Below are 72,089 nucleotides of genomic sequence, written 5' to 3' on the forward strand. Positions count from 1 at the left end.
ATAAGAATACATCCTAGCCCTCTGTGAGATGCATCACAATATACAACAAAATCACCCGTACCTGAAGGGATAGTCAACACTGGAGCACTGGTTAACCTTTTCTTCAACTCCAGGAAGCTGGACTCACAATCCTCTGACCAAATGAACGGAGCATTCTTCTGAGTTAGCTGCGTAATTGGCTTCGCTATACTGGAGAAATCTTTAATAAATCGTCGATAGTACCCTGCCAAACCCATGACACTGCGTATCTCTGGCACAGAAGTCGGTCTAGGCCAACTGATCACCGCTTCAACTTTACTTGGATCAACAGAAATACCGTCTCCAGATATGATATGCCCCAAAAAGACAACCTGTCTCAACCAAAACTCACATTTTGGCAGTTTAGCATATAGTTTCTCATTTCTCAGCGTTTGCAACACAGTTCTTAAGTGTTCGGTATGCTCAATCATACTCTTGGAATATAACAAAATATCATCAATAAAAACAATAACAAACTCATCCAGATACTTCTGAAAGACACGGTTCATCAGCCTCATAAACACCGCTGGAGCATTCGTTAAACCGAAAGGCATGACGATAAATTCATAATGTCCATACCTGGTTCGGAATGCTGTCTTTGGTATATCAACATCTCGGACTCTCAGCTGGTGATATCCAGATCTCAGATCGATCTTGGAATAGACAGAGGATCCCTGCAACTGATCAAATAAATCGTCGATACGAGGCAAGGGATATTTGTTCTTTACTGTCGCTTTATTCAATTGTCGATAATCGATGCAAAGTCTCATCGAACCATCTTTCTTCCGAACAAACAGTACCGGAGCACCCCAAGGAGACACACTCGGTCTGATGTAACCCTTGGCCAATAAATTTTCAAGTTGTTCTTTCAATTCTTTCAATTCAATAGGTGCCATTCTATATGGAGCTCGAGATATAGGAACGGTACCTGGTATGAGTTCGATACTGAAATCTACCTCTCGGACTGGAGGTAACCCCGGAATCTCGTCTGGGAATACGTCCCCAAACTCGCACACCACTGGCAGATCTGCCAATGCTGGGCTCGATTTCAGTAGATCTACTGAATATACAAGGAATCCCTCTGCTTCTTTCTATAGCAATCGACTCATAGATAACGCAGATATCAAGGGAATCCGAGCTCTGGAACCCTTACCGTAGAATTTCCACTCATCAGCCATCTCTGGTCTGAATCTGACAATCTTCTGGAAACAATCTACAGTGGCTCTGTACTTGGTTAACATATCGTTACCGACAATACAATCAAAATCAGACAATCCAAGCACAATACAATCTAAATCAATCTCGTGACCCTCGAACTATAGCATACAATGTCTAACCGAAGTCACGGATATAAGAGCACTTCCCAATGGAGAAGAAATAGAGACTACGGCAGATAATGACTCGACAGGTAAAGCATGCATTAATGCAAAGCGCTCAGAAATGAATGTATGAGATGCACCTGTATCTATCAATACATAAGCAGGATAACCGCAAAGAAAACAGTTACCTGCTATCACATCGTCTGGTGCATCTTGGGCCTGCTCTTCTGTCAGTGCAAATACTCGAGCCTGCTGTCTAGGAGGTTGGCTCATAGTCTGGCTCCCTCCTGGCCTCGACTGGGACTGTGCAGGTGGCGGCTGGAAGGAATAGACAGAAGATGCTTGCCTCTCAGGCTGAGTTACTGAACCAGATGCTCCTACCCTCTGAGCTTGCTGTACCCCTTTCTGTGGACAGACCCTGGTGAAGTGTCCCTGTTGTCTGCAGATATTGCAGCGACCCATCACCCTGACACTGCTCGGTGGCATGTCTGCCTCCACAAGAACTGCAATACACACCTGTATACTCTGTACTCTGGCCAGGACCTCTCTGTCGTGATCCACTGGAGCTCGACGAACTGCTCCCTGATCTCTTGAACTGTTTGCCTTTCGCTTTCAACTGGTCTTTCCTCCCGCTGCTACTACCACCGCTCTCGAATCTGGGAGGAGGTTGAATTGAGGGTTGTGGCGGTCTCGAAGTCAGAGCAACATAGGAAGTGCTTCGTTGCCTAAGCAATCCAGCTTCTGCCCCATTGGCACGGTTCAACGCATCCGCAAAGTTGTTAGGTCTACCAGTATTCACCAAGGTAAAGATTTCCGGATTCAGGCCATTGATAAACTGATCCGCAACGGCTTCGTCATTCTCTGCAATGTGAGGAGCAAATCGGAGCAATGTCGAAATCTTTGCCACATATTCTTCGATATTCCATTGTCCATGTCTCAAATTTGCAAATTCCGCACCCTTGTCTTTTCGGTAAGACATGGGAAAGAATCGCTGATAGAACTCTGCTTTAAAGACTTTCCAAGTGATCTCTGTGCCACGATGCTCCAATGCTCTCTTCGTGGTAAGCCACCAGTTCTTTGCAACTTCTTGCAGCTGATGCCCAATAAGTTTAATTCGTCGCTCGTCATTGTAGTCAAGAGACTCAAATAGCATCTCGATGTCATCGAGCCAACTTTCACACTCAACTGAATTTTCTGTGCCCTTCAGTGTCGGTGGTCGGAATGACTGAAACCTCTTTAGCAAAGTCTCCATCGGTGTAGCGGCCACATCCATCGGATCATTGGATGTACTGCCCTGTTCTGGTTCCCGACCTGCTACTGGTTGCGGTACTCGTCGAGGAGGCATATCTAATTATCAAACGGATTAGTACACAATCTATACAATCTGTCTCAGTCCTCCTCTGATCATATACCTCTGATCCAGAATCGGTTCTGATTCAGTCTTTGCAAATACATACTGTAATCAATTCAGATAACAACACAACATGTAATAGTGAAAGCAATAAATCATGCTAGCACAATAAAATCAAGGAAGAAAATTCGATCTACCCCGCTCATTCGCTTCTAATTCATTCTACAGAACCTACTGCTCTGATTCCACCTGTTGTGGGGACCAGGGGTCTAACTCAATTATCTTTGGGATTAATTGGATCTTTGCTAGAAAATATTGGTCAAAATTTTACTTTTAATAATATAAACAAGTGTATCTAAATCATACACAATACACCATAAATAATGCTGTCATATTATTTAATTCAAAATATCATTCACTTGTTTGATTACAAGTTTCCTACTAGTGTTTAGAATTTCAGTACATGTCTAGTAATAAACAACTAGTTCTTCTTATCAGCCCGTAATCTCCACGCTAATCTCGATCTCTCATCCTCTGCGTGACCCTGATCCTGCCCCACCTGTTGTCATGTACACATACAGACACAACAACAGCCGGAAACTCCGGTGAGAACAAATCCCAGTATAAAACATGTATACATGCATATCATGCAAGAAAATACAAAATCATAAAACATGAATCAATAATTATGACACATTAGTGAATACAGATAAAACTCTTCGACTCTTATTCTTTGACTCTACTCATATCTAAGTCTAGGGATCCCGGTGTGAATAAGACGTAACAAGTCTCCCACCTACTCTCCCAATCGGGGTGGCGGTACGTCTTATTCCTAGACTTCGGCCCCGTCTGTATCGAATATCTACAATCGGAGTCGATCTTCTCCTATGCCTCGATACCACCGAACGTCTAAAAACTTGGCATATCTGCCAATGACTCTCCTATCTCAATGCTTGTTTATAAATCAAGATACAGCACAAACATAGCAAGGTATAGAAATCTAGTATGTGGTTTGTGGGAAACTCAAACCGGATCTGATTCGAGTTATATTTCCCCAATCAAACATTGAATTATACCTTTCTCGTCGTAGTCTCGGTTGAACAAGTCGAAGTCTTGAAATCTCGTTATCAAATCTGTCAATACCAATCTAAAATAACATATATATATCATGTACTATATCAATCTCCAACTCAAGGTAGGATATGTGTGTAGATCAATATGCAATTTCAATAACTTTCGACGGCATAACGGTGTAGTCTCTATATACCGATAATACCAACACGAGAATTATATCATCAACTCATAACCATCACAATCTATACATCATAATCCCAAAATCTGCATATTCTCAATTCAACATATGCTGGAAAATGAAACGATAGCATATGATACCCGTTCTTTGATCCGGTTTCGATTCTACGGTGTCTAGTATCTTGAGAATACATTGTAGAACTCAATTCATAATTTCCCTAATATCTCAACTTTAAAACATGCTAAAATGTAGTAATACTTACATCCTTTTGTAGCTTGTAACGAGAGGAGTACGGAACCGAAGTCAGATCAAAATTCGGGTGGTTAGATTGTACAAGCTAATGTCTTAGCTAGGAACATTCTTGAGGCTTTCATGGAGGTTTTGTCTCGTTCCTGTATGTGCAAGGGTGAAGAATTGAAGACTCAGCACTTATATTGCATGGCAAGGGACACATGGCTTATTTTTCAAGTTGCACGTCTCACCGCGGGTGCGCTCTCTCTGCACCTGGGTGCACTGAGCGTACTGGATCACATCCAACAATTCAGAAGACACGACCGCGGGTGCGCTGCATTTTATACCGCGGGTGCACGGACTTTACTGCCCCAACACCGCGGGTGCGGTTGTGTTTATGGCGCGGGTGCAGTGTCTCTTTGCCACCAAAACTCGAATTGCAACGTCGCTTCTCCATGTTTGTTCTTCCATTACCTTATTCATAATATGGAATAACTTAAAAGCATCAAACTAAAACCTCGGCCATTACATATTAATACGCTACGCCCGTTCAGATTTATATCATACTGCCCTTCTTCAAAAAGATTTGTCCTCAAATTTTTTTACCTACACAAAAACAAAGCAAGTTAATAACACAAAAAATTATATTATCAACATGCTTACCTCTCAAATCTAGTTTGAAGGCACTATCTTTCACTTGCTCCATCAATCCTAGGAATTCGTAACTCTGTGGTTGTCTTTGCCACATTTTCATCAATTACACCACATGATTGATGACAAATGACACCAAATGATATCAATAAAATCTCATTAAGCATCAAGAAAACTAAGTTTCTTCCTTCTTAGACCTAGTTAATAGCACAACAAATTCCAAACTAGTGTACGACCTTTGCTCACTAGGAATAAGAATTAGTTTATGCAAGACATAAGAATCTAGCTTAGAAGTCATTTTCCTATGTGCATTGCATGTTTCACAATTCCACTCAATACTGCCTCTTCATATGCAACCATAGTAAAAATTTACGTATCATATCTATGGCTCTAGCGACTCCATAGATACAAATCAAACCACAACTATGTTCCTCACTATCAACTAGCTCATGCAATGAATATAGAATGAAAAATTTATTCTCTCTAAAGAAATATTCAACATGAACATAGAAATAATCATATTCATTCATGCGTTTCTCAAAACCATCACCAAACAAATGACAGTAATACAAACAGAATGTGCTAATATCCTTTAACACATCACAAGAATTTAAATATAATGCATATTCATTCTTGTAGCATCCAAATCCCACCAATTTAGCAACTCGTGAGAAATCAAAAGCAACGAGGTTTAAACTCAATGCATGAAATAACTCACATCCATAAAATTTAGAGACAAAAGTGAAAATCAAATCACCTCTCTTAAAATCCGCATTTGCAATATTGCCTCTAAAATATTGAAAACAAAATTTCATTAAATTAAGATAAGAAAGTAAGACATACCTCACAGTCGTTTCACATCCATAAAATTTAGAGACAAAAGTGAAAATCAAATCACCTCTCTTAAAATCCGCCTTTGCAATCTTTCCTCACAAGACTTAAAACCAAAATTTCATTAAATTAAGATTAGAAGTTAATACATACCTTACAGTCATGTTGTCAACGATTCTTACCTCACATTGATGCCTTTGAATTCATGCAGCTCAACCCATTGGATCCTTCCATCAACATGACTCGTTTGTCTCCTCGTCATGACACCTTCAAAATCCTGTAAAGAAGAACTAACGATGCTCGGGATTGAATCGGCTATATCATCACAATGTGAATAAACTTCTTTGTACAAAAGTACTTTAAGGGGCTTATACAAAATCAAGTATCTCTCAATCTCATTATTTTGGGCCATCAAATTATTTTATCTCTCTTTTTCTTTGGATTTTTTCATCTTTTTTCCTCTATGACGGCGTCACTCTTTTGTTCACTCTTTCTTTCGGTCATTTCACAATCTTTTTCACTCACTTCCAGAATTTCAATTGATCCTCGAGAACTACCTTTTGATTTAATTGAACGAAAGAAATACATTTTCCTCAACACATGTATGAACAAAAGTTTTATTTTGCATATTATCCTCCGTCTTAGACAAACTAGGCACTTCTTCCCCACCTATTGATTCATTCTCCACAATTTATTGTTCAACACTCACATCACCAACTGGTGGAATACCATAATCATCAACTACCTCAACCACAACCTCAATTTCAGGTTCAAGCTCAACTTCAAATTTTGATTCAACCTCCAATTCAATTTTAGAGTCAAGCTTAATGACAACATTGGATCAACAATCAACTACGACTTCGGGTTCAAGCTCCATTTGAGAACCTGTCCTGTAACTGGCTCACTTGGACATTGGCTAATGTCATGTCTCACCTCTAGACACCAACAACATATAATATCACAAGTACGAGAAATTGAATTGTTGGACGTACCTTGATATTCATACTTGGACGCTTCATGATTTGAATCTGTCATTGGTCTAGCCATGATGCTCTCCTCAAGGCTCAACCTCCCTCATGCAAGTCACATTCATCTATCGTACCAACTCTCTTATCATTAGGAACAAATCACTTCCTCATCATCCATTTTATCTCATCCCACGTGACTATAGGATCCTCTCCACATCGTCTCCTACACAGCAGTAACTTATCCAACCAAGTAGCAGAATAGTCGATAAACTCCCTACAAGCTCGTTTTACCTTCAGAGCTTCTCAATAATCCCGTGTCTCAAAGATACTCTCAATCATCTCCTCCCAATCAAGATACGCATTTGGATCAGCTCTCCCATGGAAAGATGGAATTATCATCTTAACACCATTTACACTATGTTCTCCCTGACTTCAATGTCTTCGACTCTCATCACGTCGCCTACATCATCCCTATTCAAGTACGATGCTCTATTATCTTCAACTCTACTACGTCGCCTATTCTCATCAACCTGCCTATCATATGTCCCCTCTTCTTCGCATCGTCTATACTTTTCATGTAAAGGCTTAAACTCCTTTCTCCCACATTATACCAACTCCTTATCTATCATCAGACATGTTGTACCTGCAAAAAAGTTGGTAGAAAGATAAAAAGATATAAATGTACCTCACCCAAATCTCACTAGTCAGTCCAAACGAAATTCACTCAAACTTTTTTTTTTGTCCTCACTACAAAAGTCTCACACGTCACTCCAAGTAAGAATGCTCGCACTCTAAGTATTCACTCAATTTTGAGAGTTCTCTCGTATGGTACACGTTAGGTTCTGTAGTTTGTGTGCATCAAACTCACAAGTTCAAACTTCACGACACTTGTAAATTGACTTACTCGGATTGTGCAAAACAAGAAATTTGAAGATTTTTTTTTCAAGCACTTGGATGTGACTCACAATAGAGACAAGAACAACAATTTCAATACTAAACAATAACACAAAATTTTTAGAATTCTAAAATCTTTTTTTTTTGTATGTTCAATCTTTTTTTTATCGACTTGTTTTTTGTTTTACAAACTTGCACAACAAGAAACGAAAGCTTGTGCGACAAGAAACAACGATGAATGACTCAACAATATTCGAGAATCGCAAGATTCACTAACACAAGCATGCAAGATTTTTTAACAAGAATCTTGCTTTACAAGAAACAAAGAAGGCGAATAATCGACGAAGAAAAAAATTGAAAGATAAAACAAGATAACTTACTTGTTTCAAAACCTCGCTATGATTATCATATGATTAATCAGAGCAAGCCACAACTTTGATACCAAAATGATGTGAATCCGATTATGCATGAAAAGAAAGCACAAACTAGACTCAGTCGTGCTCTCGATTCAATGAACAAAAAAGATTCTTCAACCCCTGATCTTTAAACTTGGAAACAAGCAACATGTATTCGCTCTTAAATCACGTGGTTTAGTAACAAATAACACAAATAAACAATTGATCTCAAGCGAAACCTTCAAAGAACTAGCATTTGAAAATTCTCGTGAAGAACAATCGACAAACGCCACAAAGTTATGAACTTTGATAAGTTTGATTTGAGGAACACACAAAAATGTAAGCCAAAGCATTTTGGAGAGAAAAGATCTCAAATTTGTGATAAAACTCAATAATAATTCGTTCAATAATGTTTACAACCCTTGAATATATATAAGAAAGGTAATAAATCATGTAAAACTTGCAACTTAGGTTTCCTTTCAGGAATCCACGTCGTGGCACCCTAGGGCGCGGCAAGTTCCCGCACCAGCGCGAGGGATTTTGTTCTACGGATGTTCGTTCGAGCCACAGATCGCTGCAGGCGTGCTAGGGCGCAAGTAAAATCCGCCCTAGCACCGGTCTTTAACACTTGAATGACATTGAAATAACTTCCAACTTCATTGTGCTTGGAATTGCTTGTAGACACTTCTTGATTGAATATCATGAATCAATGAAGCACTTCTTTAAATCTCTTCATTCGTCCTCTCGTGATTTGTCCTTCCGGCAACTCTAATGGATCTCACACATTCTTTGGTGCTTTGATTATTCATGATCGCACCAATTTCGCACTCGAATCAATCGCTTGATTCTTCATCTTCAATCACCTTCTAGCTTGTACGATCGAGACAACAACGCTCTTTGAAATACCTTCCAGATATTAACATGCTACACCCGTTCAGATTCATATCATTCCTGCTGACGCTAGGTGTGGTAAGCCTTTCCGTTCTTCTTGTTTGGCTCCCAGTTGGGAGGTTTGCCATGGAGATCCCAACATTTATCCTTTGTATGAGCAGGGCCATGACAATATTCACATATAGCGCGAGTGATTTATTTTTTATCATGATAGTACCTCTCAGAGGGCATGGATTTACGAGAGATGAGAGCAGAACCTTCAGGGGCTGTAGGAATGGCTGAAGTATCATCAATCAGCATCACTTTCCGGTGAACTTCCTCCCGCCGAACTTCTGCGAATGCATCTTCCGTCGAAGGAAAGGGGTCGCGAGCCACCACTCTGCCTCGCACATCATCCAGTTCTCGATTTAGGCCCGCTAAAAAATCAAAGACTCTTTCCTTCGCAATATTTTTCCGTTGTTTGTCACTGCATGTAGTGCAAGTCAACTCTTCATCAAGGAATAAGTCGAGTTCTTGCCACAACTCTTGTAGATCTGAAAAATATTTAGTTACAGTCTTCAATCCTTGCTTCATCTCTTTGAGCTTGGATCAAATCTCAAAAATATGGGGAGCGTTGCCAAGATCGGAATACATACAACGCACGACATCCACACATCCTCAGCCATCTTAAACCAGAGATATCGACGACTGATTTGAGGCTCCATGGAGTTGATAAGCCATGTGAGAACCAAAGAATTGTCCACCACGAGTCGCTGATGTGGAGGATCTGTGGATTTTAGAGTGGACAAGTCTCCAGTTAGATAACCTAACTTTCATCGAGCGCAAATCACAATTTTAACCGATTGTGCCCATCGGAGAAAATTATTGCCATTTAGTTATGGCTTGTAGATCTACAGAGAGGAGGAATGCCGATTGATCATCTGAAACAGCGCTGTCGGAGGTCAAACCAAAGTCTGTTTTGGCCATATCTCTGATATCATGTAAAAAAGAGTAAAGAATATATTTTTGTCGTATCTTATTCATTGGGTCTATACCCTTTAAATAATGTGCATTACATATCATAGTCCCACTATTTTGGGTAACTAAATCAACCTGAACAGCCTACAATTCTACCAAATGTAAAATATCTTATCAACCATCTTAGTTGTCCCACGTCGTTTGGATAAAATATCTGGACGTTGTATATATGGTCTTGGACAATCCTCCCCTCTTGACCTAGCTTTTGGGGTTGAGTTAGGTCCAAGTTTCAATCTTAACATGGTATCAGAGCTCAGGTCCCACCGTTATGTGTTGGACTGCCATAATTGGGTCACCCGTTCTGCCCATAATTAGGTCATTTGTAAACTTCACGCTCCAAATGTTCATTCCTGAGCGTGAGGGGGATGTGAATAAAAAATAGCAAATGTTTTGCAATCTACTTTTGATTGTTTGGCATTAGAATTGGCACTGTAATCAATGAAGTGGACATTGTTCTTGTGTTGGTAAATGCTTGAAACCTTTACTTCCTTTAGTTGTTTACTTGTAATTGTGTTACTAATGTCCTACATTTTCAGGTTTGTCTACATATGTTCAGTTTAGATTTTCTAAACCAAGTTGCAGATGGTCTCGAGAAAGACAGCGTGTGAGTAGCACACCTATCTCTTTACACCTACACTCGTGCATACATGGATACATATGTTTACTTATGATCATCATTGGAACGATAGTTGATTTATCTTTTTTCTTAATGATTGCAGCTATCATTTAGCAGATAAGAATATTCCTTCTATTCATGGACATATCAATGGATATAAACTAGAGCAATTTATATTTGATGCCTTTCCTTATGCTCCTGCTACTGCACTTTTTGAGGTAATATTTGTTACTTTTTTGCTACAATTCAAGAATGTTCTTTAATATTGTCCTTATCATGATATAGGTGTTGCGTGAAGAAGAATATGCACCGGTGAAAAATGCGAATGGATCAAATTTTGATACTCCAGATAGTACTCGACTGCTTGTTCTTCGTTTGCACACTCGTTGGGTGGTTGCTGCCGGTGGCTTCTTGACTCATTCTGTTCCCCTATATGCGACTGGTATATTTCTTGATATATATAATATATATATATATATACATAGTAGCAAATTCAAGGGGGGAAATTGGTTAAATCAATTGTTATTGGATCAGGTGTGGAAGTTTCAGCTCTATGCTCATATGCTGGGGAGAATCTGGAGCATATCTGCCGTGGAAGAACATTTCATGCTCCCTGTGAGATTGTGTTTTAGTTTCCGTGCATCGTCATTTGTTGTTTGAGATGGAATTTTTTTTTGAATTTGTAGATGATGTGGAAGGGGATCAGTAAAAGATTTAATGCTTATAAGTAGCTCGAGCTAATTTTCGATCATCTATATGTTCAATCTTGGTTTGTTGCTATTTTCATACTGATACTGACGCACGTGCATTTTATAAGCATTATTCTTATTGTTTTTCATTAATTTATTTCTTTTTACGCATTATCCTTCTTCTTATTATTTTATATCTATTTTTCATTATATTTGTTATTAATAAAAATTATTCTTATTATTTTCTATTCGTGAACTTCTTGTCATTTAATATATTCTTATTGTCATCAATATTATTATTTATAAATATTTATTACTTTTTTTTTTACAATATTTATGGAAACCGATTATTGCAAACATAATTACATATCATACAAGAATTTAGTTACATACATGTGTTGTCTGTACATAACATATAACAAAAATGTAACGAAAAACCTAAAAAAAAATATTAACGCTGAAAATTTAATGTTTAAATTCAACTTTTATATATATAGAATTTTGAAAAAAAAAAATTATATTTAGAAAATAAAAATTAATGACAACATAAAAGATAGGGGATAGTGGTGAAGAGAAAGTAGAAGTTAAATTTAGAATGAGTTTTTAATATTATAGTAACGTCTTTTTTTCTGTATTTTATCTATAATTAAAATAGAAAAGTTCTGACATTAAAATGACCAAAACGATTTTTCTTAAAAGATTCATGCATTATTAAATAGTTATGATATGTATATGTATGTACCATGGCTATCCTTAAATTTGTGTGAGACGGTCTTACGGTCGTATTTTGTGGGATAAATATCTTATTTGGATCATCTATGAAAAATTATTAATTATTATTATGAATATAGGTAGGGTTGATCCGTCCAACAGATAAGATTCGTGAGATTGTCTCATAAGAGACTTACTATGGAAGAAAATATTAAATAAACTATTTTTTATACATTTTAGTAAAAAAAAAATAGATATAATAAATAACTAATAATTCAACTTACTGTTAAAAACGAATTAGATTTATCGAGCCAACCTATTTCATCATATAAAATAGACGAGTTGGATCTCCGACCCCTTTTTATATTATTAGTTTTGCATACATCTCTAAATCATGTTTTTTTATTTGTTTTTATATTATTAGTTTTGCATACATCTCTAAATCATGTTTTTTTATTTGTGTTCATAAATATTTTTAATCAAGGTAATTATTTTTTAAAAATTATTTATGATTTACGCCCAAACAACATAAGTTAGTATGTCAATATGTCAACTAAAGAATTATTAGCTCTCCCGATAAATCGGTTAAAAGAAAAGAAATTGCGAAAAACTCAGGGGGAGGCGTTGTCCGTGGTTTCTCCTCGATTCATCGCTCGCTGTCTAACCCGTAGATCCGATGGCGCTAAATATACGTCGGAAGCAAACAGGTAAGTAAGCCTTCATTCTCCGTTTCAGCTGTGAATTTGAACTGGAATTTCCTCGATTGAATTGTGAAATTTGATTATTTTTCAGAGTGCATAATCCGGATGTTGAATCTGAACCAAGCGGTGAGCACCGCCGGCGGAACCGCCAACGAAGAGGTGTACAAGATCCTGATCTACGATAGGTTTTGTCAAGACATACTGTCACCGCTTATCCGTGTCAAGGACCTGCGCAAGCATGGCGTCACCCTCTACTTCCTCCTCGATAAGGATCGGAACCCGGTGCACGATGTCCCCGCGGTGTACTTCCTCCAGCCGACGCCGCATAACATTCAACGTGTAGTCGCCGACGCTTCCAGAGGACTCTACGATGCATTCCACCTCAATTTCTCATCCTCGATCCCCAGGCCCATGCTCGAGGACCTTGCTACTGGTTAGATCCTTATTTTGGTTATCTATTTGATTGATTAATTCATTTATTTTCGGCCATGCTTTGTTAATTTTGAGTTTGTTTGGAATTTGGATTTTGGAAAACTGTGATTCAATGAGATAGATGTCAATCGGTTTGTTGATTGTGATCTGATAGATCTTGTGGTTGACAAGTTGGTTTAAACTTGGTCTCTCTGTTTCTTAGACTATAATGGTCTAGCAGAAAGTTGAACTTACATGGAGAGTGTTTTTTGATTTCGTTGATTAGCTGTTGTTGAATTCCAGTTGTTGCTCTTCCTGATTTAAATAACACTTGTAAATATACATTTTAAGATCTTCTACGGTTCAAGCATTGGTTGCGTGTCATGTGGCACCATGCTTGACCTTGAATAAGAGAATAACCTAATGTCTGGTTCTTTGCTGTGCCTCAGGAACAACTCAATCTGATTCAATTCAGAGGATTTCCAAGGTGCTTGACCAGTATTTGGAGTTTGTAACACTAGAGGATAACTTATTTTCTCTTGCCAACAAGAGTTGTTATGTTCACTTGAATGATCCGTCAGCTGGAGATAAAGAGATTGAGGAAATAATAGAAAAGATCGTAGCTGGGCTGTTCTGTGTTTTGGCGACGCTTGCAGTTGTGCCAGTTATTACATGTCCCCGTGGTGGGCCAGCTGAGATGGTTGCATCCTTACTGGATCAGAGATTGCGGGACCATTTGTTGGCAAAGAACAATTTATTTACTGAGGGTGGAAGCTTCACTAGCTCGTTTCAGAGGCCAATTTTGTGTTTATTTGATAGGAATTTGGAGTTATCATCGGCTATACAACATGATTTTAGGTATAAGCCACTCGTTCATGATGTGCTTGGTCTGAGGCTGAATAGATTAAATGTAAAAGGGGAGAAAGGGGGAATGAAATCATATGAATTGGATCACTCGGATCCATTTTGGACAGCTAATTGGTCGTTGGAGTTTCCAGAAGTGGCCGTGGAAATCGAGACACAATTAAGCAAATATAAAAAAGATGTTGAGGAGGTAAATAGGCGTACAGGTGGTGGAGATGGGGCTGAATTTGAAGGGACCGATTTGATTGGAAACACTAAGCATCTGATGAACGCAGTAAATTCACTTCCTGAATTGACTGACCGGAAGCAAGTTATCGATAAGCACACCAATATTGCTACTTCGTTGTTGGGTGAGATCAAGGAGAGGTCTCTTGATTCTTATGCTAAAAAAGAGAGTGAAATGATGGCCCGAGGTGGAATTGACCGGAACGAGCTTCTTGCGGTGCTCAAGGGCAAAGGTACCAACATGGATAAATTGCGATTTGCTATCATGTATCTTATTTCAACAGAAAATACCCCTCAATCAGAAGTTGAAGCTGTGGAGGCGGCGCTGAGAGAGTCTGAGGTTGATTCTAGTGCTTTTCAGTATGTTAAGAAGATAAAAGCATTAAATGTTTCATTGGCCTCAGCTAATTCAGCTAGTAAGAGTAATATTGTTGATTGGGCCGAAAAACTCTATGGGCAGTCAATTAGTGCAGTAACTGCTGGAGTGAAAAACTTGTTGTCTAGTGATCATCAATTGGCTTTGACAAGAACAGTTGAGGCGGTAATGGAGGGAAAACCAAATCCTGAAATTGAATCTTATCTTGTGTTTGATCCCCGTGCTCCCAAGTCAGGGTCAAGCGGCAGCCTCCTAAAAGGCCCATTCAAAGATGCTATTGTATTCATGATCGGTGGTGGAAATTACGTAGAGTATGGGAGCTTGCAAGAATTTGCACGCCGCCAGCAACCAGTAAAGCACGTTCTATATGGAACAACTGAGATTCTCACGGGAGCTGAATTTGTCGAGCAACTTGCTTTGCTGGGGCAAAAAATGGGTTTTGGAAGTAGTATCCCTGCTCCAGCCCATTAGGATATGTTTTAGTTTCTGTATCGCAAAGGCATGGCTTCTGTTACATTTGGAGGTTCAGGTTAATTTTATTCTTTCACAGATAACCCCATCATATGGTGCATTTTTGTTGTTTCCTTTAATAGTTATCCATATGCTAAATGAGATGCTGGTGTTTGTTTCGTAGTCCCTTATCAGCTCAGCCCATTTACGGTGTAACTGGGTAAGTTATTGTCCTACATCAGGAGAATCAAACCCTATATTGTAGCAACCATTGGATGCATAAGTCCATGCTGAAAGTTATCTATGCCGGTTCTCTCCCCTCCGATTATCGTCTCAGCTGGCCCATTATTTTGCTGGTCAGTATTGGAGCTGAGGCAACCACTACTGCTCGTGAAATCCAATAGTCCGCAATGGCCAAATATATATTTTTCATGCGGGCAACGTGTGAGCTCACCTGAAAAAATATTTGTGCCCTTGTGAGCCGTTGGATTTACCGTGGGGCACTGTAACGTCGAATGAATCTTCAAACAGGCTCTTTTGGCCTATCAGTAGGGGCAAGTTTATTAGGCTTTTGAGTTCATGTGCCTTTTCTTCTGTTTTTCTGAAAAAAGGAAATCTAAGGTTTCGGTGTGGATTTTAGGTTTTCTGGTTTTCTGTTTGATAAATGCCTAATCTAATGTCCAAACTGTTATTTGGTTCGTTTTGTTTTTTCATAGCATGGTTCGGTTTTTGCAGTCAAGTTCCAAAATTTTTAAGAGAATCAAAAGTTTACAAATTTGGAAGTAATAGGAAATATAATACACAAATTTTCAATTTTGAGTAATGAATACCCTGATGGATTATTCTTTGTTGGTGTTGATAAAAACAAGGTTATAATTGCACCTAAATCGAATCTGTTACCGGTGCAGTAACCCAACAATATTAATTAAATATATTCATTAGAGAAGTGTGCATTTTCATTACCATCTCTCTCAATCATTTTCCTACTAGTTTTTATAGGTCTGCTTAAACAGATTTTCCTTCCCTACGATTTCTCGATTGAATGCTACCTTCCAACTCCAGTTCCAATCATCTCTTTTTTGTTTGAAGAAACCCTCTAATCTTTGATGTTCATTTAATTAAAAAAAATCATATTTTACATTTCCCTACCACTTTAAAATTATATCAATAAATTTAGAATAGTTATTTTAGAAATTTATACTATATTATTAAGTTTGAGACACTTCGAGTAATTAATTTTTAGTGTCATGTTTTGTTATATATTAATAAAATGTTAAATTTTTAATGTAAGTCATATGTAGTTTACTGGATAAAGTCTTTGTTTTTTAGAGATCAAGTTATATGTTCAATTTTTAATTGAATCATTTTTTATTCGAATCATTTTTTATTCTTTTTTTTTTGTTAATTTTTTTAATTCATATATCAAAATTGTAATGTAGTCTTTCATTATTTCTTATAATTATATTTTGATTCTCATTTAAATATAAATCAAATAAATTATAAAAAATATTGTATAAGCAAACAACGCGTGTCAATGCATTAATATTAATGATGTTAAATCATACTCATGTGCATGTCTTGTAAATTGATAGCAAATTGTTCGAATTCTAAATTGCCCAACATTTCTTGTCCCTCGTCTATTGTCAATTTTTCATTCATTAACTGCTGCACAATAAAAACTAGCCGATCACTTGCTCATCAACCATCAATTCTATCTTGGGTTCAAAATTAAATTATAACAATATCTTTTCCAACTCGAAAAAACCTTTTAAATTTAACGAAGTATTACAAAATTAAAGCATTTAAAAAGTTAACGCAATCCGAAATTTGAGTCCGATAATAATTATATTTTTTAAAGAAAATTTTGATGGAACTTTTAAAAATTAAATTGGTGTAAAAGATTTTTTTGTTTGTTTATAGATTTTTTATATTTTTATTATTTTAGGGTTTTAATTTAAAATTTATATCTTATAATCCAATAGCGTCTCTTCTAGACTGCGACGGATCCATAGTACTAACTAATAAAAGATGGCACATGTATTGCATGTGCTATTATTATTTTCACATGCATTGCATGTATTATTATTTTTAATTTGATCAAATAATACTAAAAAAGTAATACGAAATTATTTTCAATCCAGAAGAGTTTTTGAAAGGAATGGTTCCCCAAGAAGAGATGTTCGAAGTTATTGCCTAGGGGTGATGGACCATTTCAAGTCCTTGAAAGGATCAATGACAACGCCTACACGCTTGATTTGCCAGGTGAGTACAACGTGAGTTCTACATTTAATGTTAGTGATATGTCGCTGTTTGATGTAGGAGATGAACAAGATTTGAGGAACAAATCCTTTTCAAGAAGGGGAGGATGATGCGATCATTGAAGGCCAAGCTCCGAGGAAGGCATGGGACCCTTTAGAGCTGCCGGAGGGACCAATCACGAGGGGTTGAATGAAGAAATTCAAGGACACATTGAAAGGACTCGTAAGCAATCAGGGAGCGCTTGCACACAAAGTTTCGAGCCTAGGAGGATTCATGTTGCATGGAAGTGACCTTGGAGACCAAACAAGTGTTATTAAGTGCGGAGTAATATGTGTGGATCAGTGCCACAGTGCTTGGAATGCAACGCCGCAGCGCTAGGAGTACAGCACCTAGCGCCTAGGTGCTAGATTGTAGCTCCTAGGTGCTACATTTGCGAAATATTGGCGCCTAGGCGCTACCCTGCACGAGAGTTCAGTGCCTAGGCGCTTGTTCAGTGCCTAGGCACTTCTGGATCAGTGCCGCGGCGCTTGGAACGCGGAAAAACTCGATTTTTACCTTGTTTTTTTACATTAGATAATTTAGGAAGTTTTCTTTTCATATCTTTTGATTTGATATGTATATTTGGAAGAATTTTGAACATATTTTTTCAGATTATTGATTATTGAATTGATTGTTCTTGAGTTTTCTCTCAAACAATCCAAAAGCTTCTTGCTTTGCATTTAAAATCAAACTTATCAAAGTTTTTACTTTGTGGTGTTTGTCGATCGTTCTTACGCGGATTGTCAAGGGCTTGTTCTTTGAAGGTTCGTTCGAGTTTCGGTTGTTTCTTTGTGATTATTTGTTGCTAAGCTTTTCATAGTTTAGAGGTTAAAATCACGCACACACTTGATTCAAAAGATCAGGACACAACACGAATCCCTTTTAACGTTATTGAATTGAGTGCACGGTTCAAATAATCGTGTTTGTTTTTTGTTTCTACGAGGATTCACATCAGGTCCTATCCCTCAGCAGAAGGCTCCTCAGAGGCCGGGAGAGCACCCGGTGTGCCCGAAATGCAATCGTCAGCATCTGGGACAGTGTTTATGGGGATCGGGCAATTCCTTCAAACGTGGAGCTAGCGATCATGTGCTGAAGGACTGCCCACAGTGGAGGCAGCCGACCCAGGGGAGAGTGTTCGCCATGCAGGAAGAAAAGGTGAACTCAGACACGACCCTGTTGACTGGAAATATTTCATGAAGAGGGTAGCCACGAAGGTCTTGACAGATTCTAGAGCCACATACTATTTTATTTCGGAGACATTCACTAATCATCTGGACATCTAGTCTATTGGACTCGACGTGAGCTATTCAGTGACAGTCCCCCATCAGGGGAAGAGTTATCAGCTACTAGCATGGTCAGAGACATTGATATGGAACTACAGAGCCACCTAATGTATGCCGATCTGATTGTGTTGCCGATGCCAAAATTTGATGTTATATAGGGAATGGACTGACTGACAAAGAACAGAGTTCTTATTGACTTTCAAAAAAGGTCAGTGTTGGTAAGACTGTTGGGCATGAAGCAGTTTCTCTTTGAGCCAGATAGATGGAGGAATTTTTCTCGTATGATCTCTTCATACAGGCACAGAGACTTATTCATAAGGGATGTCAGGATTTCTTGGCCAGCATTATTTCTGCACCTGACGTACCCACTCCGCCAATATCTGATGTACCAGTAGTCAGAGATTTTCCTGACGTTTTTTCTGATGATGTCACAGGCCTTCCACCAGAGAGAGAGGTGGAGTTTGTCATTGATCTCATGCCAGGCACTGTGTCAATCTCTAAGGCACCATACCGATTAGCTCCAGCTGAGATGTTAGAGCTCAAGCAGCAGATTCAAGAGCTCCTAGAAAAAGAATTCATCAACCCTAGTTTCTCACCATGAGGTGCATCAGTGCTCTTTGTAAAGAAGAAAGATGTGAGCATGGAGCTCCTAGAAAAAGAATTCATCAACCCTAGTTTCTCACCATGGGGTGCATCAGTGCTTTTTTAAAGAAGAAAGATGTGAGCATGAGGCTTTGTATCGATTACCGAGAGTTGAACTAGGTAACGATCAAGAATAAATACCTACTTCCAAGGATCGATGACTTATTCGATCAGTTGCAAGAAGTTACAGTGTTCTCTAAGATAGATCTACGATCGAGGTATCATCAGCTGAAGATAAAAGATGCAGATGTTCATAAGACAGCCTTCAGAACCAGGTATGGGCATTATGAGTTCTTAATGATGATGTTTGTACTTACGAATGCTCCAGAAATTTTTATGGACCTCACGAATTGAGGATTTCAGCCCTATTTAGACCAGTTCATCATAATGTTCATTAACGACATCCTTATCTAATCGAAGAGTCATGAGGAGCACGGTCAGCATTTGGGTACAGTTTTGCAAGTCTTGTAGAGTCACAAGTTGTTTGTAAAATTCGGTAAGTATGAATTCTGGTTGGACCCAGAATTCACATTATATCTAGCAGCGGTATTGAGGTGGATCCAGCTAAGGTGGTAGCAGTTAAGGATTGGGTTGAGCCGAAGAATGCATCAGAAATTCGTAGTTTTCTAGGGTTAGCAGGCTACTACCGGAAATTCATTTAGGGATTTTCTTCGATAGCAGTGCCACTCACTTCTTTGACTAAGAAGAATGCTAAGTTTGTGTGGAGCGATGATTGCCAGAAGAGTTTCGATACTTTGAAGCAAGCTCTTATTTCAGCGCCAGTGTTAGTCATGCCATCAGAGCAAGGTAATTTCGTGTTGTACACCGATGCTTCTAAGCTCGGGTTAGGCGCAGTATCGACAGCATGGTCGGGTTATAGTTTATGCCTCTAAAAAGTTGAAAGTGCATGAGAAGAATTATCCGACTCATGATCTTGAGTTAGCTTATGCTTCTCAAGTATTTCTTCACGAAGAAAGAACTGAATATGAGACAAAGACGATGGTTGGAGTTAGTGAAAGACTACGATTGTGAAATTAGCTACCATCCAGGGAAAGCTAATGTCGTGGCTGATGCGAACACGGATGGTCAAGCTCCAAGAAAAGCATGGGATCTTTTAGAGTTGCCGGAGGGACCAATCACGAGAGGACGACTGAAGAGATTCAAAGAGGTACTACATGGAATCATGAGCAATCAAGAAAGGTTTACAAACGAGGTTCAAAGTGCCGAAGGGTGGGTGATGCATGTGAGTAAGTTTGGGATCCAAAAGAACATTATTCTTGTGATAAATGCAGAGGAGTCCAGAAGCTTCGGCGCCCGAGCGGCCAAATATTACCCCCCGAGTGTCACACTCACTGTCCAAGAACAAAAATTCCAGAACGCCTCGCGCCCGAGCGTGAATAGTCCAGAAGACCTGGCACTCGAGCGGTCAAATTCTACCGCCCGAGCGCGAGTCAAATGCGAGAAATTATTTGTTTCCTTTATTAGAGTCCTAATTATTTTGGCAACTAGATATTGTTATCTTTTGGGTATGTAAACAATATTTGCACGAAATTTTGAACACAATTCAGATTATTATTGATAGTTTATCAAACTTTTGAGTTTTTCTCTCAAACTTTTCAAGGCTTTAGCTTTGTGCAAAAATCAAACTTACCAAAGTTTTAACTTTGTGGCGTTTGTCGATCGTTTCTTACGCGGATTGTCAAAGACGAGTTCTTTGAAGGTTCGTTTGAGTATCGGTTGTTCTTTTGTGATCGTTTATTACTAAACCATGTAGTTTAGGGGTGAAGATCGCGCACTTGCTTGAATCAAAAGGTCGGGACAACACAACGATCCTTGTTCGTATTTGAATTGAGGGCGCGGTTCGATTTTAATCGTGTTTGCTATTCTTACGTACGTGGATTCATATCAGTGGCAGATGCTTTAAGCAGAAAAGTTGCAGTCATAGCACAGATATCAGCGCATATATCTCTTCAGTCAGAGATTCAGAGGTTTGATTTAGAGGTGTATCCTAAGGGCAGAGCTCCTAAGCTGTCTAATCTGACAGTCCAGTCTTCATTACTAGACCGAATCTGTAGAGGTCAGCCTTCGGATGAGCAGTTACATAAATGGAGACTGAAAGATGAGGCCAAGGGCAGTGTACTCTAAACAGTATCTGATGGTATTGTGAGATACAGAGGAAGTATGTGGGTGCCTAGTGTTGATTCGATCAGAGAGGATATTTTGATAGAGTCACATACATCTCCGTATTCTATCCATCCAGGAGGTACCAATATGTAAAAGGATTTGCAGATTTTGTATTGGTGGCCAGGCATGAAGCGAGACATCCGCCGATTTGTATCTAATCCCTCACTTTTCAGCAAATGAAGGCAGAGGATCAGAGGCCAGCAGGGATGCTTAAGCCGTTTCCTATCCCCGAGTCGAAATAGGAGAATATCACCATGGATTGAGTCCTCGGACTATTTTTTTGCCATCCTTAATTTTACATTTTATTAATTGATTTCTCCGGACAAAGACAATTATTTCATTCAACAACTTATTAGAGTATTTTTTTCTTGCACACAAGGCGCAACAAAATTTTTTTTAAAAAAATTGACGTTCAAAATGTCCTTGGACAATAAAACATTCATATGGTCTTTAGTTATTTATTTATTTATTCAAAACAATGGACTCCAAACTATTCTGGATTTTAAGCGGAGATATTCCTTCTTGTATATCCCTATGAACGGATTTCTCTCATTTGGTCGTCTAATCAAGTCCAAATCTGAGAGTGCACTCTTCGTATATATTGCATTAGAGATCAAAACAATTTTGCATCGAGAATGAATATCCGGAATTTCAGAAATCCGGCGGCGTGCGGCGGTGCGGTGGACGAAAATTTTCTTGTGAAAAACTTGAATGTCGAAAATTGCTTTGAGGGAGGAGAGGAGAAAAATTGTCCATGTGTGAAAAATTTGTCTTGTTTAATATAAACCTTAATGAAATATTTATAGACTTTAATTCCTGATCATATCAGGAATCCCACTTAAATTAGGATTATTTGTTTTCATTATTTAAAATTCTCATATAATATTTTCTTCTTGAAAATAATATGTCAAATCAACTATTGATAATGCATGATATATAGACACACACACGTATATACATGTACACACACATATATAGACATATATAAAATCAAATATCTCTTATTTAATTTCTTAATTAGATATTAATTAATTAATTAATTCTAGACTTCTCTAAAATATTCAATGAGAATATTGCACATACAGTAATAATCAATACTAACATCATTATTTAATTAGTATATTCTGAATTTACTAAATTAATAATTGTGAACTCATTATAACATCGATCGACAATCAGACATAATCGATGTGCTGATGGTACAAATCTCGTTCATGTAATGAAAATTTCAAAGATCAAAATTTTCACTGATTCATTTTTACAACTGTTAGTTTTATGAATTCTATCAAAACAGACATTTTCATTCTTCTCATTTAATTAGCTGTTAAGCTAACTTTCATATCTTCCATTATATGGAAACAATTTATAAACTCATTTATAAGTAATCTATTTGATCTCCATCAAATTACAGTCGCCAAATTCAACACTTAGAATTTGACTATCTCGACGAGAATATAAAATCGGATACTTGTGTAACCATCGATGGTTTAGTGATACAGCTAGCCTTGAGTTTCACGGCTCCATGTGATTCAGAACAACGTTTGTTCGAGCTTACCCATGTTAGCCTCATTCTTTTCATCAACTCTTTGATCAAGAAAGTCAAAACTTAAGTCTGATTATGCTTATCGGATCATGGTAAGAGCGTTTAGTAGCATCGTCCCATGATCCACTGGGTATCACTGATAGTATCTGCAAGAATCTTAAGTTATGGTTAGCATATATTACGGTCTTTTTAACTCATATATCACGATCGAATCTCCAATCATTGATATGTCAAGAGTTGCAAATAAATTCGATAACTATGTGATATATCTTTGAGTAATAACAATGACATGATATGTGCAACTATTTTTTTCTTCCAAAATGTACATGTCTTACTCTGGCCAGATATTCATTGCACTATTGACTCATCAGATTACATATGATATCTACAACCATATGCATACGGTGTATCCCCAACTACAATGCATTGGATCCTACACATTTCAAAACTAAAACCAATCTTAACACCTGAGGACCTATAATGAAATCAGTAAACGGATCAAAGTACATGTTAGTAAGTAGAGTCTTTATGTTGTCCCAGGTCAAAAGACTAATAGTGTACAAACATAATCGCAGACTTTTTCCTCTCGATAAGTGATAACCACTTCGAAAATTTGAGAGAGGGATGTTCAGTACATCATCACATAATCACTCATCTATAAGAAGGAGAATCTTCATATCCTTATCAATGAAACATGATGTTTATATAACAGATGTTAGTCTCAATCTCAAGCGACATTTATCCTTATTTAGACGGTTGATTTGACTATGTATCTTTTTAGAGTATACGGTACACTTCTTAATGAGTTTTATGATTTTACGTTGTGAGACAGACCTCATAGTACCAATTGTATATTCAATGGTTTTATCTATGCAGCTTGTATGTGTACAAATAAAATAAATGTTACAATTTGATAAAACTGTAAAATATTTTTAAAATAAATATTGATTTTACATAAGAGTTAATAAAGTCCAAATCATAAGTTGGTTCGCTGGACACTTAATCTAGCACAAATTTGAATAATTGTACCTCCAATATCTTAAACCTCACAACAACTCAAACATCACTCATTAAAATAATTGGAAAATTTATTAACACAATGAAATTCAAATTTTAAATAATATGGGGATGACTTTAAAGTCTAAATAGCACATATATATATATATATATATATATTTTAAATTATTTCAAATTCAATAAATGGTTAAATAAAAATAGGTTGGGTTTGATGACCACCTCTCCCACCCAGACCTAGAGATGGCAACTGAGCGGACCATGAGCTTTGACATTATCATCCTCGTCTTCGTCTCTATTTTTATTTCAAAAATAATACTAAGACGAGGACAAATCCGAATCCTCAAACCGTCCTCCGAATCCTCAAACCCAAATTTATTATCACTATATTATTATTATTATTATTATTATTATGGTGGATTCGAGTATGATGAGAGCCCCTTGAACTATTTTGATTCATTTCGAGTCCCTCCCCATCCTCATCGTCACTTTTACAAGGAAACAAACCCAAATTAACACACAAACAAATCTAGACGATTCAATCCACGCATTCTTGTTTTCTCCGCCCATTTTTCCCGTCTATATTTCCCTTTATTCAATTGTTGTTTCTCCATTTGCTCTGCTTGTTTCCGCTGAAATTCGAGCTCCCATTCTTTTGTTTTTTTTCTTATGCAAAATGGCTTGTTCTGCAGCAGGCAAGATCGTTCAACCTCCGTCAATCAATTCTGCTAGATCTGCCCAGAAGTCGCATTCTAGCCGTAATATCATTAGTCCGTCATCTTTTCTTGGATTAACATCTCACCCCGACAAGTTGTTTTCTGTTAGCCAGACCATTTCGTCTCCCAGGCGCCGATCAGCCACCGTAGTGGCAGTATCCTCTGACGTTGTGAAGGAGAAGAAGCTTAAGAACGCCCCTTTTTCGTCTCCCAATCTGGTATCTTGTTCACGTCTTCATTATTTCCTAAGTTTGTTTCTTTGAGCATGCGGATGTTTGCTCGTCATCGGTTTCTAGCCGATTTTGATTGATATATCTTGGCTGCTCTTGATAGTGTTTGGGATAGAAAAATTTTATGGTTGTTTTTTTCCTTGAATTTTCTTCTGTTTCCACCTTCTTTACGCAGGCAATTTTAGCTAATAATGATTTAATCGCGGCTTGTGTACTATTATTATTTTAATAGAAAAGGTTAGCGAGGATTTGAAAATTTTACTATAAATCACTATTAATCTCCTCTCATGCAGTTGATTACAAAAGAAGAGGGGTTGGAATTGTATGAGGACATGATTCTTGGAAGATCCTTTGAGGATATGTGTGCTCAGATGTATTACCGTGGCAAAATGTTTGGATTTGTTCATTTATATAATGGCCAAGAAGCTGTATCTACTGGATTCATCAAACTCTTGACAAAAGCAGATTGTGTGGTAAGTACTTACCGTGACCATGTGCATGCATTGAGCAAAGGGGTCTCAGCTCGGGCAGTGATGAGCGAGCTATTTGGCAAGACTACCGGTTGCTGCAGAGGCCAGGGTGGGTCAATGCACATGTTCTCCAAGGAGCACAATGTACTCGGTGGCTTTGCTTTTATTGGTGAAGGCATTCCCGTAGCAACGGGAGCTGCATTCACAAGCAAGTACAAGAGGGAGGTTTTGAAGGAAGATTGCAATGATGTGACATTGGCATTTTTTGGAGACGGCACTTGCAACAATGGCCAGTTCTTTGAATGTTTGAACATGGCCGCATTGTGGAAGCTTCCCATTGTGTTTGTTGTCGAGAACAACTTGTGGGCAATAGGTATGTCTCATTTGAGGTCCACCTCTGATCCTAAAATTTGGAAGAAAGGACCTGCATTTGGAATTCCTGGGGTCCATGTTGATGGCATGGATGTGTTGAAGGTGAGGGAGGTTGCAAAGGAGGCTATTGGCAGGGCTAGGAGAGGCGAGGGTCCAACGTTGGTTGAATGTGAAACTTACAGGTTCAGAGGACACTCTTTGGCTGATCCTGATGAGCTCCGTGACCCAGGTTACCATTTTGATTTACTTTTATGTTTCTCATCCTTATTCGTGTTAGTTTTCTTCTTGAATACATGATAAACTTACCTCAATTTCCCAACCATTTTCTGACAAATTTTTGTGGTGGACAGTGAACTATTTTTGGTTTGAACCGAAAGGTTGTATAGTGACTTGATGAACTATCCAATTGAATGACATGACACTATATGATCCAAATTCTTGAACAAAGTGAAATTCACATCCAAAAGTAGTTATATGATGGCTAGTTGAATGAATCGTATATAACACAAAACTGCTTGAAGAACATTTCTGGGATGCTCGTGATGAATATGAAACACATCATGTTTTCTTGAAGACAATAGTCTGGCAGGTCCTAAATTCAATTTATACAATGATTTTGTTTGACTTTTGTTTTTTCTTTTTGGATCCATGTAAAATGACTATACATTAACATATGTTGCTGTTCTAAGATCCCATCTTTTTTAAACCAAGATTTTGTTTATCATATCTGAAAAGCCAAGTATTTGGTTCGAACCATGTCCGGCTTCTAGTGAATTTCAGGGACGAGTGATACCATTGTCGGTCCATGATACTTGTATAATCAGGCATTTGTATTACATATACATTTTTCCATTTTAATTGGATTCGGCAGTTAGGAATATTACTTGTTTATGTTGTGCAGCTGAGAAGGCTCACTATGCCACAAGAGATCCCATTTCTACATTGAAGAAGTACATGATGGAAAACAATTTGGTGGCAAGTGAAGCCGAGCTAAAGGCCATAGAGAAGAAGATTGATGAGGTGGTTGAAGATGCTGTTGAATTCGGTGATAAAAGCCCAGTTCCAGCTCGCAGTCAGCTGCTAGAGAATGTATTTGCAGATCCTCGAGGCTTTGGAATCGGGCCCGATGGGAGATACAGATGCGAGGATCCTAAATTTACTGAAGGCACTGCTCAGGTATAATCCCGAATTGAAAAGAAAAGATTGTATCTAGATTCCTCTCTATGTTATCGTAGAGTCTGTTTCTGTTTGTTATTCTTGAATTTGAAGGTCTTGTATGTATTGATATTATGTTTTATTATATCAATTTTGTTCATCGGATAGCATGTTTGTAATACGTGTTGCTTTCGTTTATTGTCTCCTGCCAGTTCATGAGTTAAACATAATCTCACAAATTTAACGTCAGGACTGTTAGTTTTTAGGATTAGTGTGTTTTTTTTCCCGGAAAGTAGGACTCCTCGTGTATTTAAATTTTATACACGGGGAATCCTACATCCAAAAAAGAACAAAAAAGAAAAGAAAAGAAACAACACGCACTAATCCTAAAATATTTAAAACCCCAATTTATTTCCAGGGTGGATTTGTCAGATTTGACTCGTTCGTTGATTCATAAATGCATTCATGAGCTTCACATATAAAGCTGTAAAAATATTGATATTAAGAAATCAGAACCTAAAACTTAAAATGATAACCAAAGCATAAAACTACATATATAAAATAAAAATGCGTTTTGGTTTCATTTTATTTTCCCTTTTTCCCCTGCCAAAAAACAACTGCAAAGCCATATTCAGCAAAAACAATTTATTCAGAGATGCAATTAATACATATGGTGGCAATCCAATTCTTACCCGGATATAAGATGCAATTTTTAATTTACTGTAGCAAGTTGTTCGAGATCAACACTTTGGTTTGCTATTAAACTTCCACAATAATCATATAATCTCAAACCGTTTAAGTTCTTAAGAAGTCACAGTATCGCTCAACTCTCGGCCCGTCGTCTCAAATGGAAAAAGGCAAACGCATATACCTGAAACAATAACAACACTCTCAAATAGAAAGATGGCTATAGTTTGATGACATCCATGAACGAGAGCAACTGCGACAAGAGGGCATATCATTCCACCAATTCTCCCCACCGAGCTTGCCACTCCAACCCCAGTAGTCCTAACAGATGTTGGATATAACTGCAGAATCCAGAAATATGCAAGGATCAGTTGCATGTTTTTCTGTCATCCTATTTGTTCTATTTTTTCTCTAGCATATTGCTCGTTAATGTGAAGATGAAGATTTCCGAGTTGCGATCAAATTTTTATCAAAGAAGAACAAAAAAAAGTCGCCGAAATACTTCCTCATTGTAGCAATAAGCAAACGACTTTGACGTACCTCTGGAGCGTATATATAAACAATTGTGAAGGTTGCCGTAATGCAAATGCGAGCCCCAAAGAGGAGACCGGTTGTTAAGCTTTGAGGCTGATGAATCATCAAAGGGAACAAAAAAATGAAGCAGAGGAAGAACATAGCGGACATAGAGCGCTTACGACCAAGTTTGTCTACTGTTGCAGCCGATAGAAGAAGTCCAGGAAATTCTAGAAGTAATATGTACACATGATAATTAGCCTTCTTCCAAAAGAAAAAATAATTCATCGCATACAAGAGGAGAACCATTGTTTTACCTGCAAAACTGGTAATGAAAACATCTTTATAACTAACATCTTGGTGACTATTAGATTGCAACATGGTCTGTGTGCAGTTGTCGTGATTGCTGTTTAACTCTGTGGTCAGCAGAACCAGCCCGTAATAAGTGAATGCATTCCCAAAAAAAACCATCCATAATAGTAAAGTTGATCTAACCAATTCAGGTGAAAGAAGCATCCATAGCAATGAGATGACACCCTTTCGAGAACCCATATATTTATGATTGGCACTGTCATTTTCTCTCGGTGATATCAGCTTTGTATCTTCTAATTCATCCAACTTTTCATCTAGTTCGATGTGTTTGTCAGAAACAAGAACACCCGAAGGGAGTTTTTTCCCATTTACTCTCGCCATTTTCTCCAAAATAGCAAGTGCATCGGTTTTTCTTCCTTTCATGCATAAATATCTGGGAGATTCCGGGGTAATGCAATAGAATAAAAGAAGTATCATGGAAGGAAGGGCAGACAGTGCAAGCAGCCATCTCCAACCCAATCTTGGCATCACAAACTGCCAAAAAGATCTTCATGAATATGGAGAGCGGAGAGCATGTTAAAATCGGTATTGCATGAAAGAAAAAAACCAATCAGCCAGGTATGCTTGGCACGGGTAAATAATAGGGAATGGAATCAAGACTTAAAACTTTGGTTTTTCTTTTTACCCAAAGAAGGGACTTAAATTAAAATATTTTTACCTATGAATAAGTTAGTTCATGTAGAATCGAATAATATTAACTCCACCTGCTGAAATTATTCTACCTAACATTTTTATCGTTTTTCAGTTTTTGTACCAAGAGACCATTGGTCATCGATTATATATATTTCAATAAACATGATGTGAGGCCAAGTTACATTTGAAACCTAAAACTATAATTTTCTTGTACTGATTGCGTTTAAGTTACTTGTGTCTTAGATTTACCAGACTAAAATGTACTTAATCAAACGCAGTTCATGTACAGACCTACTTAGATATCCCCTGTTTCTACTAATTATTCAAAGTATTATACATATTAAATTTTCAATCACATCAGCATTTAACTATTTATTTCAAAATACTTGAATGCTGAAACATAGCATATTACAAGCATAGTTATAAATTATATTCAACAAAATTCAGTTACCCATGGAAATTCCACCAGATATTGAAGAAAAAAGAATTAGATACGTCATACCCAAGCAATTGAAGCTTCAAGAATTGTTCCAATAGTCCAAAAAGCTGAGAACACTACCATCCATGCACCTCTCTCCGGAGCAGGAATAAATTCTAAAAACCAAGATGAAAGAACGGGACCACCTCCTAAGCCAATGCCGACTAAACCACGGACAATGACCAGAAAAGTAAGATTTGGGGAAAATGCACTTACAAAACCAGCAGCAGAGGTAATGGTAGCAGTGATAAGGAATCCGTTCCTAAAAATCCAAAGAAGCAAATACTTGAAATCATAATGAATTGATTCCAAATATATTTGGAGAGGCAGATTATAGATTCAGATATGCAAGATGAGAAGAAGTGATCTATATGTAAGTCATTGATATAAGCAGGCCAAACATTCAGATGTAGGATCTACAAGCCTGCAAGCAAAGATACTTTTTTGGGACTTCAACTTGACTTCTTGTGCTCTACGATTTGTTTCAAAATCAAAAACTAGTTTGTGATATTAGGGTACAAATCCTGAATATCCCGATCACGTTTTTGGGATCCCAACATACTGTCATTTTCTTTTCCATTTTTTAAGGCGGGATAACATGTACCAAGCCGTCCTGATAATTATTTAGCTTGGTATTTCTGATGCACTTGACACAGGGTTAGAGGAATAACACTGAATGCGAAGTAATTCAACAAGGACAAATATCAGGTATGTCTGATCTTCTACGGATCTTGTTTGACTTGAATACACTACAAGCTGAAAGCATGTTCCCTTGACTAAAGTTGATTCTACATTTAGAACTGTCAAATGGCAACAACCAAATCGCTTCATGCCAAATATTAAAGTTCACCTTATATTTCATTGCAAAAAATTTTGAAAAAGTGATTAAAAAAGAATACTAACAAGTTACACTAAGAATAGGGAGGAAATTATAGTAACTATTTGGGCGATTACAACCACTGAATTTGGCAGATGACTACCACCTTACGCAAATAGATTTGACTACAAAGAATTTCTAAAATCATAAATGTGAGGTTACCTAGAAGTTGTGCACCCCAGTAAGGCACGATAGGAACTTTGAAGGAATAGAAGAAATCTCAACTTTATGAGAACATCAAACACTAGGTTGCACTTGAGGCACAACTGGATAAAGATAAAAAAAACCTCCATTTATTCATTATCAATTGGTTGATAACCAATATCAGCCTCAACAAACAATAGCTTAACTTATTTGTATTGAGACCACATATTTTGATAGGATAGCATGTTTACCGTTTTGGTAGATGAATCCAATCATTCAATTGTTTTTTAATTATTATTTGTTAATAAATTTCGTTTCCGAATAAAATAAGTTGCAACAATGGATGTTGGCTAATTGAAAGCGCAATGAGCCCAGTGTAAAAAGAACAAATAATAAAGGATTGAACTATAAACATAAAGTATAGTTTCAATAAATGCAATAAAAAAAATCAGCAAAAGAAATCAGGGCTATTACTTGCCATGAACAAAAAAAAAAGAAAAAATTCACAGGAAGTCATATCAACAATATCAAGTCATGGGAGGCGATTGTCTAATTGTCTTTATAAAGTAACATAGTTCTGCCCTTGAGTGAAACCAGGAACTGTAGCTAGTAAAATTAACGAGGGAGGCGATATTTTTTTTAAAATAATTCAGTATCAATTAAATATAAATGTAATACTTGGCATGTACACACGAAATAATAACTATTTTATATTTTCATATATTTTCTAACAAAAAGATGATTAAACAAATATAATTTTAATTTATTATAATAAAAATTTTAAAAATAAAAAACTATTGTTTTAAAATGAATTACCTAAAAATAGGAGCAGCAATGTAAAATACCAAAATTTTCAATGTGTCATCCATAACAAATTTTAGGAAAATCAAGTTAACAAAAAACGACAAAAAAACATACTTTATTTGTTGTAATCCAATTATATGAAATTAGAATACAAATTGAAGATATAAAATCACTATTTATTAACTTATTTATCATGGTTAACAGTTTAAAATGTTACTTGGCTATTTTCATAACATCAAATTCATTACTAATTGAGCCAATACTGAAAATTTAAATGACGATCTTTTCGATTTACATCACTAATTAAATATTATTTATAAGATTAATCTCAATAATAGGTAAAGTGCAATATTGAAAAAAATGAGAATAAGCACGTAAAGCTGGATGATAGGAATTCAAAAATGACATCATGGTAAAGAGAATAGATTTGAAAATCAGGAAATAGGAGGAAAATTGTGATAAAATAGTTTATGATGATTTATATCGTTTTTTTATAATTTTATTATTTTTATCTGTATAATTTATTAAAACAAAAGATTTTTATAAGATAATTAGGGTTGACGATCCACTGTATCACCTTAATCCACTCTTCTTTTTTTTTGGTGTTGCACTTATTTGGGTTTTCTATTTATTATTAATTTTTTGAGCTAATTGATGATGATACACCACTGCTTTTTGTCTTTGTTGAATATGCTCCTTTATAATCAAACCATCTTATATAATAGTGATAATATTTTAGCCACCATACTTGTAGTGCTTGTATTAGAGATCTTTCCAGCATATTTGTAGTGCTTGTATTACAGATCTTTCCAGCATACTTGTAGTGCTTGTATACTGGAAAGATCTCTAATAAAAAATGAAGTTTCCACATGGTTGTTGAACGTGAGACATTCTTTCATTAATTCAAAGATAACCAAATATAAGACTTTTTACCTCCTGCCATACATATCCGAAACAATTCCAGACGAATAGGCTCCAACTAACATGCCAGCAAAAACAATGCTAGTTATCAAGCTCTCTTCACGAGCAGAAAGACCCCAAGCAGATTGAACAGCTGGTCCGACAAAAGATAGAAGCATCATTTCCATGGCTTCAGAAACAAATCCTATCCCAGCATAGATAAGAACAAGGACTTGGAACTTTCCAAAACCCAAAGCAATAAGTGCTTCATCAACGGTAAAGATTTTGCTGTCGTCTCCCATCTATGTAAAAAAGCTAAAATATTTAAACGTACTAAATTTTTTTTAGCGAAAGCATCCATCTATTCATTGATCAATCAACATTGCATCTTCTTGTGCATAATTATTACACTGGGTTTCAAGTACTAATTCAATTTCAATCAGCAAATAACAACGTTCACATGAATTTGAAAAAACAAATGAAGACAGCATCATTCCAAGGCAGTGACCAGAATGCGTTCACAAACTGTAGACTCCATGATTTATCAAGTGGGTAAAGCCACCCAAAATTTGTTTTGATAAAAGAATTGATATTTCAAAGATTACTACCGTACTTTTAAACTATCCACAGACTCGTCACCATTTGACAACAGGATTTTGTACGTAAATAAATCGGCGGTACTGATACCACAATCAAACGTTGCAAACACAAGATCTACCAGCATATCACGTCCAAAACGTAATAACCCAAATTTCTAATTAAACAATCAGAATCAAATTAGCATTGATAAGAGTCAACGGCATAAAAAAAAATAATCCCAAAACGCAGCCGCCAGCCAAATCGTTGACCAAATCACTACAAAAGGGAGTAGATTTACTTCACTTTAATGACACAAATCGATGGTAAGAGCAATCCCATAATCAATCAATATTTTTTTATAAAAAAAACAAAGAAAGAAAGAGTGAACTGAATTCAACTGCGATTATCATCATCCAGTGGGCACCATCGATCAGAGACAGCTAAATCAAAACCCTTTTAAAAACGAATTCACAAAAGACAGATTCTTTGTGCAGTGAAAGCAGCTCACCTGAATGGAGAACAGTTGACGGACGATCAACGATTGGCGGATTTGTTCGCCACCGTTTCTTTTTTGTTTGTAAAGAACAAGTCTACACTTTCCAGTGTGTTTTTTGTCTTTGGATATGTGGGAGGGCACCTACCTACATAAACATTACTATTAATAATGTACATATTCTTCCAAGGGTCATCTTCTACATCATCATTTGTCGTTTTTCATATAATCAATTGTCGTATTTTGTTCCATCTTAATCTCAAGAAATAATTTGTGACACTTATCTAAGTTTATAGTCGGTTTGTACAAAGAAGTTGTAGGTTAAAAAAACTTAAATATGTCCAATTTTTTAAGTGTTTTTATTTTTTTTTAAAAAAGCAGAAGAAATTTTTACGTTTGGATAAATGTTAAAAAAATGTTTTTGTTATAAATTTTTAAAAAAAAATTAGGAGTAAAAGCCAAAAAATCATAAATTTCAGTTTTTTTAAAATAACTTTTTAAGAGCTTTTATAAAATTATTTTTGTAACCAAACATTTGATTTTTAAGAAAAGAATCTTTCTTTAAAAAAAATGGTTTTTACAAATGAACTTCTTTAACCAAACGGGTTTTAATATTTGTGAGTGGACAATCTCCTCCAACTAGGGATGTAAACGAACCAAACCGTTTGTGAGCTATTCGAAGCTCGATTCGATAAAAGCTCGTTTGAGCTCGTTTAATGAGGCTCGTTGAGATAAACAAACCAAACTCAAGCTTTACAATTCCGCCTCGTTAGCTCGTGAACATGTTCGTTGGTAAATTCATTAGTAATCTTTTAGATGAAAAAATAATAGTTTTGATATTTAATTTATTGATTTTGCATATTATTTATGAAATATATAGAAAAATCTATTAAATTTATTTATTATAATAGATTTAAAATTTTTAATAAGAATAATATATTTTTCTTTAAATATATAATTTACTTTTTAATTAATTTAATGAAAATTTAAATATATAATCATATTTATTAAGCTTGTTTAGGCTCGATAAAGGTTTGAATAAGCTCGTGAGCCATGCATATATTCGTTAAATAAAGCTAGAGCTCGGCTCGATTATAATCGAACCAAACTCAAACATTCAAGAGTTCGGCTCGGCTCGACTCGATTACATCCCTACCTCCAACTCTTTAACACATCAATCGTATCTAAGAATAGATCTTTTGTGAGACGGTCTCACAAATCTATATCTGTGAGACGGGTTAACACTATTGATATTCACCATAAAAAGTAATACTCTTAGCATAAAAAGTAATATTTTTTCATAGATGACCCAAATAAGAGATTCGTCTCACAAAATACGACCTATGAGACAGTCTTACACAAGTTTTTGCCCATATCTAATTATTCAATTATTAGACTAAAATTTTTATTTAACTTAAAAAATCTAAATGAAAATTTTTTTGCATCAACAACTAAAATTTTTATTTTAAAAAAAATACCTAAAAATCTAATATTTAAAAATTGTCACAATTTTTTTTATCATGCATAAATAAAATATAAAATAACAAAATATTTTATCTCATATTTTAGTAGGGATACATAAAATTTTGGTTCATTTTTTTTATAAAATAAATATATTGGGGTATACAAAATTTTATTACTCTTACACAACAAAAAATATATATTTATATTATATTATCTAAAACATTAGGTTTGGATTTATTTTTTAAATTTAATTTTAAAACTTTGATAAATTTTTCATATTAAAATTTAAAATTAAAAATTATTGATAGGTTTAAAATACTTAGAGATTAATATATACAAATTAAACAAACTACGACACAAACTTAACTTTTTCAACTAAACATACTTAAATTTTTTCAAATAACTATTAAAATTGAATATGTCTATCAAAATTTAAGTTGTATTTTGAATTATATTAATTAAAGAATGAGTTGTTTATTATTATTATTATATAAGATAAAAATTACGATTAAACTAAAATTTAAGGAGGGTAATATTGACAATTACACACACAGTAGCATGAAAGCACATTCGTCGCGAATGAATCCATATTCTATATAACAAAAAATTTAAATTAATAATAAAAAATACTTTTTAGTCATCAGATAATGTGATCCAATTCATTAAATAACTCAGTTATGACTTTGTACCACTTGATGAAGGTTCGTTCTGGCTGTTAAAGCCCAAAACCAGTCTTATCTTCAAATGATTTATACAATCCTTGCATATTAGTTAATGTAACCGATTACTTGTTCCAGACCTAGATCAGACCAGTTAGCCTCGAATACTCAGACTTTAACTGCTGTATCACAAACTGATTCTCATCCTTTTCAGTTGTCAGCTCTGAAATATCATTTTTCAGATTCGACGGAACAACTTATTGTGAACAATCAGTTTCAGTTTTGTCGTCTTTAGGATCAATTTGCTTTGCCTTAGCTTCCTAAAAAGAGATAGCAAACTTTTGGTACTCATTTACCATGTGATGAAATGTTGTAATAAGTTATTCTCGTGTCAAATCAGTTGAAATGAAGCCGAATACATGTTCACTGTTGAATTCCAGTTCCGCATCATCAACCATGAGGCATTTCATATCTTCTTCATCACTTGAGCTGCTTGAGATCTCAGAGTCTGATGCGTCATTATCAGTCGCTGCCCATTTGGATTTGTTTTATTCATCCATTAAGACTTCATGCTTCTTTATGGATGATTTCTTGTCATCTTTAGATCTCTTTCTGTACTCAAAGGACTTCTTTCCCTTTTCAAGTAATCTCATGCTGTCCTTCTTTGGCTTGGGACAGTCAGCTATGAAATGACCAATTTTGCTACAGTTGTAGCAAGCATTCGGTTCATCTTTGGCATCATTATTATGATAGTGTTTTTGGAATGATCCTTGGTTCCTCCTCATGAACCTCCCAAACTTTCTGACGAACAATGACATCGCGTCATTGCTCAGTTGTTCAATGGTCTTCTCAGTTGAAATGGTTGGCTCCAGTTTTAGAGCATATTGAGCATTTGTGACTGGTGGAACTGATGGTTCACCCTCTCTTGTCTGTAGGGGTGATCACGGTGCAGTTTTGCGGTTTTTTTTATAAAAAAAATTCAAACCGAATTGCCATATGCGATCGGTTAGTATTTTGAAAAATTAATCGCATTTTTACATGAAAAATTAGCCTTACGGTTTTGAGCGGTTTCAAGCGGTTGCGGTCGTTTTACGGTTTTTTAATGAAAAATATTAGAACATATATTCTACTTTATTTGAAAACAACAACAATATATTATTTTCAAATATAAAATATAGTTCAAAGCATATAAAGATCAAAATAGATAAAACAATAATTAAGATTCAAAACTAAGTTAATAATTTAACAACACAACACATTCACAACAAAAATGATATTTACACTATTTTATCTTTTTTTTACTTTCAAACTTTGAACAAAATATTATAGCAAAAAAATAAATACTTTAATAAAAAACTAATATGAAAATTAAGAAAAAGATAAGTTTTATTTGTAAGAATCATAATTTTGAAGAGAGTTAGGATATAATGAATGATGACTTCTATATTTGAATATGTTGTTTACAAATTATTATAATTCTAGATCCAATAATATGGCAAGCGGTTTAAGCGGTGCGGCTTGGTGCGGTTCTTGGCAAAAAAATAACCGAACCGTGTATGCAGTGCAGTTTATGATTAATATTTTTAATCGCGGTTTTTATAAAAATATTATGAAAAACGGTGCGGTGCAATTCGGTTCGGGCGGCTAATAAAAAAATTTGATCACCCTTACTTTTCTGTATCTCGAATTCATATGCTTTTAGATCAGCAAGTAAGTCATGATGTTCCACTTTTTTCAGATATTTCGATTATCTCATGGCCATTGTCTTGACATCCCGTTCCTTTGGAAGACCACACATCACTTTCAGTGAAATTTCTTTATTTGAACACACTTTTCCGAGTGAGTTCAGTTTGTTGATAATGATGATGCCTTGTTCGTCAAATTCATTCATCGATTCACCGGATTTCATTCTGATGTTGTCAAATTTCTTTATAGCAACCGAAAGCTTATTTTCTTTTGTCTGCTCATTACCTTCACAAGGTGAATCAATTTCTCCCAAATTTCTGTAGAGCCCAAAATCAGTACACGTAAAACTCATGCATTTATTTAATTGTTAAATCATTTATTTAAATTTAAAATGATTTTTAGTGATACATGACTTATTTAATTGCATTATTTTAATGTTTATGTGATGCACGTTAAAATATTTTCTTGAGTTTGTGTTTCAGGCGATTATTCGATGCGTGATCGAGGAAAAGAGACCGGGGACGATTTTTGATAATTTTAAAATGTGATATTTTATTTTTAAGTTAAGGTTGGGGCATATTAATTAATTTAATAAGTTCCAGCATTTTAAAGCCTAAATTATGTATTGAGTTTAGAATTTTGAACTTTTTAAAGTTGGCCTTGTGCATTTTATTTTGTTAAAAAGGAGAAATTTATAAAATTATGGTGTATTTATTTTAATTGGGAAGTTTGTTTAAAATTAGTGTGAGTTAACCTTTTATTAGCATTTTAATTAGTTAAATGAGCACTAATTACTCCTAATTAAAACACACACACACACGTTTCACACACTCACACACACTTACACATTTTTACACACACAAAAACACACAACACACACCTACACATTTATTTTCAGATCTTTTATATTTTGGAGAACAAACCTAGGGTTCCTTCACCTTAGAGCAGCCGCCCCTCCGTTTTGAATTTCCAGCAAGTTTTCGGTGATTTTTATTGCAAGAAAATAGTGCCACGTTTGTCCCGGATCAAGCCTCGCTCCGTCTCCGCTTCGGTATCGCCGTATCATGAGTTTTAAATATCAAAAGACACGTATATTCTATTTTTCCTGCGTCGATCATGTCAGAGTATGTGTTGCATTTTTTTATGCGTAAAAATACATGTGTGATGTGTAATTTTTGAGCAGAAATTGTTTAGATCGCATTTTGAACGTTTCTGGATCTGAAAATCTCAGTTTTTTGCTGTTCTTTTAAATACTGCGATTTTTCGGTCGCTTTTCTGGAAAAACTTTCAACGTAAGAAACATAGAACTTTTTGATATCTTCGATTTCATATAAAATTCGAAATATTTGGATAAAAATTGAGTGAGATATGACCATTTTCGTGAGACTGCTCAAACTGCGCTTTCTGAAAAATTTATGTTATTGATGTGTTCTTGAAGTTTTATTGTTGCAGGTTTCGTTGGAGATCGACGGGTGATCGTTGCTGCATTTAGGTATGTTTAGTATGATGTTGGGTTGGTATTTGGTATGCCGGTTAGTGTCGATAGGCACTTGAATTCATTAGAAGTAGTAGGAAACGATTTGGTGTCAACTTCCGTGATTTTGAGTTGTATTGGGTCGTAGGTTGGATGTCGTTGTTTGGGGGTGTTTGTGTGGGTTTGGAACAAGGTAGTAGAATCCTAGGATGGGTCTCGAGGTGTCGGTTCGTAGTCCGTCAATCGAGTCATGAATATTAAGCACCACCTATATTGAATTCTCGTGGGTTTGCAATTACCGCAGGTACACGGACCCTTCGACGGACCCTGACACAGGGTCCGTGCCCTTGTTTCCTTCTTAGTGTCATTAAACCGAGTCTACACAGAGCGATTAGACAGCTTTCCTTGCTTCACTTCTGAAGTCATGAACTCAGGAACTGGCGGACCCTGACACGGGGTCCGTGCCTTTGTTCCTTCCGAAGTGTCTTTTTACAGTATCTACACAGACCCTTACACGGACCTAGGCACGGGGTCCGCGCCTTCCCTTTTCTTCACACGCATTTTACAGTACCTACACGGACCCGGAGCCGGACCTGGGCACGGGGTCCGTGTACTTCATGTTTGGGAATAGCTTAGGTTTCCCTTTGAGATTTGTTTTGGGGTTCTATGTCATGGTTTAGTACGATGATTAAATGAGGTCGAGCCCGAGAGATTTAGAATGTCATAATAAAATTGTTATTTTTCGGTGCGAGCATTACTATACGTCTAAGTTATGCAAGTTAAGTATTTCAAACTCATGCTAGTTTGTGCAGCAGCGGCCTCAAGCGAGATCCAACGAATCTCTCAACGCCGAGTAAGTATGTTTGACGTGTAAAGAAAATATTTCAAGTTTTTGAGGTATGCTAAATGTCTTGTGACCAATTATGTATGGGATTGGAAAACAGTAAAGCATGACCGGGGACCAATCCACCCCGTTAAAGCATGAACGGGTTTAGATCAGGACTGGGAAGCGTTAAAGCATGAACGGGGACCAATCCACCCGTTAAAGCATGAACGGGGATCTCATATATGCGGCAGTGGATTTTTCCCTGTCAGCCTAGTACTGTAGGTTTAGTCTGATCAGGCGTGTTATGTATGGGTCACTTGCTTTGAAACATGCCTCTACGCAAAATGATGAAGTTTATGTATGTTCATGTATGTACAAGTATGCAAGCACGTTTAAGAAAAGTTTCATGTTATGGCACGTCTATGTATGTAAGTAAGTTCAAGCTTTTATATGAACGTTCAAGTTCAAGTATGTACATTCTATTTTGAAGTTGCATGTGATTTTATTAAGTAGTACTCGTTACTTCCATTTTATACGTGTTGAGTCTTTAGACTCACTAGACTTGATCGATGCAGGTGAGGATGCATTTGAGGAGATGGGGGGTGGGGACCAAGGAGCTGGCTTAGACTGAGCAGGAGGCTAGACCCGAGGATCGCCTAGTTTTTATGAGTTTATGAACTGTCCAAAATACTCTGATTTCATGTTATCGATTATGAGTTTTGAACAAGTACTTTTAGTAAACTTCATTTGAGATCTTTTGTTGCAACAATATTTGGGGATGAACAGTTTATTTTATCGAATTTTGAAGGGTCGACTTTTATTTAAGAAAATTTTTAATTTTTCCGCAAATTTCATGTAGTAAAAGTACGGTACGTTACAATTTCTTTGTCAGATTTGCACATATTTATTTTGCTACAAGTATTCTTGTCCAACGTCTTGTATAATATGTCCTTGGCAACATTATCCAAGTTGGATTTTCTCTTGTCTTCACTTGTACACTCATCATGTGGTTTCTCAATGGGATGAGGTGCTCCATCACTTAGATCAACAGCAGTGTTTGCTTTCATGATTTGCATCGGTCCATCAGTTGTGACGTACCACGTATAATCATCTTGTGCAGCTAAGTGAGTCTGCATTCTAATTTTTCAATCATCGAATTCTTCTCTGGAGAACAAATGAATTTTGTTGAAAGAAGTCATAGTTATAAGATATATGTATTTGGAAGTATTCAAAGATAAGATTCAACAGCTCTGATACCATTTTTAGGATGAGTTAACTTAGATAAAGTGTTTAGAAGGGGGTTGAATAAAACACTTAGGCTTTTTGAGTTCTTTTTCAAATGTGAGTCAGTTCTTTGAGGAACTGTTCTCGAAATCTTGTAATGTTAATATCAACCAGTTAACTAAAATAGTGCAGAAATTGTAAGGTCTATGAAATTTGAACTATGTAACCTGACTGCATGTAATCTAGAGTTTCATTTACAATATGTGTTTAATGATTTTTATGCATTGGATGCATGATTATTGCATATATAGGTGTTTATCTCATTGTTTGTTAATGTTTCATGTATTAGGGCTTTAAGTTGCATTTCGCGCTCGAACTAACGGAGACCGGGGATAATCATGGAAAAAAATGTTGTGTATTTAAATATGATTTTTGAAAATGGGCTTTAATTGATTATTTTTACTCGTCGGGTCATTTTTTTAATCTGTACGCAAAATTTAGTGAATCAGATGACATTTTGAGGTTCGGGCAATACTTTCAAAAACGTACCAAAACGAAATATTTTTCGGGAGTGATATTGGGCTCGATGAGTTTATTTTAGTGCTTAATGGGCCCAAAACTCTATTTACTCCTCTAATTTTTATTATAGGCCTATTAGTGCATGTTTATTTAAGTTAATCACTACTAAACTAAACCCTAACCCATCATCCGCCACTCCCTCATAACAGCAACACATTTCGAAAATTCTTCAACAGCAATTCTCGAAAATCCTCTCTAACATTCAAGAAAAATCATCCCCCGCCTCTTCGTTGTATGTTCTTCCTGAGGGTCTTAAAGTTTTCGAGCGTATAAATGTTAAGGAACGCCATGTATCCCTTTTTCTCATCATGCACGCCACTTATATGCTGATGTATATTTTTTTGCATGAGAAGCATTCGATTTATTCATGTGGTGTAAGTTTTTCGGTTTTATCATGGAATATGCATACTTTGTTGTATATAACTCAAGTTTTAATGATTTTCGTGTAAGGGGCTGTCGGGATCGAGGGTTATGGGATGCAAACCGTGGCTAGGAGAAGAATTCAAGGGTTAAGAGCAGGTCAGGGTAGTTGGATGAAGGTGCGATCGAACCTCCTAGGTTTAGGGTCTTCATTGGCTCGGTTGGTTGTCATGTGGAGTGCGGCCGTGCAAGGGCTACTCAAGGCTGACGATCTGACCCTTGGTGGGTCTGAGACACGGTCTAGTGTGGCATATCAACAGCTGGTCACAAGTTGGAGTAGGTCGAAAAAAGGGGGGGTCGAGTGTGGGTGGTACTCGATTTTTTGGGTTGTTTCGGGCTATACCACGTTCCTGCATGAATGGCTGCTGGTAGATGGTCCAGGCTGGGTCACTGTGTAGGGGTGGGCGCGGGTCGGGTTTTCGGATTCGGGTATCCAAAATTTCAGGTACCCGACACCAACCCGATCATGTCGTCGGGTACCCGAAATGATTGGGTATTTTCGGGTACTCGGAAAAAAATATTAATTTTTTTTTGTTTTTGAAAAAATATATATATATTTCACATTTTACAAAAAATCAAGTTATTATATCGAGTTATGGCTAGTCATTATATCATATTATGACTAGTAAATTAAAAAAACACATATATTTTTCGCATTTCACAAAATATCATGTCATTATATCATTTTATGATTAGTAATTTGTCATTATATCGGGTTATGAATAGTCACAAAAAAATACATGTATTTTTTAAATGAATAGACGGATAGACCCATAATTTTTTTAAAAAATTTCGGGTACCCGATACACGATCGGGTATCGGTAAAATACCCAAATCCGAAAATTATTTTCGGGTACCCGACGAACCCGTTTTTTTAAAAAATACCCGAACCGATCGGGTAAAACCCGATCGGATCGGGTCGGATACCCGATATCCAAAAATAAACGCCCACCCCTAGTCACGGGGGTGTGGTCTTGGTCCTAGAACATCTGGCTAGGGGCGGGCTGGACACGCAAAGTTTGAGGTTGGGGTCGTGTATTGGAGGCTCGGGTATGGTAGGGTTTGAGTGGTCCTTGGGCAGAAAAATTCCAGCAACTTTCTGAGGCTGATCGAGGGTCTTAGGTGGTCCAGTCTAGGTGGTTTAAGGGCTGGTAGGGCACGATTAAGGCGTGATTTAAATTGGGAAATTTTGGTTAAGTTTCGGGTTGATTCGGGTTAAAACCGGGACCCAGGTCCAAGTTTTAAAACGAATCGTATAAGTTACGGAACGAGCTCAAGGTTACCCTTGGGAAATGCTTATAATTATGTTTTTAGGTGTTTTAAGGAGTTTGGTTGGCTTCCGATCGAAATTTTGGAGGTCTAGTGGTAAATTGGTCAATTAGGTTTCCAGCGCCCTAAACACGATTTGACATGTTTTAAATGTTTATGTTATCACGAATTTGACTTTTTATGTAAATATGAAAAATACATTGCATGTTTGATTTAAAGAAAAATTTACGTATATACATAATTTTTTTAAATGATGAATATTATGACATGTTTTGAAGGAAGGGAGTTAGTTGTGACTAATATGATGACACGATAATACGATGGCATGTAAGGCCAAGACTCTGTGGATGGGTAATACTGTCGCTGATGTCCCCGCCGCCGGGTACCGCTGTTATACATAGATGGATCCATCGCCTAATACGATGATATGAAAGTCACAACTGATTAACGACATTCAAATTAAGAAAACGAACACGTATATGTTGATATGATGAGATATGTTATGAACATGTTTATGGTTCGACAGATCATGATTATGCACACGACTTTTTAAGATCATGAAATGTATTTTTATTACGGTACCTTTCACTGTTGCATGTTATGTATATGTACTTGCTATAACGTTACAGGTGTGTTGAGTCTTTAGACTCACTAGGTGTGAATGATGCAGGTGAGCATATTGATCAGGAGATTGGAGGTGCCGAAAACTGAGTAGGCGGAGATGGATGTGCGCGCGCGAGCCCGAGGACCTGTATTTTCCGCACATTACGTTTGAGTTATAGTGGATGGATATTTTTATACTCATTAATTTTATTATATTGATGGTTGTCAGGATTTTGCACGTTTCATATTTGTTTATTTTTAAAACGTATGTTGAGGGTTGACGAATTGTCTATTTTTAAACTTCAGTATTTTCATCTATTAGTTGATTACTTTTATTTTAAAATGTAAAATTTTCAGATACTATTGCATGCATGCATAAAGATATAATTTTCAAAAATGAGCTTACAAAAAAAATTTTCTAGTAGTATTTTAAGTAGTAGACGTTTCAGAAATAAACTGAAAGATAGATTTGAATAAAGAAAGAACACAAGGATTTTCATCGATGTTCAGAGACTTTAAATTCTCCTACGTTACCCATTCTATCTCAATGATACGTTTTCACTAAAAAACTTTGAATGATACAATATATGTAATAACCTACTTGAGTTTGGACTTAAATACTGTAAAATTGAAACTCTTAGCTTTTGAACTGAATTACTCAAATAGTAGCCTGACTATTTTTGGTAGTCAATTCTAACCGATGTCCTTTCATTTTGAACACTCTATTAGCTTCAGTTTGAGTATTCAATTTAGCTATATCAGCTCTGCGAATATCACATTCAGTTTTGATTTCTGATTCGATTATTGATTGGTTTTTCAAACTCTGAAACTTATAATTTCCTGACAGTAATGTTGTCTGGTTTAACACAAACCACAACAAGATCAAGACATGATATTCATTTTGTGGCCTAATAAATCCAATAGTATTATACCGAGGAAGGTTTAAATCCCAAAGCTACCTCTCCTGATGCAATGACTTTTCGTACAAACTACCTTTCGATATCATGTGTATTCATGCATTAATATCATTCATTTGAGGGATTGTTAAAACGTTTCAAGGCTTAATGAATAGAAATTAAACAAAAAAGATGAAGAAAAACTCAAACGATGTTACATAAGTCATAGGAGCCACTAAGGCATCTAGAGGTAGTTGAATTCATTGTAATTGAATTTTGTAAGCTGTGTACATGAATTTCAAAAATATTAAATCTTCAATTAAGTTTTATAAACCTTTATGCTTAAATTCAAATTGTGAATGAAATTTGAGATTCCAACTTTTAAATTTTGTAAGAAAACTTGCTTCAATTTAAATTCACAACATATTTAAAATCTTGATTTTAGATTTCTAAGTTATAACATATAAAATTTGGAAAAGTTAGAAGTTTCAATACCAAAACCTGCAATTAGTGAAATGATAGACTTGAAAAATACAATGTTGTCAAATTTGGGAATAATGTATAAGGTTTGAATTTTTAAACATTAATCATTATGTCCAAACTTGTAAGATATAAAATCTTCAATTTGGATTATAAGTTCACGCTGCTTGGAGTTTGATAATTTTTTGAGTTCTTTAAATAATTACGCCTAATTTCAAAATCAAAAAGATAATGAAATCTTGAATTTTGGATTTCTATGTTCATAAGAACTTAGAAGAATTTAAATTCTTTAAGCAAGTGCGCTTGAATAAAAAATTTCAAAAAATAAAATTTTGAATTTGAATTTTTAAGTTATGTGGCTTAGAATTGATAAATTACGCTTACCGAAATTTGTGAGGAAACTATTTGGATTTGGAGTTATAAGGTTTAATGCTTAGAATTCAAGTTTAATAGCACTCTATACATTTCAAAGTATGTGTAACTCCAAAATATCATAAAGTCCTATAAATAATTCGAAGTGTGGGAGTGTCGTATTTAGGGTAGAAAAACCATGTGGAAAATTAAATGATTGTTGATATGTCTAGACGTGTGTATCAAATATAGAATAACGTGCTAAACTTGATCTCTAGTAGAATTATTGATTTTGATTGAGTAAAAGCATAAGATAACTTGACAGATTCGTAGTAAAAAGCTTTGGATGGAGATCAAGCCTATAGCTTGTCAAAAGAAATGAGATTAAAATCTACATAATAAAGTTTTCATAGTGATAACTCAATCTTGTTAATTAGAAATCCCAAGATCTTGGTTAAATAAAACAACTAAATTATGAGAACTTGTGCCAGCACTTGAGAATTACTCTCTTCTAATTCCTAGGATGGAAAGTGTTGTTCCTACAAATGTGGTTATGATAAGTTTGTACTTTTAATGATTCATTAGCTAGTAAAGAGTGCAGTATGGTAGGAAACTCTTCAAAGAGTAGACTATCTATGTAAGTGTGAGGATGTATTGGGAGGCACATAGGCGCCTGATGACACTTTTATCAAGAGTTGCGAGTTTTCATGAATCTTTGTCAACAAAAAGTGTCTTTTGGTCACATTTTCGAGATTTGTGTTTTATATATCAATCCATATGAATAAATAAATATACACGAGAGACAAAATAACATCAACTTTGAGAGGATCAAACAAAGAAAGATCATTTGTATTCATGTTGAACATCTTCTTCTTCTTTCTTCTCAAAAGGGAGTTTATCTCATTTTATGATTATGAAACTCGTGATTTGTTGTGCTATTCACAAGTTAAAAGTCATATCTTGAAAAACGATCGTTATATCCCGTGAACACTATGTGCGAGACAAATTCAGTCTTAAAGACAAAGGGTGATTTCAAATTTGCCATCATTTTTTCTTTAGTTTTGTTATCTTCAAGTTGTAGATTTCGTGAAGATGTTATGAAGAAATCTTTACCATCATGAATTATAGCAAAATTCTTGCAAAATTCAGAAAGCCTCTTATCAATCAATTCATGTGACGGAGAGATTTCGAAATTTTGTTTTAAAGAACTAAATTCAAATTTATTTGATTTCAAAAAACGAAAACAGAATATGCAATTAATCAATGAATTAAAAAAGAGCTCATTTTGAATCATTCACAATCCCCACATTATTTATCCAGAATAACTCCAATAATTATTTTTGAATGGATTGATCTAAGATTTAAGGTTGCACTTAGATGGATTGATGTGAGACTAGAGATTCAAATATCATATGAACAAATCAATTGGTTTGACAAAATCCAGTCGACAATGGATTTCAAATCACAACTAGTTATTTTAAGAGTTATTATAGTGGATTTCAAATTCATCTCGAAATGAAGTCATTATAAATACATCATTCAAATACCCTTCAAACCGATCAAAACGCAACATAAGACAGTGAATTTCAATTGATATCAATCCAAAATATAACTGAATTGAAACAAAACCATCAATAATTGAAACCCGAATACTCCTACTCATATTTAGACTTTGATTCAACTTTTGTATTGGAATTGAAAGAGACGATTTTGAAACCATAAAGGCACGCTATTCTAAACACATACAATAAAAATAACTCAACAATGGGGTTATCACAAAATATTGACTTATGATCTGAGTATCAAATAAATTTTTGCACACGAAATAGGGTACCCTTGACAAGTAGATCGATACAAAAATTGTTGTGAGATAGTTTCACGGTTCAATTTTGTGATATGGATCTCCAACCTGTTACAACTCATGGAAAATATTATTTGTTATGCCAAAATTATTGCTTTTGATGCTATATATGGATCGAGTCATCTTGTCTCATTAATTTAAATCTGTGAAACAGTCTAACAAAAGACCTACTCATAGATCGATTATATAAATTCATGTTTCATCCCTGTTTAATCCAAATAAATCTTCTTAATCATAAATTATCTTAAAATTTATTACAAATATAGGTGTTACATGCCAAATAGCAATAATAATAATAATAAAGAAAGAAAACGACGTCCTATAAACTCGATCAATGTATTTCGAGATTCTGAAACGGATGGATATCTGACCAAAAGGTACGCTATCCCACATCACTTCCTCACTAAAATATTACCATTTTATATAGAGCAACTAACAAATTCCAGATTACACCAATTGAGGGTGTGGGCCTGGATATTATTACGTTTTATTAAACCCTAAACCCACTCGGTTATCTGAGCTATACTCGTTGTTAATGATAATTAACTGGGTTGTTTCTCCGGTGTTTTAACCCAAATCTTTGATTTAAACTAAAACACCGATGCCCCTCGTAAAATATCCAAATGATGTTCCCATCCTAGGCTAGAAGGTGGTGCTGCTTGCACAATGAAAATGTGATTCGCGGTCATTGGTCATCCTCGCCGTAGGAACCACCCTCTTTTTTCAAGTCAAATCTGACAACGGTTTTATTTTATTGTCGAGCTAATATCCGAAAAGAAAAGAAAATTAAAAATCTGAATAATATTTTTTTATAAAAAAAATGTGCGATAATATGAATAGAAAAACGATTAAATTAATTTATAATTGATATAAATCACATAGATGGAAAATGCGTCAAAATCATTGAGAAACCAAATAACAAGGAATTAACTGATTTTAGAGTTTTTAAAATTAATAATCTATGGAAGGAATCCAATTATTCGTATGGTTAATCGACTATTTTTTGTGAGTTGTTTACTAACACAATAATTGTCTTTACTAGAAAAATAATTTATCCTGAGCGTTAGAACGGTGGTCACCATGCACTCAATGTCACATTCTGTCAATATTTGTTTCGCAAAATTAAAAGGTTTCCTTCAAAAATCGGTTATATCAGTTTAACTATGAAAAACATACAAATTTAAATAAATTTCATTAATATTTTGGTTCTAACAGGGAAGGAGGCGAAGAAATCCAAGAAATATAGTCGAAAAAGATAATTGATTAATTTTTTCAAAAAGGTTTGACTTAGTATTTTGAAATTTTAGGCATCATTACCATGAATCCAACCTTTCTTGATGTCCATTTGACACAAATCAATATTGATTTAGATACAAGTATAAATTTAAATAAATTATACTTTATTTAGGATAACAATCAAAGAAAAAGTATATACACTTATATGTATGTGTGTCTATATATATATATATAACCTTCGAATCACACAAAAGAGTGAGCAGCATATGTTGCCAAGTAAAACAGAATATCAAGAATCCCATGTGAATCTAAGCCTATCCCAACAAACTCAGGGCACACAGCAACGGTAGACTTGTTCAAATGATATACTTACTCTTCATTCTCAGTAGTATGCAAGAACAACCTTATTTTTCATACCAAGAAATAAATCAAGAAATCACAAATAGTACTCTATTCACACGTCAAAATCATAAATTTTGCTGCATTTTGGTATTGGAAAGAGGAGATCAAATAACCGGATATGGCAGCTCGACAAGCCATAGAATGTCATACCAGGTAAGCCGCTCCACTCGGACCTCGGTTCAAATGAAAATAAAATGATACGATCAAATTGCACGTATAGGGTACACGAAGCCCACCCCAACTTGATTGAATTTCCCAGTCAGAATTTAGTTCCGATTATAGATTCATAACATGGTGTTTCCCCCTCCTTGTTCAGGAGACCAAAGGCAAGAGCCTCATCAGAAGTACAGTTTCATATAGGTGGATCAGTCTTCACCCTGGATAAGGTAAAAACTATCTTTCAGCAAACGTCATTGACAAAATATGGGTAGGACAATCTGTCTGTGCCAACTAAATCTAAGTTCAACATGAAATCGAATTATTTACTTATATTCATTCTAGTGGCTAACCATGAATTACTGCCAGGAACTTTTGGCCCCCAAATCAGAAAAACTAGCAAAAATTTTAAAAGAGAGCTCTCATGAAAATCCTTCCCAGTTGCTTCGTGATATCCCAGCTGATCCAGATTCGTTGGAGATTGTTGAACGGTTCTGCCAGGGATACGAAATCAACTTATCGACAGAAAACGTAGTTCGTGTAGCCTGTGTTGCTCACTACCTTGGAATGACTGAAAACCACTGTCCTAACAATCTGCTAAACAAGACCTTCGTGTTTTCTCGAGAAAGAGATTGTAACTAGCTGGAACAAATCCATTCAAGCTCTAAAGACTGCAGAGAATGTTCTACAAGAAGCTTTACAGCTAGGCCTTGTCGATTACTGTGTGGAATCTGTTGTCTCGAAAGTGTTGGAAGATCCATGTTTACTAGGAGAACCGATAAAGAATTCGGTCTCTGATGACGATAGTGATGAGAATGGCAATTGTTTAAGGCAAGCAAGCGTGAGGAGGAAGATTTTTGATCACGACAGGAAATCAGGAGATTTAACCATACTTTCATTGAGGTTGTATGAATATATCATATATACGATGCTTCGACGCAAAGTTCCTCAAGATTATGTGGCGGCAAATCTTTGTGAGTATGCAAAGAAATGGTTATTTTACAAAAGAGGTGATGATGCGTCGGTTTATGCAGAAAATTCTCAAAGAGAAATTGTTGAGGTTTTGGAGGGACTGCTGCCGCATCAAAAGGGGGTTCTTCCCTGCACATTTCTCTTTGAAATGCTGCACTTTGCAATGGCACTCGGAGCAAAAACTGAATGCAAAAATGGGTTAGAAATCAGAATAGGAAAGCAATTAGATCATGCATCCGTGAAGGACTTGTTAATACCTTGTCAAGGATATTCAAAGGATGAAGGGTACGACACCGAATGTGTAACAAGGATTTTGAAGAATTTCTATAGCAACTACAAGGGACCAGACGATTCTGGACTAATATCAGTTGCTGAACTTATCGATGAATTCTTGGCAGAAATTTCTGCTGATATAGACTTGAAAACTACCACTTTCATGGCATTTGCTGATATGTCTCTCGCAGCATCATCAGGGACTCCAAGAACGTCCGATGGCATATACAGAGCTATTGACATCTACTTAGACAAGCACAGGCACTTGACAGAATCAGAAAAGGAGGAACTGTGTACATTTTTGGATTGTAACAAGATGACTCGAGAAGCATGCGAACATGCAGCTCAGAACAATAAGCTGCCCACTCGTGTGGTGGTGCAAGTGCTATTCGTAGGACAGTTGAAACTGAGAGACGAAATTGCAAAAGAAGTGAAGCTTCATGGTGGTGGGTTGTTAAAGGTGCCAGAAGCGGAGGAACGGGGCGAGGAAGATGTGGTGACAGAAATCGAAGAGATCGGAAATAAAGTATTGGCGCTGGAGAAGGAATGCAGTGCTATGAGGAGAGAAATTAGCTGCAAAAATGTGAAAAGCCCTAGAAAGAATATTTGGAAAGAAATGAAAAGGAAGTTGGGGTGTGCAACTACAAGTATACATGAATGCAACTGCCATGTAAAGAAGAAGAAAAAGGTGCATCCTAAATAGAGCTATGAATTTAATCTTGCTTACTACAAGATAATTAAGAATGCTGTTAGTGATATTTATTTTGAATTGGCGAGCAAAACCCAAATATTTTAATGATTTCATGTAATGACTTTTCAAGTTTGACTTGGAATTTTCTATAGGTACCCAAGTGTGAGACCAGCCATGATGGGTGAATTGTTGTTCCGTTTAATACTTTCTGTTATCACATTACTACTAATGTGTCTTTAGAACTGTACGTTTAATTCCTTTTTCCATAGCTTTTAGAACATAAGATTAGATTATTTATTACCATGAATATGATAGAAAAAAGAGATTTGTTGTTACAGTAAACTGAAGGAATGTGAAGTTTTCATTTTATAAGGTGATTATGTGTATACTTTATGACCAGAATCATTATAGAATTCACTGGCACAAGGTATTAACTCCCCAGGAATCTCTCTCATTTCCAAAGCAGGAAAATATTGAAAATAGTATTTCAAAAGACATTTCCAAAGTATGTCCACAAGAAAATATGGAAGGTTGACGAATGTTTTTGGTTTAGTTTTCTAGAAGCAAGGAACATTCAATTCATTTAGATGTGAATTTGCAAGTTTTTCTTCAAGATGGATGAAATGTTCTACTTTAAAACGTGTTCGTCGTGTCCATACTTATATCGTGAATGATGTACCAAAGCGAAAATTTAACTTGAAAGCAGGTCAAAGTTAGTCTTAAAAGAAAAAATAAATAATGATACACCTTCAAAAGATGATGGCAAAATTAACTTCCGTGTCCAAACACTCCGTAAATAAGCAGCTGAAACTCCAGGAACTTCCGTTAGGTATCACATCTTCCTCAAGAGAAGAAACAGCTTTCTGTTGCTAAATTGATGCATCTTCAGCAGATCACCTCTCAACATCAACTGGAGTCCTCCAAATGAAATATATACCACTCTGTCAAAAACGAACATCAGACGACAAATCATTGCAGTTCTGAGAATACGAATCAGGTATAAACTTTCTTTGAAGAAATGTGCAGATGCCCTACACTTCAGTATTGCAGCCTTTGGCTTCTGAAACCTTGTACAGCACCCCGTGCATCACAAACTCAAATTCATCGGCAATAGATTTTTGCTTTCCCTGTGATTGGAGAATATTAAGCAAAATATTTAAGACTTGATAAGCTAAACAATGTGAGTATGCATAATAGAAAAGCTTCACTCCAAAATCGATCGTGTTTCCTAATGGTTATTGAGCACGTCCGTTTATTGTATCCAATAACAAAGGAAATTTGAAATCAGATGAAAAAAAAAAAGGTGTAACACTATTATCCCACGCTGATTCAAGTGAGAGTTCGAGACAGTTTAGCATCGATTTTTCTACAGCATAGGTTAATAAATTATACAAAGCAATCAGGGTTGGCATAATAATTGTCGATGGAGCCAATTGTGCCAGGAAAAATTGTTGTATGGATGGAAGCCACTAATTTAATCCGTATGAACTATCTCGAAAATCATGCCACATATATATTGAATCTACACGATGTCTCGTATCATAAGAGAAGTAAATGTAATACTCTTGTGTTCATATTGGTTGGTGGGATGAACGATGACACTAAATATAAAATTGAGATAGCTAATTAGATCAATCATTTTCAGCAAGCGAAAATAGATGCGAAATGCTACTAGCAAAGCCTATTGTGAACAATTAGTCTGCAAGCACTATGGATCTGTGGCGAAATTGTAGGAGATAGCCAAAGAATCTGTGTTGCTACATCCATCTCGGTCGTAATAATTAACAACAAACGGTAAGAACTCTATGATAACACCTTCCACTATCAGGGTTCTATAAGAGGTATCAATCTAAAAAAGGTATAGCAGTACATGCGCACGCAGAAAAAGTAATCATCTACTAATGCGGGGTTCTACAAGATAAACTAAATAACCATTGCAAACTCAGAAAACTTTAAACCATCAAGTCTTACCCAACTACCACCACGGAAGTAAATGAAAAATGCTGGCAGCAAAGATGAAATCGTAAAGAATCTTTTTTTTTAAGAACTAATTCAACTGTATATTTCCTAATAGGCACACGGTCTAACCATTTCTCTTTTTGTTCCATTATTTATCTACAAACCAAACTAATCATACAAGGCCAACTGCAGACTAACTCTAAACAGAAATAGAACTAACAACAGAAGAAAGGATAACAAAAGAAGTGAAATCATGATTTGGCCAAGTGCAATCATTTAGCCAATAGAGTAAGGCCACTGCATTCCCGAATAACCGGTGGGTCTCGAATAACACATCCTATCCAAAAGAAAAATTTCCCAGTCACAATCTCTGAGCAAATTAACCTCAAGAAAACAATCAACTTCCATTATTATGAAATGAACCTAATCCAGTAACTCATGTAGGGACGATAAAGAGTAGAACCTGAGGAAAGTAGCCAGACACATCTGAACCATCCAAATGTAGAGAGTTAGATATCACCATTCTATATTTCTCGCCAGGGAGCATGGAATAGAGTGACGTGTGCACATCTAGTTCCAAATAAAACTCCCCGTTTTCGCTCTTTGCCACAATCCGATAAACTGCAGCATCATTCAAGACTCACATGTTGAAAACTCAAGAAACAAACATCAAGTCTGAGGCTTTAACTTTTATACTGTACAGAAACTAAATCCCTCCAAAGAAACAAGAGAAAAGGGGAAGAAACTATGCCTGATTTCTTGAGCGTAAACGAGATTTCTTTACACGAACTACATTTGAGGGAACATCAAGATCATAATTTTTTTCGTTTACCTCTCTTGTTTCGTTTGTCTTCGATACTGAGAACTTCGACAGTCTCATCAAAGTGAATTTCAGCCATAATCTTCCAAAATTGTCACCTGCAGAGCCACGAATAGACAAAAATATGGTTAGAAAATGGGCTTCTTGTTTTAAAATTCCTAATTCCAAATATGGACAAGTCTCTTGTCGTATAAATGAATTTTTATATAAGTCAATATTATCGATATTAACAATAAAAAATAATATTTTTAATATAAAAAATAATATTTTTTTATGGATGACCAAATAAGAGATATGTCTCACAAAATCCGACCCGTGAGATCGTCTCACACAAGTTTTTGCCTCAAAAAATGAACGTGTGTTTAGTCATGTGATCACACAAAAAATTTTCTCCAGGGCCAAATATTAATGTTTACTTAAATATTAAAAATATGGTATTGATATATGATATTCGGATACCAATTATTTTAATCTGATACAAAAATAAGATTTTAGTATAAAATTAGAATAATTATATTAATATAAACAATTGTTACACTTATTTGGATACTCAAATATCATATATTAGTATCATATTTGAAAGAGTTATACTAAAATATCATATATTAGTATCACATTTTCAATATTTTGTATAGATTTTCATCTGAGAAAATATGTCATTAATCTAATATTTGTTAGACATGTTTGGGCACTCAAAAATTATATATTAGTATCAGAGCTGAAACATTTGATATTCAAATATAATATATTAGTAGCATATTTTCAATATTTTGTATCGATTTTCATTCGAAAAAAACGGATAATTAATATCAATATCAGTTATATATGTTTGGGTACACAAAAATCATATATTAGTAACAGATCTGAAACTTTTAGTATTCAAATATCATATAATAATACAATATTTTAATATTTTGTACCAATTTCATGCAGACATATTTTTTTTAGATCGTGAGTGTAAATATATAATTTTTCTGACCCAGACTGACGACAAATAAAAGTGTGATGACAATTTATTGATAATTTATCGTTAGAAAATGGGTAAATTGGTTTTAAATCCTCAAACCCAAACTTATCTTTATCCTAACTCCCTACACCCCAAAAACTTTGCCCAAACTCCCTAAATAGTTTAAAATTGACAAAAACACTATTGGGATCAGTTTATTGAATGGGAAGTGTTTAGAAGGGAGGGTTGAATAAACACTTGGAGATTATGAAATCTTTTTGTAGAAAAGTATCAGTTTGGTGACAAACTGAAACAAGAATCTTGTCAGTCAATGTCGATCAGTTTAACTGATAACAGTTGCAGAAAATAAACTAATTGACAGATAGAATAAGTAACTAAAATGATAACACACAGAGAGTTATGGATGTTCGGAGAATTAAATACTCATACGTCATACGTCACCCCGTCTATCACAAGGATAGGATATGCACTAAAAGACTTTGATCGATACAAAAATTGTACAGACCCACTTCAGCTTGGACTAAACACTACGACTGATCTTAGCACAACTGATCTAGTTAAAGATCGAATGTAATACAAAATAGCTTGTGCTAGTTAGCTCGAAAGGTAGCCTCAACTGCTACAAATGAATCTTATAAGTGTGAGCTATTTAAACTTTGAATAAATCTCAGTAGAGTAACAGCAAGCTTTTTGATAATGGTTCGTGTATATCTTGACTGCTCTTCTCTCCTATTTATAGGATTCTCTTTCAACGGTAACATTAAATAATATTTGAATCTTATATCTGTTGATTGCCACGTCACTATTCTTCTGACATTCGTACATTCTAGACTCTGATATGCGGCGTTCCACTACGAGTTGCAGTCTGCTTTTGTACTACTGTCAGTTGAGCGGTTGAATGTCCTTTTCAACAACTGATAACGTGTACAGCTGAATGATCAGCTGATAAGCAATAGCTGATAAGCTCACAACTGAATGAATCAACTGATCAGTTTCCAACTGATCAGTCAGTTGTAGATTCAGTTCAGCTGGTATCAGTTGCCTTTAATAATCTGCGCTACTCTTCAGTTAGGCAAAATGTCAGTACCAGTTAGTCCAATAAATATATAGTTTGTCAAACAACCGAAATTATGTTTCCAACAATTTTCCCATTTTTGGTGTTTGACAAAACTTGTAAAGTATGAACTGATCAACTGAACTAAATAAAGGTTCTTCAAATTTATTGTAGATAAAATAATTTTTTAGTGTACAGATTCGTACAAAAAAAATCCCTTGTCTTCTTCTGATCTACTAGTCTTTCATAACTCTATCTGCTTCCCCCTTTTTGTCAATCACCTCAACTCTTCGAGATAAGATGCGAACATCAGCTGCAATATCTTTGACTGCATTCAGCACAACTTCTTGCAGTAATTCAATCTTTTTGGTGACAGTACTTTGCAGAGAATCAAAATGTTTGCCGACTAATTGCTGAGTTTGGAAATGAGATTCAGTCGACAGTCTGTCTTTCTTGATTTCGTTCATCTGAGTATAGAGAGAATTGACATGCTGAGTGAGCTGATTTAGTCTGCTTGATGTAGATTCATGATTAGAATTTAGCTTTAATGAATGTGCAAGCTGAGTCGATTGAATTGCAGAGATTGCATTCATCATGTTGTTGAGATTTTGCTGTATAGTTTGAATTTCTTCAAACAAAGCTTCTGTATCAGAAATACGAGGAGACATTAATTTTGAAGATTCTGGACTGTGCACTCTTTCTTGTTGAGTAAACACGACCATGGTGTCTTCAGTTGGTTCAGTTGTGTGCTCCGGTATTGCTGAAATGGTTTCAGTTGTTTGCTCTTGTTGAAGCTGGGGAGGAGAAGAGACAATAGGAAGATCCAAGGTAGAAGATGGTTCTTCAGTCTGAAGAGCAACTGGTTCTTGAGTTGGTTGAATTATTGAGTTTCCAATTGTTTGAGAAACTGGTTGTTCAGTCGGCACGTCTTCAACTGAGTGTAGTTGAGCCTCTGTAGTTGGTTCAAAAACTATATGTTCAGTCACTGGCTCAACAGTTTCTTCAAAAGTAGCCATCTCGGCTGGTTCCTTAGTGACTTCAGCTGGAACAACTGACTCTTTAACAAGAACAGTTTCTACTGATGCCTCAATAAAAATAAGTGGATTGGCTGGTTTATCAGGCAACACAACATCCTCAACTGATTTGAATGTGTCTAGCTGAATGTCAGATGTAACTGACTTGATGACCTCATCCAGATTGGCCAATGACAATTCAGCTTCAGAATATAGATTTGAATCATCAGTAGGATGTGCTGTTATTGATGAATTTTGAGCAACTGAAGTTGCAGGGACAACTGCCTGTTGAGAAAGAAGAGCAGCAATGTCCTCAGAAGGCTCTTCAGCTGGCTGTTTAGCTGGATCTTCAGTTGAGAAATCTTTAGAAGCCGCTGGAATGATCGTCTCTTGATCCATTTCCCACTGTTTGATTTCTCTTTGTAATCCAATAAGATCTGTTTCCAGTTGGGCATACACTGCTTTATCATTGAATGCAGTTGGACTGGTAGGATTAAATTTTTGCCGCAACTCAGTAACTATCTTTTGTAGCTTCTTTTCTCTCATAAGATCAAAGAAGTATTTCTTCCTTTCCAGTATTTGAGCAACGGTTGATGCCTTAACTGCTTTCATAACCACATTTTCTAAGTGAATGAACCTTCGCAGTTTAGACTTTTTCTGAAGGTCTTTGGCAAAAACATGAGTCTGAATTTGACCCATTCATCAAAGATCTTGAGTCTTTCTTCTGAAATGCATTGACCTCTTGCCAAATGAGATCAATGTGAGTTTGAATGGCATTTGTTGGTCTGGCCTCTTCATGCATTTTACCTTTGCCCTTTGGATCAGTCAGGATATGAGGAATGCTCAATCCTGAGGTAGTTGCATCAATGCCCTCTCTGAGCACCACCTTTTTTGGTCTGGCAAACAGTAGAGGAGTGTAGCTAGAGATAGTGATCAGTGGAGCTTTAACTCCAACAAGCTTCTTCTTGTCACCAGATGCAGTGACTTTCTTCTTTGGTAGAATGACGGAAAGAGGCAACTGATCCTCAGTTGCGGTTTCAGCTGGAACTGCTTTCAGAGGAATAGCCTTGATAGGCTGTTGAGCTTCCGATTCCATCAACTTATCAATTGGCATGGTTCCAACTGTTGCAGCAGGATTGGTCTTCAAAGTCCTTGGCTTTTTGATAACTTTGGGAGACGGAGTCTTCTCGGAATCAGTTTCACTGACAATCAACTTGCGTTTGATTGTCTTCTTCTGGACAGTCTTCTTCTTTTGGACTGATTTGGGAGCTTCTTGAGTCCCAATCTCCTTTTTGATTTTCAGAAATTGTTCAGGGGACATTTCCAACTTTTGCTTCGATGGCTGAACATTTTTGGCGTTGAAGATTTTTAGTTTGGATGATCTCTCTGAATCATCAGCCACTAGCCCCTTGACCTTCATCAAATAGCTTAACTGCACAGCAAAATCCTTGGACTGCTTGGTCGACTGAAACATATTCCTCAAAGTGTTGAAGATGATGTTCTTCCAGTTCACCTTCCGACCAGCCATAATAACAGTCATGGCTTGAAACTTTTCCAAAGTCAGTGCCGCAAATGATCCACCCTTTGCCAAGAGCCCCTTTGCTACTATATCTGCCAGCAGTTGTATTTCTGGCTTCAGTTTTTTTTTTGGATCGGAAACCTTGATTTTCCGACCATCAGCTGAGAGTAGAGTTTGCATTTCCTCAATATCAGATGATTTAACTTCAGTGAGATAAGCTAGCCCATCAGTATGTAGCTGAAAAAGATTGCAAAAGAATTCTTCCTCAATGACCAACAACTGACCATTCACAGTAGTCTTATGTTTCCGTTCTGATCGACGAACCCATTTACATAGATATCCTGAATCTCTTTAAGATAGATTTCTTGGGAAGATAAACCCAAGAATGATTTTAATCCAGTTGCTTCCAGTTTCAGAAAAAAACTTTCTTGACTCCTTCGTCTTTCACAGTAAAGATATAGTCAAAATCAATAGCCATCGCGTTCATTATGTGAGCAGGAACCTGGTTGGCCATTTGAATAATCTTGAGATTATGCGAATGAGTATTCTGAGAGAAAAAATTTGCTCTAAATGTTTGAATGTGCGCGTAAGAAGAGAAAATGAAATGAAGCGGGGTAAATTACTTATGTACGTGACTGTTCAAATCATTGGACACGTGTTAGTCCAGGAAAATTTGGATAAAAAACGTGTGTATGTGTGGTAAAAACATGTGTAGAAAATACATGGATTATGTGGGTCAACGTAACAAAATACTATTGATTGAAAGACATCAATTAATGCTTCGATAACCAGTCACATTATTAGATTTGGAATACAAAACGATTAATTAGTTAACTTATATGAGAAGATTAGCTACATTATCAGCTGATCGATCAGTTGTGAGACTGAATTATGTCAGATGACAATTCACTAACTACTGTCTTCTCAGTTAACCTCTTAAAATCGATATTCCCCCTAAATAAATGCATATATAAATTTGAAAAACTGAACAACTGATAGAGTGACGTAAGCTTCAGAAGATGAAACGGCGAGGATTATGATTACGTCCTTTCAGTTGCTTTGAACCTGGGTTATAAATAAGAGTAACACAGTTAGTTTTAACATATTAGCACGAATATTTCAAGAGATATAATGGCAGGTTCAAGTAGTTCGAGAGTTCCAGATATGGCCGATGAATTCATGGATGCAGCTTTGGAAGAAAGAAAGACTGCTATGGAAGATACAATCTTTCACAAGATTCTCCGTTTCTGGCAAAAACTACAAGAGCTTCAGTCCCTTCTGCAGGGAGGAGCAGTTGTCACCCCCAAACAGGTGACAAAAATGAAGAAATATCGGCGGCGCCTGCGCGTTGCTGATGATGTGGACATCTTCTCGGATGAAGGTGTCTACCTACTGATGCTTATTAAAGAGAAGAGGACTCTGAAACACATTGCTATTTCAGAGGGCTTCCTGAAGACTTCCACAGGGGACATCACTCGTTGGTTGATCTTGTGGAGGTCTATTGTTAAAAATGAAATCATCAATGTACGCTCCATTTATAAAAAATGAAATGTTTATCTATTTTATCGTTGTTTCTTTACTTTCTGCAAACAAACTAATATTAGTTGATAAATATATAACAAATTGAATACGGCAAAAGATAAGAGACTAACTGACATCAGTTGATAAACTTAAACTGATAAATGACGAATTGATTAAACATTAGTTGACAATACATCAATAAAACTGATTAAGATAAATCAATTAAACCAAGTATATTGCGAAAGTGAGAAAACTTAGTCTCTGGCAATGGTTTGGTGAAAATGTTTGCTGCTTGTTGTTCAGTTGACACATACTCCAGTCTGATAGCTTTCTTTAGAGCATGATCTCTGATGAAGTGATGCCTGATATCAATATTCTTGGTCCTTGAGCGAAGAACTGGATTGTATGTGATCGCAATTGCACTTGTATTGTCGCAAAATATAGGAGATTCTTGGACGTCAACTCCATAATCTTTCAGTTGTTGCTGAATCCAGAGCAGTTGGGCACAGCAGCTTCCAGCAGCAAGATATTCTGCTTCAGTTGTGGAGGTATCTATGGATGTTTGCTTCTTGCTAAACCATGAGATCAGTCGGTCTCCTAGAAACTGACAAGATCCACAACTAAATTGAAAGTAGAGTCTTTAGCGTACCATAATCCCACATTTTGAGTGCCTTTTAAATATTTTAAAATTCTTTTGGCAACTGAAAAATGCGATTGTTTAGGATTTGCTTGAAATCTAGCACACATGCAAGCAACAAACACTATATCAGAACGACTAGCAGTTAGGTACAATAATGAACCTATTAAACCTCTGTAGAGTGTCGTCTCAACTGATATTCTCCCTTGATCATTGTCCAGTTTGACTGATGAACTCAGGGGTGTGCTTGCAGCTGAGCATGTTTCCATGCCAAATTTCTTCAGCAACTCTTTCGTGTATTTAGTCTGACTGATGAAAATACCAGTCTCCAGTTGTTTCACTTGCAAACCGAGAAAGAAAGTCAGTTCACCCATCATACTCATCTCGAATTTGTCCTGCATTAACTTGGCAAATTTCTCACATAATTTGGGGTTAGTTGACCCAAAGATAATATCATCAACATATATTTGCACAAGTAAAATGTGATCATTCTTAGTAAATTTGAACAAAGTTTTATGAACTGATCCAAAAGTAAAATCATGATCAATTAAGAATTTTGACAGTGTCTCATACCAAGCTCTTGGAGCCTGTTTAAGACCATATAAGACTTTGTTCAAATGATAGACATGATCAGGGAAAGAGTGATTGATAAAACCTGGAAGTTGTTCAACATAGACTTCTTCCTGCAATTTACCATTCAGAAATGCACTTTTGACATCCATTTGATAGACTTTAAAGTTCTTGTAGGATGCATATGCCAGGAACATTCTGATAGATTCCAGTCTTGCAACTGGTGCATATATTTCATCGTAGTCAATTCCTTCTTCCTGCCTATATCCTTTTGCTACAAGTCTAGCTTTGTTGCGTGCAACTGAACCATCTTTGTTCAGTTTATTTCTGAATATCCATTTTGTACCTATAATGGTTTTTGAATCTGGTCTTGAAACTAGATTCCAGACATTGTTATGGGTAAAATGATTGAGCTCTTCTTGCATAGCATTTATCCAGTTAGGATCAGCAAGAGCTTCATCAGTTTTCTTTGGTTCTAGTTGTGATACGAAAGCTGAATGAATGAACAAATTTTGCATTTGATTTCTTGTTCTTACCGGGTCAGATGGTTTACCTATCACCAATTCTGGAGGATGTGACTTCTTCCATCTGAGCTCAGTATTTGTTTCTTCCATATTAGTAACTGCTTCTATTGGCATCTGAACGTTTTCAATTTCAGTTGAAGCTTGTATCAGTTGGTAACTGAATGTTATCTGTTTGCTTCACCAACTGATTATCATGAGCAGGTTCCTGTCCAACTGATTGATCTAATATTTCTGGTTCATGTGTTTGAAGGATGTTTCGATTGATGTGATTTCCTTCATCTTCATCATCTTCCAAACTGATTTCTGTAAGTCGATCAACTAGCTCAACTGTATCAGTTGGCTTATCAGTTAACAATTTTTCATCAAAATTAACATGGATGGATTCTTCAACATTTAAAGAATTTTTATTAAAGACTCTATATGCTTTGCTAACTGAAGAATATCCAAGAAATATTCTCTCTGCAGATTTAGCATCAAAAACTTTTAAATGGTTTTTACCGTTATCAAGAATAAAATATCTACAGCCGAATATCATGAAATAAGAGACCACACTTTTTCTTCTATGCCAGATCTCATAAGGTGCTTTCATATGATTCTTATTAATCATAGATCTGTTCTGAGTAGAACATGCAATGTTTACTGCCTCTGCCCAAAATCTTTGAGATATACCAGAATCAGCAAGCATTGTTCTAGCAGCTTCTTTAAGGGTCCGATTTCTCCTCTCAGCTACACCATTTTGCTGAGGAGTTCTAGCGGCTGAGAGCTCATGCTTGATCCTTGTATTTTCCAAAAAATTTGAAAGATTTTGATTGATGAATTCAGTCCCTCTGTCAGACCTGATTCTATCAATTCCAACTGATTTTTCATTTAGAAGTGTTTTGAAAAGCTTAATCAGTTGTGCAGCCGTTTGATCTTTGGATTTGAGAAATATAACCCAAGTAAATCTTGAAAAATCATCAACAACCACCAGAGTGTATTTCATTCCCCATAAACTCGTGACTGGTATTGGACCAAAAAGATCCATGTGTAACAGTTCTAAGCATCGGGAAGAAGATTTACAACCTCTGTTTTTAAATGAAGATCTTACTTGTTTACCAAACTGACATGCTGAACAGAGTTTGTCTTTGGAAAAATCCATTTTGGGCAAACCAATTACAAGATCATGATTACTCAGATATGCAATAGATTTAAAATTCAGGCGGTTCAGTCTCTTATGCCACAACCAGTTTTTAGAAGATTTGGAAGCACTGAAACAAACTGGTGCATTTGATTGTTCAGTCCAACTTACTTTGTAAGTGTTTCCACAACGATTGCCAGTTAGAATGACCTCATCAGTTGAGTCTCTAACTAAACAAATGTGTTTTTCAAACTGAACTGAGAAGTTGTTGTCGCATAACTGACTGATACTTATCAAGTTATACTTCAAATTTCAACTAGCAAAACATATTTAATTGTAAAGTTACCATGGATAAGCTTACCCTTACCCACAGTTTTACCTTTGGAGTTTTCTCCAAAACTGATGTTTGGTCCAGTATAGCTGATTAGTTGAGATAGCAGATTTGCATCTCATGTCATATGTCGCGAACAACCACTATCTAGGTACCAAGTTGATTCTTTGTTTGTACCTGTTACCTGTAATCACATACAGTGTATAATTTTGGTACCCATATTCATTTGGGTCCTAAACTGATTAGTCCTTTAGGAACCCAGACTTGAATCAGTCTCACTGATTTCCCAGTTGCTGTGTTCCAAATGGTTTTTCTCGAATTTTTGGCACTGTGTGTGTGATTTGAGGATGAAGCAATATGCTTTGTTTCCTTCTTCCACTGATTGCTATTTTTATATCTTTTCTGAACTGGCTTACAGTTGTAGTAATTGTGATAGCCATTCCTTGAGTACTGATTTTTATGTCTGAACACTTTAGGTGACCAGTTTCTTATATCAGTTGTACTCTCAAGGCTATAACCAATTCCATGCCATTTGACCTTGTTCTTACTCTCAGTCAATTGAACAGCCGGTTTACTTGGTTCTAAAAATTCATTTACCATAGTTGACTTTACAAAGGTAATATACTTTCATTTGTTCTTATTCAACTTTGGCTGAGTATCATTTGCAGAGTTTTCAACATGATCGTAAAACCTAAACCAGTTTTGTCAGCAATTGATTTTTGAGCATTCTGCATTTCAGTTAACTTAACTGATGACTTGTTCCAAACTTGAATCAGTTCATTATTTTTGGAAATTTCAGTTTTTAACTGACATATCAAGGTTTGGTTCTCACTTAGTTCGGCTTTTTGCTGTGCAATTTTCCTCTTTAGACTTAACAGTTCAACTGATTTATCAGTTTTTGTTTTGTTGTCATGGAGATCATTTTGCTCAGTTTTATCCTTCTGAAATGATTTAGCAATTTTGTGATACTCATCTACCATGTCATGCAGAGTGGTAATGAGTTCCTCTCGTGTAAAATCAGTAGAACTGAAATAAAATATCTGTTCACTTGCTGACTCCAGTTCTTCATTGTCAGCCATCAAGCATTTGGCTTCCTCTTCCTCTTGACTTGAACTTCTTGGGATTTCTGGTTCTGACTCATCACTGTCAGTTTCAGCCCACTTGGATTTGCTTTCTTCAGCCAGAAGCACTTCATGCTTCTTTTTGGATGATTTCTTGTCATCTCTGGTCCTTCTTCTGTGCTCATAAGGCTTCTTTGCCTTCTCAGTTGATCCTCGACTGTTCTTCTTTGGCTTAGGACAGTCTGCTATAAAATGACCAGATTTGCCACAGTTGTAGCAAGTATAGGACTCATCTTTGGGTTGACTTTTCTGATACTGCTTTTGGAAACTCCCTTGATTCTTCCTCATAAACTTTCCAAATTTCTTAACAAACAATGACATGGCATCACTGCTTAGTTGATCAGCAGTTTTGTCAGCTGCACCAGTTGGTTCCAGTCTGACTGCAGTTAAAGTTGTTGTGATAGTTGGTATTGAAGGTTCACCCTCTCTGGTTCTTAGTTCAAACTCGTAGGCCTTTAAATCAGCAAACAGGTCATGGAGTTCGATCTTGCTAAGATCCTTTGATTCTCTCATAGCCATGGTCTTTACATCCCATTCTTTGGGAAGACCTCTAATCACCTTTAATGCCACTTCTTTGTTCGAATACACTTTTCCAAGTGCATTCAGTTCATTTATAATACCACTGATTCTTTCATCATATTCAAGCATGGATTCTCCAGCTTTCATTTTGATGTTGTCATATTTTTGAACAGCTACAGAAAGCTTGTTCTATTTTGTTTGTTCATTTTCTTCACACAGCTGGATCAGCTTCTCCCAGATTTCTTTGGCTGTTTTGCACATCCTGATTTTGCTGAATGTGACTTTATCCAGCGTCTTGTAAATAATGTCCTTAGCCACATTATCTAGGTTGGCTTTTCTTTTATCCTCAGTTGTCCATTCTTCTCTGGGCTTTTCTATTCGTTGAGGTGCCCCATCAGAGATGGCAACTGCTGTATTAGTTTTTAGAATCTTCATGGGACCATCAGTAATGACGTACCACATGTCGTCATCTTGTGCAGCTAAATGAGCCTGCATTCTTATTTTCCAATCATCAAAGTCTTCTCTTGAAAACATGGGTACTTCGTTGAATGAGGACTTACTGATCAATTTCGAATAAGAATATCCTCAGACTAGATTAACACTGCTCTGATAACACTTGTTGGGATCGGTTTATTGAATGGGAAATATTTAGAAGGGGGGGTTGAATAAACACTTGAAGATTATGAAATCTTTTTGTAGAAAAGTATCAGTTTGGTGACAAACTGAAACAAGAATCTTGTCGGTCAATGTCGATCAGTTTAACTGATAACAGTTGCGGAAAATAAACTAATTGACAGATAGAATAAGTAACTAAAATGATAACACACAGAGAGTTATGGATGTTCGGAGAATTAAATAGTCCTACGTCACCCCTTCTATCACAAGGATAGGATATACACTAAAAGACTTTGATCGATACAAAAATTGTACAGTCCCACTTCAGCTTGGACTAAACACTACGACTGATATTAGCACAACTGATCTAGTTAAAGATCGAATGTAATACAAAATAGCATGTGCTAGTTAGCTCGAAAGGTAGCCTGAATTGCTACAAATGAATCTTATAAGTGTGAGCTATTTAAACTTTGAATAAATCTCAGCAGAGTAACAGCAAGCTTTTTGATAATGGTTCGTGTATATCTTGACTGCTCTTCTCTCCTATTTATAGGCTTCTCTTTCAAAACGGCAACATTAAATAATATTTGAATCTTATATCCGTTGATTGCCACGTCACTATTCTTCTGACATTCGTACACTGTAGACTCTGATATGCGGCGTTCCACTACGAGTTGCAGTATGCTTTTGTACTACTGTCAGTTGAGCGGTTGAATGTCCTTTTCAACAACTGATAACGTGTACAGCTGAATGATCAGCTGATAAGCAATAGCTGGTAAGCTCACAACTGAATGAATCAACTGATCAGTTTTCAACTGATCAGTCAGTTGTAGATTCAGTTCAGCTGGTATCAGTTGCCTTTAATAATCTACGCTACTCTTCAGTTAGGCAAACTGTCAGTATCACTTAGTCCAATAAATATATAGTTTGTCAAAAAGCCGAAATTATGTTTCCAACAAACACTCTTACATATTTTCATGATCGATTTTCCTGGGATAAATGGTATCAGAGCCTAGGAAAAATTTATTTCAAACACAAAATTTATTATTATTAAGCAACTAAATGTTTGAGGAGGAGAATTTCGAAAAAAATTATGAATCCAAATTCAGGTTCAAGAAAAATAATTTACAAGAACTATTCCACTATTTTTTGGAATATATACAAGAGCATCTAACCTTGGTTAGATATCAGGAGCATAAAACGGTACAAAATTATGGCAACATGCTATACTTTGTACCTCAACGAGTTGAAAAAATCCTTGAAAACCAAGAAGAAATTCTTGGAATATTAAAGGATATTCAAACAAAAATTCAAAAACTAGAACAACAACCAAGTTCTAGTAAAAGAACTTCAGGAAAAAGATTACGCCCCGAAAATTTAAAGGTCCACGCGAACCACATGCATTTGAATTATTAAATTCTCCTGTATTTTAAATAAATATTTTAATTGCATTAATTAATTATGTTGTGCATTTTGACATGTTTAAAATATATTTTTCTACATGGTTGCATTAAAATGTATTTTTAAAGAATATTCGAGTTGCGATCGAAGGAACGGAGACCGAGGGCTGAAAAATAGAAAATGATTTTTATTAAATAATTATTTTTAATTATTTAAAAATATGGGGTTTTGAGGTGATTTTATACGCCGGGACGTAAATTTTATCGGTGTTGGTTTTTCAACAAAAATACGAACGTTTTGACAATCCGGCTAATAAATTCACAAACTTATTTAAACAAAACTATTTTAATATTTTAATTAAATTCTAATTAAGCATTAATGGGCCTAATTTGTATGCTTAATGGGCCTAAGCTTAATTAAAGAATTATTAACTATTAAATATGTTAATCACCCCTATAACCCCACAAACACCCACGCCTCCCTCACCCCAACAAATTCAAGGAATCCTTTGCACCTTAAACTCACGGCACACACATCATATTCTTCAAGGAGGATCAAAATTTTGCAAGGAAAAATCAAGCCATCGTCTTCGTGTCGTCGTTCTTCAATCATCAACGTATAATCGTGCGTTAATAACGCAAAGGCACGCCATATTCTCCTTTTACTCATCTTTCACACCATATTATGTTTTTGATACATGAATGCATGAAAAACATGATACAACTTTTATATTTTCGTTTTTATGGTTATACATGCACAAAACAAGAGTTTTTCTTTTTTAAAACTCTTCATAATGATGCACAAAGGAGCTGTCATGGTAGGGGTACTTGAAGGGATGTTTTTCCACATGTTTAAGGGTCCCTAGGTGTATGTTTAAAGGCTGAAAAAAATAGAGAAAGAATAAAAACGAAAATAGACTCCTTAAGGGAAAGGACTCTTCGACTAGGAGTCTTTGAGGGTCACAGCTGCTAGATTCGGTTAGGGAGGGTCCACTAGACTTAATTGGGCTGCATAGGAGGGATGGGTAGAGGCTGGACAAGGTGGTTAAGGGCTAGAGGCGAAGCTAGCCTAGGTTCGAATCATATTAGGACTAGGACTCTTGTGCAGAAAAATTCAGTAGATTTCTAGGCATATTCAAGGGACTTAATGGGCTGGAATTTGGTCGGATATGGGTTAGTTAGGTGTTATTAAGCTTTGGTTCAAGTTCGGTAAAGTTTGGTTAAGTTTCGAGTCCATACGAGTCAAAACTTGGAAGTACGTCTAAGTTTAAAAACGAATAGGAAAACACCTAGATTTAAGCTTAATAAAATTATGAAAAATTATATTTAAGTTTAATAATTATTAGAAGTCTAAGTTTTTAATTTGGGAATTTTATATTAAGGTTTGGTTTAATTCGAGATTAAAACGCATTAATACGTCACATTTAAAGATTAAATTAAAAGTCATCGATTTATGTCAAATAAAAATATGAGAAAATTAATTTAGGCTTAAATAATTATTTGGGACATGTTAGAGTCAATGAATTCAAGAAATATCAAAAACTAGAAATTATACGTTCAGGGGTAAAACGGTCTTTTTACACCTAGAAATTAGTAAACGTCATGGCAGTGTCCTGAATGCTGTTTTATGTGATAATATGATTATTTTCAATTGTTATGTATGTTTATGAATTTTATATGTGTAAATATGATTTTGAAATGTTCATGAATTATTAAAGATTAAATTGGACATGTAAAAGATATGTTGCATGCTTGGTTTCAAAATAAAATGATATTATATGCATGTTTTTATTAAGTGATGATAACATGTTGAAGGACGTGAAGGGATTGTGACTACTACATGTTGGAAATATCGTGAGGGTTATGGTCCTAGCGGGAGCCCGACGATCGTGTTTCCTTGGATACGGATACGAATACGAATACGTGATACGAATACGAATATGTTAATAGTAGGCCAAGGCCCAGTTGACCGGTGAGAGTGTTGCTGGTGTCCCCGCCGCCCAGTACTGTGGTTTTTTAGATGGATCCATCGCCCAATACATTTAAGAATACGAGTCACAATCACGATCTGAATTCAACATACACGAACATGAATATGAATATGTTAATATGAATATGAGGATATGAATATGGATATGTTTATGTTTATATGAAAATGTTTATGCATAAGATTATGAAATGTTTTTATTTAAAAGTTTTACGCATCATGAAAATGTTTACGAAAATATTTATGTTTATGCATCTTCATGAAAGTGATATCTTAAGTATAAGTATTTTTCACTGTTATATGTTAACTGTATTACGTATTACTCGTTATCAAGAATATGACGTGTTGAGTCTTTAGACTCACTAGGTGTGATTGATGCAGGTTATATTGATTATGAATATGACAATGGAGGTCTTGATGGTTGATCTGACTGGACTGAAGGAGCACATAACCCGAGGACCGACGCTAGTTTTCTGCACTAGTTTTGGATTTATGATTTTAAGTTATGTTAAAAGATTTTACGACTTTTTATTTATGTTGCGAGAGGTTTTTGAGAGATTATAGTATGGGCTGTATTTCTCAAATATATAGTTGGTTGTTTTATTTTTAAAATGATTTTCGAAAATATTTTATGGTTCGACCGATGCTAAGTGAGGTTAAAAAAAAAATTTCCTAGTACTTTTTAAGAAAACAAATAAGCAGACGTTTCAGAACCTTTGTTACATCAACAAGGAAATGCCAAAGTGGTGTCAAAACCTTTGACTGAAGAAGAAAAGATGATCAATCTAATTAAATCTGTCTCAGAAAAAAATTTAATCTGATGACAACTTTAGAAAGGATTGGTCTAGAGGATCTACAAGAGCTTGCAGAATCTTTTGCAAATCTCAAAGTTGTAGATCTCAAGATGAACACAGCAGGAGGTGAACCACCTTCTATAACCTGGTCATCATCTTCTCAGGAGCCACCAAGGGAAAGTGTAGGATCTCAGGATATAAATATGAGAGAATCTCAACCCGATTTCCATACTGGTGAAGCATAACACCCAGCGGGAACAAGGACAAGGAAATGTCAAATTCCCTTGCACCTAAATACCCTATGGGAAATCTGTTCTAGAACCTATACAACCTTACGGGGTTAAGCTTAATCTTGATATATTAGATTTCAAAAACAGAGAAGATCTCATAGATGATTGGACATCTGCTATGAGAATCGCTGCAGGAATACTTGATCTCAACAAAGAATGATTCATTAAACTTCTAGAAATGAGTCTTATGAGATTGGTTAAGATTGCTTGGGATATGACTTCATTAGAAACTAAAGAGTCAATCCTAGCTGGAGAATCTCTCAGTGAGATCGCTGGAAAAATGGCTACCCTATTTAAAGCACAATTTATAGGGGTAGACTATTTTAACAGTCAAGATACAGAGAAGATGAAGAAATATACTCAAGCTTTGTATAGTCTTGAATTACATGATATATGTTTAGTGGATATGTACATTATGTTATTCACTAAATATATATGGAATTCAGGAGTCGAAGAAGATATAGCTATGCAGCTTTTCTTCGCTAAAATGCCAAGTCCCTGAAGAGAAATGCTTATAAGAGAATACGTACCTGGAAACCCAGATACGTTGGCATGAAGAGCCTCTTTTCTCAAAGGAAAATTGGCAGACTGGTGTACATATGACAGCATTACAAAAGAATTACAAACGCCTAAGTGGTAACAAAAGAACTCCTTCGTGTTGTAAAGATAGTGATCTTCCAACAATTATTGGAAGCAAACCACAGAAGCATAAGAGGAAAAGTTTAAGGACTCATCCTTAAGCTCGAAGTGGAAGAAGTTCTTGGAAACCAAGAACTGTTTGTTCTAGACAGAAAACCAGATCTTATAAATCTGGGCAAAGAAGTGGACCATCAAGAAGTAGAATATCATCTCAAGCATCGAGTACATCTCGAAGCACAGGAAGAACACCTACGAAGAAAACTTTCAGAAGAGCTCATACTCGAGCTAATGAAAGTTTCAAGGAAGTATTAAACGCTTCGATCCAACCCCGGATATCGAAAAAAGTAGTTTATTACCAAGATCTTATTCAGGTATACCGATTCGAGGATATTGCCTCATATGAAAGTATAAATGAAGAAGAAGAAGTCTTGAGTCAGGGAGAATATGATGGAACTAAATTGGAATCTGACTGAAGATGAAGTGTTTCGACACGAGAAACATGAAGATTTGTCTGGTTTCTTTAGCCAGACAACGATATCCCATAACAAGATCCAAAGGATCATGATAGAAAATCCTAGTCTTCAGAGATATCAAGGATTCTCTGCAGGACAGGTAGAAAATTTCTTAGGAAATCTTGGCGTAAGAAACAGAAAGTATCATCTAATCTATGAAGTTTCCAGAAAGGAAATGACAATTCCTATGGAACTTACAGGAAATAGAATGGAGATGCAGTTAATTCTTCCGAAGAAATTAAGGAGGAATTACAAAACTCAATATAGAAGTAGCAAGGACTATGTTCTGGATTCATATTGGAGCAATCCAGATTATGATAAAAGCTACTTTCAAAGAAGGAATAGATTCACCCATTGATATTGCTATATGCGATAAAAGAATGGGGAACCTTCAAGATTCAGTACTGAGAACTATCTCAGGAAATCTTTGCGCATGAAAGATTGTAGGAGTAATCTATCAAAGAATAGCCTACAACCTGGCAGATCGAGATTTTAGCCGAGCTTTGACATTACATCAGAATTTCAAAGAAAAAAGGCTGATGAAAGAAGGTAATAGATCATATTCTATTACTTACCAGATTTCATATAATCTATCTAATACACATCATTCATAGTTGTTTATTAGAAATGAGTTCATTGAAATACTTGAGATATTTGGAAAAGTTGCCCAGGCAATTTATCCAGAAAGAGTTGAGTTTCCGCTAATACAGGAAACATATATCCAAATACAAGACAAATCGATTCTACAAAGGAATCAAAGTCTTAGATTGAAATCAAGAAGACTATCTTTCCAAGGGAGATAGAATTACAAGTTACAGGTGGGGAAAATTGCATGTCTCAGAAACCCAACATGAGCTAAAAAGTTTTTCTACAATAGGAAAGCTTAGATGCCCAGAAGGGTGGAAGGAATTATAAATAATATTTGATATTACGAAACAAAGGAATCAATGTCCTTGTAATACCATATACTATTTGGAACAACCTATGATAGGAACTTACCAAGGAATGATCAATATCGGAGAATTGGAAGTTTATATCAAAGGAATTCCAGGGAAAGAATCAGATCGACTGATTCTTGGACTAGAGTTTCTCGAGGAATACAAACCTTGGAAACGTCTAGAATATGGAATGAAGTTTATGGCAGATGATAGAATGTGGAAAATCCAATGACCACAAGCCCAGTCTCCATATACATTTCAGTAAGGGATGTTATATGAACAATATAAGGCAGAATATTTTGCTGCTTATATTGATTCAGGAGCTGCAATCTGTACAGCAAAACGAGGAGTTTTACCAAATAATTTGGAAGAATAATTACCAAAGATTGCTGGAAGAGATTTTTCCAGGAGAATCTTAATCTTATGTAAGGGGATTAAGATGACTGAAATCATGATCGGAGGTGCGGGACAA

At 35.9% G+C, this 72,089-nt stretch overlaps 6 protein-coding genes across 8 annotated transcripts; 4 read left to right on the top strand and 2 right to left on the bottom strand.

Moving 5' to 3' along the window:
- The first annotated feature begins 10,249 nt into the window (after window positions 1-10,249).
- LOC142531378 (UDP-N-acetylglucosamine diphosphorylase 2-like) lies at window positions 10,250-11,276 on the top strand. Its single transcript, XM_075637480.1, has 4 exons — window positions 10,250-10,422; window positions 10,538-10,652; window positions 10,720-10,876; window positions 10,969-11,276. The coding sequence occupies exons 1-4, from the start codon at window positions 10,367-10,369 to the stop codon at window positions 11,064-11,066; spliced, it is 426 nt and encodes a 141-aa protein (XP_075493595.1). The 5' UTR covers window positions 10,250-10,366; the 3' UTR covers window positions 11,067-11,276.
- Window positions 11,277-12,387: 1,111 nt separating this feature from the next.
- LOC142530808 (SEC1 family transport protein SLY1-like) lies at window positions 12,388-15,505 on the top strand. 3 transcript variants are annotated; one of them, XR_012816168.1, is made up of 4 exons: window positions 12,388-12,541; window positions 12,627-12,968; window positions 13,396-14,940; window positions 15,046-15,505. XR_012816168.1 is itself a non-coding variant. In XM_075636650.1 (3 exons), exons 1-3 carry the CDS (start codon window positions 12,511-12,513, stop codon window positions 14,880-14,882), a joined length of 1,860 nt encoding a protein of 619 aa, XP_075492765.1. In that variant the 5' UTR covers window positions 12,388-12,510; the 3' UTR covers window positions 14,883-15,309. The 3 variants fall into 3 exon arrangements, 1 of the variants encoding a protein (XP_075492765.1); XR_012816169.1 differs by having other exon boundaries at window positions 15,104-15,505; XM_075636650.1 differs by having other exon boundaries at window positions 13,396-15,309.
- An 8,758-nt stretch (window positions 15,506-24,263) lies between these two features.
- LOC142531319 (pyruvate dehydrogenase E1 component subunit alpha-3, chloroplastic-like) lies at window positions 24,264-26,933 on the top strand. Its single transcript, XM_075637415.1, has 3 exons — window positions 24,264-24,759; window positions 25,065-25,842; window positions 26,515-26,933. The coding sequence occupies exons 1-3, from the start codon at window positions 24,502-24,504 to the stop codon at window positions 26,793-26,795; spliced, it is 1,317 nt and encodes a 438-aa protein (XP_075493530.1). The 5' UTR covers window positions 24,264-24,501; the 3' UTR covers window positions 26,796-26,933.
- Window positions 26,934-27,442: 509 nt separating this feature from the next.
- LOC142531351 (organic cation/carnitine transporter 7) lies at window positions 27,443-33,410 on the bottom strand. The gene is made up of 6 exons (XM_075637448.1): window positions 33,264-33,410; window positions 32,210-32,478; window positions 29,476-29,713; window positions 28,286-28,814; window positions 27,996-28,198; window positions 27,443-27,796 (listed from the first exon to the last, which is right to left on the bottom strand). The coding sequence occupies exons 2-6, from the start codon at window positions 32,476-32,478 to the stop codon at window positions 27,572-27,574; spliced, it is 1,464 nt and encodes a 487-aa protein (XP_075493563.1). The 5' UTR covers window positions 33,264-33,410; the 3' UTR covers window positions 27,443-27,571.
- A 15,288-nt stretch (window positions 33,411-48,698) lies between these two features.
- LOC142531818 (BTB/POZ domain-containing protein At3g03510-like) lies at window positions 48,699-51,149 on the top strand. The gene is given in 4 exon segments (XM_075638090.1): window positions 48,699-48,831; window positions 48,995-49,064; window positions 49,204-49,449; window positions 49,451-51,149. Coding segments are annotated over 4 exon segments (1,683 nt in total). The 5' UTR covers window positions 48,699-48,796; the 3' UTR covers window positions 50,783-51,149.
- A 309-nt stretch (window positions 51,150-51,458) lies between these two features.
- On the bottom strand, window positions 51,459-53,731 carry LOC142531819 (DNA-directed RNA polymerases II, IV and V subunit 8B-like). Its single transcript, XM_075638091.1, has 4 exons — window positions 53,562-53,731; window positions 53,193-53,350; window positions 51,806-51,897; window positions 51,459-51,711 (listed from the first exon to the last, which is right to left on the bottom strand). Exons 1-4 carry the CDS (start codon window positions 53,626-53,628, stop codon window positions 51,603-51,605), a joined length of 426 nt encoding a protein of 141 aa, XP_075494206.1. The 5' UTR covers window positions 53,629-53,731; the 3' UTR covers window positions 51,459-51,602.
- Window positions 53,732-72,089: the final 18,358 nt, after the last annotated feature.

This window comes from Primulina tabacum, chromosome 17 (genome assembly GCF_025594145.1).
Source record: "Primulina tabacum isolate GXHZ01 chromosome 17, ASM2559414v2, whole genome shotgun sequence".
Taxonomy (NCBI): Eukaryota; Viridiplantae; Streptophyta; class Magnoliopsida; order Lamiales; family Gesneriaceae; genus Primulina; species Primulina tabacum.

Coding starts and splice junctions, on each gene's coding strand:
- LOC142531378 (XM_075637480.1), top strand. CDS start 10,367: ATGTTCAGTTTAGATTTTCTAAACCAAGTTGCAGATGGTCTCGAGAAA. Junction 10,423..10,537: donor GGTCTCGAGAAAGACAGCGT/GTGAGTAGCACA, acceptor TAATGATTGCAG/CTATCATTTAGCAGATAAGA. Junction 10,877..10,968: donor TGTTCCCCTATATGCGACTG/GTATATTTCTTG, acceptor TTATTGGATCAG/GTGTGGAAGTTTCAGCTCTA.
- LOC142530808 (XM_075636650.1), top strand. CDS start 12,511: ATGGCGCTAAATATACGTCGGAAGCAAACAG. Junction 12,542..12,626: donor TATACGTCGGAAGCAAACAG/GTAAGTAAGCCT, acceptor ATTATTTTTCAG/AGTGCATAATCCGGATGTTG. Junction 12,969..13,395: donor GCTCGAGGACCTTGCTACTG/GTTAGATCCTTA, acceptor GCTGTGCCTCAG/GAACAACTCAATCTGATTCA.
- LOC142531319 (XM_075637415.1), top strand. CDS start 24,502: ATGGCTTGTTCTGCAGCAGGCAAGATCGTTCAACCTCCGTCAATCAAT. Junction 24,760..25,064: donor CTTTTTCGTCTCCCAATCTG/GTATCTTGTTCA, acceptor CCTCTCATGCAG/TTGATTACAAAAGAAGAGGG. Junction 25,843..26,514: donor TGATGAGCTCCGTGACCCAG/GTTACCATTTTG, acceptor TATGTTGTGCAG/CTGAGAAGGCTCACTATGCC.
- LOC142531351 (XM_075637448.1), bottom strand. CDS start 32,478: ATGGGAGACGACAGCAAAATCTTTACCGTTGATGAAGCACTTATTGCT. Junction 28,199..28,285: donor TTTCATTACCAGTTTTGCAG/GTAAAACAATGG, acceptor TATTACTTCTAG/AATTTCCTGGACTTCTTCTA. Junction 27,797..27,995: donor TTTATATATACGCTCCAGAG/GTACGTCAAAGT, acceptor TGGATTCTGCAG/TTATATCCAACATCTGTTAG.
- LOC142531819 (XM_075638091.1), bottom strand. CDS start 53,628: ATGGCTGAAATTCACTTTGATGAGACTGTCGAAGTTCTCAGTATCGAA. Junction 53,351..53,561: donor AGACAAACGAAACAAGAGAG/GTAAACGAAAAA, acceptor ATGATGCTGCAG/TTTATCGGATTGTGGCAAAG. Junction 51,712..51,805: donor AAAGGCTGCAATACTGAAGT/GTAGGGCATCTG, acceptor CGTTTTTGACAG/AGTGGTATATATTTCATTTG.